This window comes from Chiloscyllium plagiosum, unplaced genomic scaffold (genome assembly GCF_037043375.1).
Source record: "Chiloscyllium plagiosum isolate Xiang-an unplaced genomic scaffold, Cpla_swu_hap1 HiC_scaffold_39, whole genome shotgun sequence".
NCBI classification, from domain to species: domain Eukaryota; kingdom Metazoa; phylum Chordata; class Chondrichthyes; order Orectolobiformes; family Hemiscylliidae; genus Chiloscyllium; species Chiloscyllium plagiosum.
Window position 1 is genome coordinate 16622379 of NW_028270177.1, and position 57126 is coordinate 16679504.

At 39.5% G+C, this 57126-nt stretch overlaps 2 protein-coding genes across 4 annotated transcripts in view; both read right to left on the reverse strand.

Moving 5' to 3' along the window:
• The window catches only part of pdcd7 (programmed cell death 7), a 10212-nt gene extending 8879 nt beyond the window's left edge, over positions 1-1333 (reverse strand). For both annotated transcript variants that reach the window (XM_043677330.2, XM_087981460.1), the window contains exon 1: positions 1-1333. This exon is cut by the window's left edge and continues 539 nt beyond it. In XM_043677330.2, coding sequence (XP_043533265.2) covers positions 1-1318 — 1318 coding nt within the window. In that variant the 5' untranslated portion in view covers positions 1319-1333.
• A 10656-nt stretch (positions 1334-11989) lies between these two features.
• Positions 11990-56697, reverse strand: clpxa (caseinolytic mitochondrial matrix peptidase chaperone subunit Xa). Of its 2 annotated transcripts, XM_043677344.2 has the most exons (14): positions 56308-56693; positions 53200-53354; positions 52842-52962; positions 49321-49475; positions 45008-45167; positions 36980-37021; positions 27037-27213; positions 26372-26536; positions 24158-24246; positions 17467-17631; positions 16699-16998; positions 15711-15803; positions 14644-14750; positions 11990-12944 (listed from the first exon to the last, which is right to left on the reverse strand). In XM_043677344.2, the coding sequence occupies exons 1-14, from the start codon at positions 56384-56386 to the stop codon at positions 12854-12856; spliced, it is 1899 nt and encodes a 632-aa protein (XP_043533279.1). In that variant the 5' UTR covers positions 56387-56693; the 3' UTR covers positions 11990-12853. The 2 variants fall into 2 exon arrangements, with proteins under 2 accessions (XP_043533279.1, XP_043533280.1); XM_043677345.2 differs by lacking the exon at positions 36980-37021 and having other exon boundaries at positions 56308-56697.
• Positions 56698-57126: the final 429 nt, after the last annotated feature.

The following is a 57126-nucleotide window of genomic DNA, read 5'->3' on the forward strand; positions in this document are numbered from 1 at the left end:
CGTCTTTAAGGTTTTGAGAGAAGTTAGCAACACTGGGCCATGGTGTTGCCATGTTTTCATTGTTATACAGGGTGTCACGTTCCTTTTTCCAAGATGGTATGTCTCCTGATGAATTTGGGAAGTTCTGCTGATTAGGCATGCTGTGGCTAGGATTTATTAACTGAGAGTTCTGAGGTCCATATCCCACTGGTGAATTAAGGCCTCCACCACAAAGCAAGGATTCGTCCTGGCAGGAAATATTCTCAGACTGGGAAGACATGCTGTGCATTTGAGGTGGCACGTTTTTGGCAACTCCAGTTCTCTCTGAGAAGGGTGGATGTTGCTCTGGATGTAAATGCTCCCAGAATGGATACTGTTGCTGAGAATCCATTTGTTCAGGTTGAAATGGAAGCTGGGGACGATGTGACAATCCCTGTTGAATTTCGTGGTACTGATTAGCTGAGCGGCCCTGTTGTGAAAACCCCTGTGGGAGACTAACTTGATCTCTGCATTCATACCCCCGCTGGTGGGGCAGATGTTCCTTCTGTTCCTGATGCTGGGGAACAGAAGGGCAGCCCTGTAGGTGGGGAGGTTCACCTTGAGGGAGATGATTCCATGAGTGGGTAAGATGTTCATGCGTTTGTGAGTGAGATATGTAGTCTGGGTGCTGACAACTGTTTGGGTGAGGAGGGTGAATTGGGTGTTGTTGACCTTGTGGGTGGGGAGGGTGGTCTCGATATTGCTGACCCTGGTGGTGAGGGGGCTCATTTGTGTATGGCTGACCCTGGGGATGACCTCGGTGTTGCTGACCCTGGGGGTGGTCTCGGTGTTGCTGACCCTGGGGGTGAGGGGGGTGGTCTCGGTGTTGCTGACCCTGGGGGTGGTCTCGGTGTTGCTGACCCTGGGGGTGAGGGGTGGGGTCATGACCCCACGGATGGGGTGGGTAGTTCCTCGGGCGCTCCCGGTTCTCCTGAGCCTGAGGGCGGTCTCGATGGTCCCACTGTGGCCGCTGGCCGTACTCCTGGTGCGGCTCCACCCTGCTCAGATCCGGAGCAGGCCCTCCCAGGCCGCCGTGATGGAAGCTGTCCGCGGGGGGAGCGGGTAGCCGCCAGTCTCCCCCAGCCGCAGCCCGGCCCTGAGCCAGGCCTCCCTCCGGTCCCGCCAAACCAGGTTGGCGGGAGAAAGAAAGTCCGGTACCGGACCTCTCCTCATTCCTAATCCCGGGGTTATAAAAGGAATCCCGGCCTCGGTTGTGAAGCGTGAAAGCCGGAGGAAGCGGCCCTGGCCCCTCATGGCACCGCTCGGGTAAACCGGGATAAAATGGCGGCGGCCGCTCCATCGCCGCCCGCTCCCGCCGGCGGTCGCCGTCTTCTGATTAGTCAAGGTCTCTGTCAATCAACGCCTGACGCAGGCAGAGCTACAAAGGAGTGTCCATTCCACATCAAGCGGAGGAGGGCCTATCAGGAATCAAAACGTAGCCTTGAGCGCCATCCAGAGTCGGGCGGACCAAGGCCTCAGTCAGGAGAGGGCAAGATACCAGTGCATTGGAAACAAGGCAATTAATTAAAAAATGATATGGGTGAAAAACTAGGTTGATTTTGTGACATCTAATGATTTGCACTGATGACTGTGGCCGTAATTTCATTGAATACTTCAGCTTGTACATCTTATGGTCTTATATGTCATAAGTTGCTAACACAAGAACAAAGATCCACAACCAGAACTAGAGGGCATAGATTTAGGGTGAGAGGGGAAAGATATAAAAGGCCTAAGGGGCAACCTTTTCACACAGAGGGTGGTACGTGTATGGAATGAGCTGCCAGAGGAAGTGGTGGAAGCTAGTATAATTGCAACATTTAAAAGGCATTTGGATGGGTATATGAATAGGAAGGGTTTGGAGGGATATGGGCCGGGTGCTGGCAGGTAGGACTGGATTGGGTTGGGATATCTGGTCGGCTTGGACAGGTTGGACCGAAGGGTCTGTTTTTGTGCTGTACATCTCTATGACTCTATAACTGAAGTGCTATGTCTTCTCCAATATTTTGTGCTGTGTATTACTCTCTAATATTCTCTCCTGGTTCCAACATCTCTCCAGAGCTAGTTTAAAACCTCTGCACCAGAACTAGCAAAAATGACCCATAAGGAACCCAGCCCCAAACTCTGTTCAAGTACAACCTGTTTAGCTAGTACAGGTACTATTTCCACCAAAGCCGATCCCAGCATATGGCAAATGTGATGTCCTCTCTCCTGCACCATCCTTCCAGCATTCATCTATCTTATCCAGCTGGTGACACTTCATCTAGGTCATGTGAAGTGTCCGCATTTCTCTGCATGCCACATACTGGTATGTTGCAAGTTTGGGCCGTTGTGACATAGTCAAAAGGTGTAGCGTTGGAAAAGTATGGCCGGTCAGGCAGCATCCAAGGAGCAGAAGAGTTGACGTTTCGAGCTTAATCTCTTCATCAAGAATGCTCCCTGTTATGACATTGATTTATCATTGTTATACCACTAATATTTAACTTTCCAATTACGGTTAATGAATTGCTTCTCTTTTGTTCCCATCTGGATGATCAGTTATTATTGAAAATTAATAGTTTCAACATTGAGGGTTGGTAACAAGCTGAAATAAAGGGTCTGCACTCACTGTCATGGGCCAAAGAAAGCAATCCTGAACACTACTTTTTTGAGATCATACTTGCTTAATCTTCTATATTTTTCCATAAACTTTGAGCACAGGGTCAATCTTGAAGCTTTTTAACCAGTGCTATGATATTTGATCACTCTCCTTGAGAAGAATGTCATGTAGAAAATCTGCGACATCACTGACCTGGCACCAGGGAGGCCACACACTATCCTGGATTTATGTCAATGGTTGCAGAAACACCTGTTAGTTCTCCTAATTAATGAATTGCCTGATACTATTGCTGTTCCACTCTTCCTCCTGTACAGGTGACAAACTGGTCTACCACAGGCCTGATGTTTGCTGCATTCCTTTGAGGATCCATCACCCTCACCAACATCCATAATGGAAAGCAGATTCTTGTGTGGGAATCCTGCAATATCTAACTGGTTATCTGGGACTGAATAGTGGTCACCTATTTCCTAAATGCCCAAACTATAGTATGGCCCTTTCTCCAAATATGTCATCCACTTAACCTAAGGCCTCATGGCTGGATGACAATGGCTCCAGCCACAACTGAAATTTGAAATTTGGAACTAGAGGCTCTACAGCTGGTGACACTTCCTGTCCTTCATCTAGGTCATGTGAAGTGTCCGCAATTCTCTACATGCCACGTACTGATATGTTGCAAGTTTGAGCTGTTGTGACATAGCTTTATCATAGTTGTACTACTAATATTTAATTTTCCATTTGTGGTTAATGAACTTGCTTCTCTTTTGTTCCCATCTAGTCAATCAGTTACATTAAAAATTGAGGGTTGGTAAAAATCAGAAAAAAAGGTCTCCTTGAACCTTGTCCAGGATATTTCTCTCCACATGAACATATATGGTTTGTTATAGTTCACAGCTTTTATTTACCTTTCCCTATGTATAATTGATCCATATTTTCCCATAAGTCTCGATGACTTGTGCTTAAGCTCTGATCATATTTCCTTAACATAGAGGGCATGAAAACTCAATATTACAATTTGGGTTTTCGTTAAAGCAATTTTACAATCACTCCCATTAACTGAGTTTGGATCAATTTTCTGACTTTATTTTCAATAAACTACTCTTAGAAGTGGGTAGTTACCATGAATGATTAAAAGATAGATTTAACAACTTCTGCATACTATCTACTTTACTTTAGATAGGCAGATGATAAGCACAGATTAGATTCATTAAACTGTGAAACAATTGATATTTACTAACCATCAAACAGAAATGGGGTATAGAATTTCTAATATAATCTGTACAATATATGGGATTGAAAAGTAACAGACTAACAAGTTTTATTTGAATGATTTTAATATTAACGTACTTGTTGTACCATGCATTTTCATCCCACTTAATGTTTGACCATATGTAGGAAATCAGAACAATCAGTGAATAGGAAGCTCTCTGAACTGTTTATAATCTTTCAAAACAAGAATTTTCAAAGAAATATAAATTTCAAAATCTTATACGCAAAAGTCCAGTTGCATCATGCAAGTGTTTCACTTGACAATTCATATAAACCTGAATATAGCAGTTCACAAGCTTGTCTGTGGAAACACAAATCCCATTTAATAAGCCATTAAGCACTGAACTAAGTCACTTCAACTTTTAATTAAACACGAAGCACTGCTGGTGTTTCCTGCTTTCTATTTATATGTTTGAGTTTCCTTGGGTTGATGATGTAATTTCCTGCAGTGACATAATTTCCAGTTCTTTTTCTCAGTGGGTGGTAAATGGGATCCAAGTCAATGTGTTTGTTGATAGAGTTCCAGTTGGAATACCCAATGAACACAGTCTGCCGATTTCTCAGTAACAAACCCAAACAAGCAGACAAAACACGTCCAGAAACCCTAGCCACTCTTCCCTATATCAAAGATATCTCAGAAATGACTGCCAGACTACTCCGACCCCTTGGTATCATGGTAGTCCACAAACCCACCAACACACTAAAACAGCAGCTAATGAACTTGAAAGACCCTATACAGACAAGCAAAACTAATGTCATTTACAGTATACCGTGCAAGAACTATAATAAACACTACATTGGACAAACAGGCACCACCAGGAAAACTAACCACAAGGATACATGAACATCAACTAGCCACAAAACGACATGACCCTCTCTCACGAGTATCCTTACATACAGATAAGGAAGGATACCACTTCGACTGGGGAGGACAACACATCCATCCTAGGACAAGCCAGAGACGCATACAAGAATTCCTAGAAGCATGGCATTCCAACCGGAACTCTACCAACAAACACATTGACTTGGATCACATTTATCACCCCTGAGAAAAAGAACCAGAAATGATGTCGCCACAGGAAATGACATCACCAACCCAAGGAAACCCAACATATAAATAGAAAGCAGGAAACACCAACAGTGCTTCATCCGGAAGCTCACTGAAAATGTTATTTAGTATGGTGACGAAACATCTGAAAATCAACCTTCCAGCTCAGCGAGCAAACCTACATCCAGAACCTTAACCTGAGTTACAAATCTTCTCAAAACTCACTACCATCTTTTCAATTGAAATTAGGCAATTTATGAATCCACAATGACATATTAGCATTAAAAGACTTTACAACATTTGGTCAAAAACTGATTCTCCTCAGTATGAGGTCCTGGAGGCTCTCCCATTTAAATTAATATAAAAACATCATTGCAAGGAAATTATAGGAGGTTCACAAGAGGATATTGTGGTACAGTGGTAGTGACCCTACCTTTTGTAACAGAAGGCCCAGATTAAAGCCCCACCTACCACATGGGTATGCAACATCACCTCTAAATATCAGGTTTAAGAAATTGAATGTCAAAATAAATCTCAAACTTTTGCTGGTGCTCAGTCTTTAATTGGCATTTTTGAAACCTCAAGTTTCAAGGGGATGAGAGGTGTTTAGGGATTTGAAGCTTCCATTAGATCAGCCATGATCTGACTGAATGGCAGGTCAAGTTCAAGAGGCTGAATGACCTGCTCTTGTTCCTTGATTGCATGTAATATAATCAGAGAAAATAAACCAATTGGGGACACACCCAGCATTTGGTTTTTAACCTTCCAGCTTATTTTCAAACAACAATTTAAAGACTCCAAACACTCAATATTGGATCATTCAGTGTGAGGCAAGTTATAAACCTAGTCACTGAAGTGTAGTCTATACTCAGTTAACTAGGGTCACAGCTAATCTGAAATAGCTGGATTCCACAATGACCAGAACATCTCTGCAACTGGATCATTATGAATATTGTCCAAGTTGATGGATTAATAGACTATAGCACACATATCAGGCTGCAACCTGTGCTGAAACGTTCTAGGACTCTCAATGATGTAGCCAACACCACTAACCTCTTGCAAAGGCCTCAGAGGCTCTCCATTTTCAGAGAGGAAACAGAATTCCATCTGTAATTGTGTTGTATCGTTTAGTCATCCATTTACAAGAGCAAGAATCAATCTATGCTTCACAACTATTTATTTGCTTCTGATAGTTCAATACAAACCCCAGTTTGCTCTCTGCAGTCCTGATCGACTTGTCTTTGGCAGGAGGGGGTTGAGAGATAAATAGGAGGCTGGATACATAGCAGAGTCCATTCCCTCAGTGACTCCCTCGTTAGGTCCATGCCCCACACCAACCCACCATCAAAACACTCCCTTGTGCCACGAGAGGTGTAGAACCTGTGCCCACACCTCCGTCCAAGGCCCCAAAGGATCCTCCACATCTGGCAGAGATTTTCCTGCACATTCAAACACCTCTCTGTTACTCTCGATGTGATCTCATCTACATTGGGGAGACAGGACACCAACTCACAGAATGTTTCAGGGAACATCTCTGGGACACATGCACCAAACAACCCCACTGCCCTGTGGCCGACCACTTCAATTCCCCCTCCCACTCTGCCAAAGACATGCAAGTCCTGGGCCTCCTCCACTGCCAAATCCAAGCCACCTGACAACTGGAGGAAGAACGCCTCATCTTCGGCATTGGGACCCCCTCAACCACACGGCATGTCCATCGACTGCACCAGTTTCCTTACCTCCCCTTCCCCCAACCTCATCCCAGATCCAACCCTCCAACTCAGTACTGTTCTCTTGAACTGTCCTACCTGTCCATCTTCCTTCCCATCTATCTGCTCCACCCTCCCCTCTGACCTATCACTATCACCCCCCCACACAGATCTACCTATCAAATTCCCTGTTACCTCCCCCCATACCCACCTATTTCTCTCTCAGCCCCATTTTCCCACATTCCTGATGAAGGACCTGAAACGTTGACTCTCCTACTCCTCAGATGCTGCCTGACCGGCTGTACTTCACCAGCACCACACTTTTCGACTCTGACTTTCCAGCATTTGCAGTCTTCACCTTTTCCCTTTGGATATATGCTCCAATGAGCATCAGTCTCTTGAGCATGTCCTAGTTCACTCTTGAAGGGACCATTGTTTTCATGGAGAAAGTGAGGTCTGCATTCCTGAAGAAGGGCCTGTGCCCGAAACGTCGAATCTCCTGTTCCCTGGATGCTGCCTGACCTGCTGTGCTGTTCCAGCAATAAAGTTTCACCATTGTTTTCATGTTCATTTTGCAGCAGATTAAAATGTCATGATATTGCTTTTAAGAGCTGAGTATGGTATTGAATCAAGAATCAGGATGACAGCAGCAAACGTGGACTTGAAAACCACAGGAGGAAGCATCAGACAAGATCTGAAGCATTGCAGAATTTACACTTACACTGGGACCTCAAGAAAGCAAATATCATAAAGACTGCATTGGCTAAACAGTGAGTACTTGATTGTACACAGCACACAAAATTTGCTTGGACCATTATGACAATAGCTAACAATAGACATGTAAGTCAAAATAATGAATTGTAAAGTCTAGATCTCCAGATCCAGAAGGATTATTCAGCCTCCAATACATTATACAGATTATTATGGAATTATTGTTCTTATTTCTGTGTAAATAGCTTTGCATACTACCTAATGTATGTTTACTGTGATGAAGGCTCATAACATTATTTTGGAAACTTATGTTCTGAACAGGAATAAAAATGAATTTTAGTTTTCACTTCTGTGAACATCTTACTTGGTTTCTTGTACATTGTTCAAAATGATTTTCTGACCTTTTAAAAACAATCTCCAAGAAATCTTAATTTAGCTAAATGAAGAGCAATCCACAGGGAGATGATTGCACAATGGTTGAGGGAAGAGGTGGGGGTACTCAGTCATTGCAAGAGTTGTAACCTTTCACAGTAGAGGTATTTTTTTGTAATAATGCTTCTTACAAAAATGGAGGAGAATCACGTGTTGCTTTGAAGACTACTGATTGGAGCCCTTCATCAGGAAAGCTCTGGCCCGAAACGTTGATTTTTCCTGCTCCTTGAATGCTGTCTGACCTGCTGTGCTTTTCTAGCAATACACAATCAACTCTGATCTCCACCATCTGCAGACCTCACCGTCTCTCTGTTGCGCTGCAATCCAGGATGGAACAGTTCATACCATTTGTTAAGGTATTCTTGGAACTCAGGTACCTCTGGACATGGTATCCAATTAAGACAGTATGTGATGGATGGCAGTGAAAGAAAGGGGGGAAAGTCTCAGATACAGTCACATAGATGGGTTAACGCCAGGAAGGGTAAGAGGGGTTGGCACCTAAGGCATCTAGGAATCTTTAGTGGATATACCCATTTCAAACAGGTATGCTGTTTTGGAAAATGTAGGGAGTGATGGATTCTCAGAGGAACGTAGCATGAACAGCCAAGTTTCTGGTATGGAGACTGGCTGTAATGCAACGAGGTGTACGTCGGCTTCAAAGAGATCAATTGCGTTAGGGGATTCTGTAGTCAGAGGTACAGACAGACGTTTCTGTGGCCAGCAGAGAAAAGCAGAATGGTGTGTTGTTTCCCTGGTGCCAGGATCAAGGATGTCTGAGAGGGTGCAGAATGTTCTCACGGGGGAGAGGGGCCAGCAAGAGGTCATTGTCCACATTGGAACCAGCAATATAGGAAGGGAAAAGGTTGAGATTCTGAAGGGAGATTACAGAGAGTTAGGCAGGAATTTAAAAAGGAGGTCCTCAAGGGTAGTAATATCTGGATTACTGCCAGTGCTTTGAGCTAGTGAGGGCAGGAACAGGAGGTTAGAGCAGATGAATGTATGGCTGAGGAGCTGGTGTATGGGAGAAGGATTCACTTTTTGGATCATTGGAATCTCTTTTGGGGTAGAAGTGACCTGTACAAGAAGGACGGATTGTACCTAAATTGGAAGGGGACTAATATACTGGCAGGGAAAGTTGCTAGAACTGCTTGGGAGGATTTAACCTAGTAAGGTGGTGGGGAGGGGGACCCAGGGAGATAGTGAGTAAAGAGATCAATCTGAGACTGGTACAGTTGAGAACAGAAGTGAGTCAAACAGTCAGGGCAAGCAGGGACAAGGTAGGACTAATAAATTAAACTGCATTTATTTCAATGCAAGGGGCCTAACAGGGAAGGCAGATGAACTCAGGGCGTGGTTAGGAACAGGGGACTGGGATATCATAGGGATGGGCAGGACTGGCAGCTTAATGTTCCAGGATACAAATGCTACAGGAAGGATAGAAAGGGAGGCAAGAGAGGAGGGGGACTGCCATTTTTGATAAGGGATAGCATTACAGCTGTACTGAGGGAGGATATTCCTGGAAATACATCCAGGGAAGTGATTTGGGTGGAACTGAGAAATAAGAAAGGGATGATCACCTTATTGGGATTGTATTATAGACCCCCCCTGATAGTCAGAGGGAAATTGAGAAACAAACTTGGAAGGAGATCTCAGCTATCTGTAAGAATAATAGGGTAGTTATGGTAGGGGATTTTAACTTTCCAAACATTGACTGGGACTACCGTAGTGTTAAAGGTTTAGATGGAGAGGAATTTCTTAAGTGCGTACAAGACAATTTTCTGATTCAGTATGTGGATGTACCTACTACAGAAGGTGCAAAACTTGACCTACTCTTGGGAAATAAGGCAGGACAGGTGACTGAGCTGTTAGTGGGGCTAGCACTTTGGGGCCAGCGACCATAATTCTATTCGTTTTAAAATAGTGATGGAAAAAGATAGACCAGATCTAAAAGTTGAAGTTCTAAATTGGAGAAAGGCCAATTTTGATGGTATTAGGCAAGAACTTTCGAAAACTGATTGGAGGCAGACGTTCGCAGGTAAAGGGACGGCTGGAAAATGGGAAGCCTTCAGAAATGAGATAACAAGAATTCAGAGAAAGTATATTCCTGTCAGGATGAAAGGGAAGGCTGGTAGTGAGAGGGAATGCTGGATGACTAAAGAGGAGCTTATGCCCGAAACATCGATTCTCCTGCTCCTCGGATGCTGCCTGGCCTGCTGTGTTTTTCCAACACGACATTTTTCAACTCTGGTACTCCAGCATCTGCAGTCCTCACTTTCTCCTAAAGTAATTGAGGGTTTGGTTAAGAAAAAGGAAGCAAGCATATGTCAGGTATAGACAGAATAGATTGAGTGAATCCTTAGAAGAGTATAAAGAAAATAGGAATATACTTACGAGGGAAATCAGGAGGGCAAAAAGGGGACATGTGATAGTGTTGGCAAATAGAATTAAGGAGAATCCAAAGAGTTTTACAAATATATTAAGGACAAAAGGGTAACAAAGGAGAGAATAGGGCCCCTCAAAGATCAGCAAGGCAGCCTTTGTGTGGAGCCACAGAAAATGGGGGAGATACTAAATGAATATTTTGCATCAGTATTTACTGTGGAAAAGGATATGGAAGATATACACTGTAAGGAAATAGATGGTGACATCTTGCAAAATGTCCAGATTACAGAGGAGGAAGTGCTGAATGTCTTGAAATGGGTAAAGGTGGATAAATCCCCAGGACCTGATCAGGTGTACCCGAGAACTCTCTGGGAAGCTAGAGAAGTGATTGCTGGGCCTCTTGCTGAGATATTTGTATCATCGATAGTCACAGGTGAGGTGCCAGAAGACTGGAGGTTGGCAAACGTGGTGCCACTGTTTAAGAATGGCGGTAAAGACAGGCCAGGGAACTATAGACCGGTGAGCCTGACCTCAGTGGTGGGCAAGTTGTTGGAGGGAATCCTGAGGGACAGGATTTACATGTATTTGGAAAGGCAAGGACTGATTAGGGATAGGCAACATGGCTTTGTGCGTGGGAAATCATGTCTCTCAAACTTGATTGAGTTTTTTGAAGAAGTAACAAAGAAGATTGATGAGGGCAGAGCAGTAGATGTGATCTATATGGACTTCAGTAAGGCGTTCGACAAGATTCCCCATGGGAGACTGATTAGCAAGGTTAGATCTCATGGAATAAAGGGGAAACTGGCCATTTGGATACAGAACTGGCTGAAAGTTGAAGAGAGTGTGTTGGTGAAGGGTTATTTTTCAGACTGGAGGACTGTGACCAGTGGAGTGCCACAAGGATCGGTGCTGGATCCTCTACTTTGTCATTTACATAAATGATTTGGATGTGAGCATAAGAGGAACAGTTAGTAAGTTTGCAGATGACACCAAAATTGGAGGTATAGTGGACAGTGAAGAGGGTTATCTCAGATTGCAACAGGATCTGGACCGGATGGGCCAATGGGCTGAGAAGTGGCAGATGGAATTTAATTCAGAGAAATGTGAGGTGCTGCAATTTGGGAAAGCAAAAAGGGCGGCACGGTGGCACAGTGGTTATCACTGCTGCCTCACAGCGCCAGAGCCCTGGGTTCAATTCCTGCCTCAAGCGACTGACTGCGGAGTTTGCACATTCTCCCAGTGTCTGTGTGGGTTTCCTCCGGGTACTCCGGTTTCCTCCCACAGTCCAAAAATGTGCAGGTTAGGTGAACTGGCCATGCTAAATTGTCCGTAGTGTTAGGTGACGGAGTAAATGTAGGGGAATGGGTCTGGGTGGGTTGCGCTTCGGCGGGTCGGTGTGGACTTGTTGGGCTAAAGGGCCTGTTTCCACACTAAGTAATCTAATCTAATCTTAGCAGGACTTATACACTTAATGGTCTGTTTCCATGCTGTACGTCTCTATGACTCTAAATGAAGAAAAGTAAATATTCCTCTGACACTGTTCCTCCCCTAAAATTTGGACCTCTAAACCCTCCTGCTCAAATTATGATAATTGTGGTACAGACTTCATGTATTATTCACTACTTCTACCCCAAATTTAAGACAAACGCCATCTGGCATTTTCCCTGCTGCAGATACTGTATATAGTATCCACTCTAGTTTACACATACTGCTCCAAACGTGTTCCAGTTTTTGATTTTTTTTATTCTCCCTCCCAAGTTCCCATTAATTGTTTAAACTGTTCCATGTGTACCTGGTCACTATCTATTTCAACAGTCAAAAATATCACAGTTTGTAAAGTGCTTACTGTACACTTTATTTGTATAACCAGAGATTTACAATAATTCATTTTTAAATCCTTTAGTGTTCCAAGAGGCCAACTTCTAAAGGTCAAAAATCCATCCTGTTTCTGGTCAACAACAGCATAAAAGGAAGTACAGAAAAAATATGGTAAGGGTTTGTTTCTTGTGCAGCTTATTAAATGCATCTAAAACAATGTTACATATACTTTAGCACAAGCAACATGAAACCAAAATCATTTCCAAACTATTGTAATGAAAAATTGAAGCTGAAATCCCTGCAATACCTGTGTTAGTAAAACTATTTATTATTTAGTTCCATCAACACTTCTTATGACCCCTTTTTGCCTCAATTTGATTCCTAAATCCTAAATGCAAACAGGGATTCTAAATTTAAAAAAACTTTGTAATTTGACCACAGCACATCTAGCTCAAAGTAACACTGAAATATCTAGATGCACGGGAGAAAATTAAAGGGATATTCAGTAATATCTTTTCCCTTTTATGGGGTGCAGGGATGCATATTTTGTTCCTAAACAGTTACTGTAGGGAAGCAGCTGCTAAAAATTGCAACATAAACACATCCATAAATGTGTTTACAGTAAAATTCACAGAGCATAATGGCCACTGTACAAAATTTTGCTATTATACAAATACATAATGAGTTTCACTGGTCTGCTGAGATCATGTCAAGGGGAGACTTTCAGCCCTTTTCAAAAAGCTGTTCTCTTTAAAGGATAACTCTCTGGTGAGCGTAAAGGGTTAATAACACATTTAAAATTAAATAAAATAAAATACTTTCAGTATTGTATGAGACTCATTTTTTGCACAAATTGTTCCAAATTATAGCTGTTTAATTATTAGCTGCATCTGCTTGTCGATGCCATCGATCATCTTCCACACCAGAATCATATTCTTCTTCAACAGGTTCCTTAGACGGGGCTCTAAACACAATAAAGTATTTATTCAGGTGAAAACTAATTACTGGAGGAATGCACATATTTAAAAAAACATTTCAAACTGTTTGTTCCAGTAGCAAACCTGCCAGCAAAACTGATTTTTTAGAAAATTCTTTCATCTATCACTTTGCTAAAAATGAAATATTTAGGGGTTGTAACAAAATTCATTTCTCAACTCCACTGCGGTACTGCTAAGCTGGTACTGACTGTGGTTAAATTCAGGTAACACTTGATAAAAAGTTGTGCTGATTATGTCATGATGTCCTTTGGGCAAGCAGACTAAATTGAATCAACAGTAAAAAGTAACAATCCAGACTAAGCAATATATGTAAAGCTTGTGAGATTGGTGGGGGGAAATGGGGACAAGCCAGTCAGTACTGATGAATTCTCTCAGGATACAAAATATTTCACATGCTGCAAAAGCACATGAAAAATGACACTAAAACACAGTTTCATAGCAACCAATTTCCATGAAGAGCCAAGTTACTATGTTTTATTGTCGATGGAATTTCATTGATTTATGTGACAATCCACCCTAGATAACAAATGAAGTCTGAAAGAATTGGTACAGTTACAATTGAACTCAGCCAGGTTTAGAAACCAAGCTTCCCTTGGCTTTTCTGTCATTACCAATCTTTCAGCTTGGTTCTTCTGAAAATCACAGAACTTTTCATAACATGACTCATCCAGAAAGATTTGGTCCCAAGTCCCACAGAATAATTTATCCAAACCTCTGCTCTAATTAGTCCCCATCAGTTCTGATTAATTATATATTCCCAACATGAATTTGATCTGATGTTGGAGAGAAAATGTAGTGCTACATTTCCTCATACACTGTACTCCATCTACAAAATCAATAAAGGTAAAAATTGCATCATGGCAGAACTATTTGCTGCCAGAAAGGACTTAACAGCTTACCCTATACGCTTCAGGGAGGATGGAAGAAAATAAAGCAGAATCATATATTTTGAATCAGATTTGAGTTAATTGAAAAAAAATTAATTAAAACAAAGAGAGGCCACATGAAAGTTTCTAGTGAGACCACTGTGCTTGCTGATAGTTACTAGAAATGTCTTAAACATTGTTTCAGGAATCTCAAATGGATTTGACTTATTTCCAGACTGTGATCTATTGAACACAGCATTGTGCAAGGGTTACAAATAGCTTATTCCAGTTAGTCAGGACTGACAGGCAAGTATACAAAGAACTTCACAGTCCAAGATACTGCAAGACCAATGTACTTCAGAGAGTTCTCTGGGAAAATCTGCATTTCCAGAACTTTAACTGTGATGCTGCTAATAATAATCTAAGTTAAAAATCACACAACACCAGGTTATAGTCCAACAGGTTTAATTGGAAGCACACTAGCTTTCGGAGCGACGCTCCTTCATCAGGTGCTTCCAATTAACCTCTTGGACTATAACCTGGTGTTGTGTGATTTTTAACTTTGTACACCCCAGTCCAACACCGGCATCTCCGAATCAATAATAATCTAGTTCTGTGGATAACTAAAATTGGCTAACAGTATTAAACAGGAGCGTTTATCCATCTGGTAAGTAGTGTAGCCCAGACTCAATTATACAAATACACAGAACAGATGTGAATCATGCGTAAATTTTGGGCATGAGGCAGATTCAGTGAAATCTTCACGTTATCCAAAGCTACATAACCATTGAAAATTTACCGTATATATGCTGGTGGTTTCTTTCCATCCACAATATCTTTGTCCACTTCTACTGCTACAATGTCTGAATTTGGCACTTCAAACATTGGCTCCAACAGTAACTTCTCCTGAAAATACATTTTGCTTTTACAAGTTATAGTTCCACTTAATCACACTCCTCACCCACACCACCAAACACGACCCCCTGCCTCAATTTACTAACCACAGAAGCTTCCAAGTAAGTCTTGGTTGTCTTTAAGACTTCTGAAAATTTCACTTAATTCTACCTTGAAATGGCTACACCAGTTTGAAGGCGCTGCTTTCTGATTAGATGAGATTACTTAGTGTGGAAACAGGCCCTTCGGCCCAACAAGTCCACACTGACCCGCCGAAGCGCAACCCATCCAGACCCATTCCCCTACATTTACCCCTGCACCTAACACTACGGGCAATTTAGCATGGCCAATTCACCTAACCTGCACATTTTTGGACTGTGGGAGGAAACCGGAGCACCTGGAGGAAACCCACGCAGACATGGGGAGAATGTGCAAATTCCCCACACAGTCAGTCACCCTGAGGTGGGAATTGAACCTAGGTCTCTGGCGCTGTGAGGCAACAGTGCTAACCACTGTGCCACCGTGCCGCCCACTAACTGCCAAGCATCCAGTAGTCCCCAGCAACTCCATGGGTGGCTCTGTGAAAATATGTTTGATTACCCTTTTGTGAAGCACATTGGATCATTATCGTAAAAGGGGTGATATAAATGCAATTGTTGCTTTGCAATCCTTAGTTTTAGAAAGACTATAGGAAATATATCTTAAGATTTCACAAAACTGCAGGAATACTACAGAAAGCAACCCTGTCTCAAAAACATACTGCACATCCCACCATAATAACCAGCTAATTATAAAATTCAAGTTTAGGTTTAAAATATATGTTACTAGTTGGTGGTTTGTTTACATTTGATATTGAATAGACACTCCAGCCTGCACAGTCAAAAGCCCCAATCTCTTACTCTTCACAAACTAATTAAAGAACAACAGTAATAGTCATAACTAGACTTTTTAAGAATCTTTGTAGTATCTTACCATGATCGATCTAAGGCCCCGGGCACCAGTTTTCCTTTCCAGAGCCAGTCGAGCTATAGCTCTCAAGGCATCCTCAGATACATTAAGATCACACTAAACAAAATATTAAAAATTAAAGTCAGCAACGCATTCACTAAAAAAAAAATCACTTCACAAATTACTGTCTCCAGAGACAACTGTTAAGTCAAATGGTTAAATCTAAATTATATATTCTCTAAAAAGACTCAGTGGAAATTATTTTATGACACGTTCACACTTAGCTCAAGTTTTTCAATTTTTACATATCATTCACTACACACCAAAGAGTATTTGCAGGGCATATTTTAAATAATAAATCTTCTACTGATTCAGTTATTATATTTTTACATTTAAAACATGACAGAGAAGCTTTTAAAATGCTAACTCTGTACCAACTGGTAACAGAAATGCATAGACAATCAGCAGCTGTCATTCTCAGCCAAAGCTGTCACAAAGCTGTCACATGCTGCAATGCCAAAAAAAGGTCAAGCAGAAGCTAAAATCCAAATACCACTTTTGCGCAACTGGTTTGAGAAGGTATATAGCTGGTTCCCAGTGGAGGATGATCTATTCCCCAAAGAAAATTTTGAAGAGGTATTTCACATTAAAACAAACACAAAAATCAGGCATAATTAAGGACTAGCACAGACATTAAATTTTTTTAAATCACCTTCATTTCCAGCAAAGTAATTTTCAGATGGTTTAATCACATCATGAGCAATGTAAATAGCAAAGAAACCAATGAAAATCTGCATTCCAATGAGGCTTGCAAAACTGATTTACAAGAGGTTATATAAATGGACCCTAAGCCGGAAAGCAGGGTCTTTCCATTTCTTTCCTCCCATGTTCCACATCGAAAACAAATGATCAAAATAAAATGTAAGCTTTGCCATTTACTATGCAGAGGAAAAAAAAGGCAAAAGAAATTCCATCTTTGTTAACTAAGAGAAGAAAGAGAAGTGACTCACACCTTATCCATACTAAACAAAGCCTGGTACTGTGGGACGACAGCATTTCGAGGTTCTGTTAGAATTCGCACCAATGTATCTTCATTTAAACTATGTAGGGGAACTATCACAGGCAAGCGGCCTACAAATTCTGGAATCATTCCAAATTCTATCAGGTCCCGAGCCTCAACATGGCGAAGTAATCTGTCCTTTTCTTCTAATTCCTGCACAGTATTATTATCACCACTTGTATTTGCTAAATCAGCAGCGGCAGCTGCCCTTCTCCCTTTGCCGAGGTTGGAGGGAGTGCCAAATCCAAGATACTGTAGAAACAGAGGCAGAAACTATAATTACTATGCCAACGCATGCAAATTATTTACATTGCCAAAAAGAGAAACATCTATAATTGCAAGAATTTTGTTCAGAATAGCTAAATTTCAATTATGATAGAGTTGATCAGTATGGAAATTATTTAACTTCCTTTTGCCAATGTATTTCCACCCTCTATAAAGGGTTGTATGCTTCAACGTGTTTAACAGTGTCCAATGCATCACCATCATCTTTTTCACAAAATAAATCAGTATTTAATATATATCATGTGCAGAAATTATTCAAGGATAATTATCAAGTTTGGCTCCAAAGAAATCACAACCAATAATCTGCAGGCATTGACTGCCTGAAAGATGACTATTTGAATAAGGTTACACAGGGGAACACAATACTGATTGCAAAAACATGTGGCTGATTTCTCATAACTAACAAAGAGAGAGAACAAGTCAGAGAAGCCATACCTTTTCATTCTTTCTCCTGCTGATAATCCTATCTAGACCATTGAAAGCACCAGATGCCACAAATAAAATATTAGTTGTATCCACCTGGACAGTCTCTCCTCGTAATTTCCTAGAATTTTTTTCTGGAACATTTACAATTGTCCCCTCAAGCAGCTTCAATAACCCCTGTGTGAAAGAAAATTAAATCTTTACAAACATATACATATCATGTCGACTAACTCAACCAGAATTATTCATACTTCAGCTGTGCACCACTGTTACCTTCTTACAGCAGTTTAAATAGAAAATAATTCACTAACAGCTAGCAATCGTAAAACAGTATGCAGAGGCGGCCATTTGACAGTGAATCGCCAATAGCCTGTAAAGAGGAATCCAGACAATCCCATTCTCGACTCACATCTGTGCAATTTCTTCCTTATAAAAAAAATTATCAAATTCCCTTTTGAAATCTATTGAATCTCTATCCACTACATTTCAAATAGTACAATCTAAATCCTAACTACTTAAGAAATGCTTTCTCATGTTGCCACTGGTTCTCCAGCAAAATCATCTTAAGTATGTGGCTCTGGTTATCAAACATTCAAGCCACTGGAAATAGAGAAATTATCTAAACTTTTAATGACTCTATCCTCAATGCCTTTGCCATATGTTCTCTTAGCCTTCTCCACACTCCGGCGGAAGAGCAAAAATTCTTCAGTCTGTCCTCATTCCTGGAATCATTTCAGTGAATCTCTACTATGGCAATTTGAAAGTTTTTATATCCTTCCCAAGTATGGTACCTGGAGGTAGACCATATTCTAGCTGGGGCTGAACTAATGTTTTAATTAAGCTTGGAACACTGTCCTGCCCTTTGCACTCTATGGCTGTTTGTACAATGTCCAGAATTCCATATATTTTGTTAACTGGTTTGTTAACAAGTCTTGGTGCCAAAGATTAACATAGGAGGTATAGTCAATAAGTTTGCAAATGACACCAAAATTGGTGTAGTGGACAGCAAAGAAGATTACCTCAGAGTCCAATGGGATCTTGGTCAGATGGGCCAATGGGCTGAGGAGGGGCAGATGGAGTTTAATTTAGATAAATATGAGGTGTTGCATTTTGGATAGGCAAATCAGGGCAGGACTTATACATTTAATGGTAGAGTGCTGGGGAATGCTGCTGAACGAAAAGAGATTTTGGAGTGTAGGTTCATAGTTCCTTCAAAGTGGAATCTCAGGTAGATAGAATAGTGGAGAAGACATTTAGTATACATTCATTTATTGGTCAGAGCATTCAGAATAGGGGTTGGAAAGTCACATTGTGGCTGTACAGGACATTGGTTAGGCCACTTTTGGAATATTGTGTACAATTCTGGTCTCCCTCCTCTTGGAAAGATGTTGTGAAACCTGAAAGGGTTTAGAAAAGAAGTTGAATAGGTTAGGGCTGTTTTCCTTGAGAGGAGGCCAAGGGGTGACCTTATAGAGGTTTATAAAATCATGAGGAGAGTATGGATGGGATAAATAGACAAGGTCTTTTCCCTATGTTGGGGGAGTCCAGAACTAGAATGCATATGTTTAGGGTGAGGGGGGGTGGTGGGGAAAGAATTAAAAAGGGACCTAAAGGGCAATTTTTTAAAGCAAAGGGTGGTTTGTGTATGGAATGAAGTGGCGGAGGCTGGTACAATTACAACATTTAAAAGGCATCTGGATGAATACATGAATTGGAAGGATTTAGAGGGATATTGACCAAGTGTTGGCAAACGGAACTAGATTCATTTGGGATATCTGGTCAGCACGGATGAGTTGGAGTGAGAGGGTTTGTTTCTGTAGCTATTTGTGTACATCTCTATGGCTATTTGTGCACAAAAAAAAAGACTTCTTTCTTACACACTCTCCTTAAAATTACAGTTCAGCATGTATTAGCTCTCCTCTCCTCTTTACTCTGAATAAAATATCACTAAACATTTGTGCCGAGTTTCCTTTGCCATATTGTTTGCCTATTCCAGCAGTCCACACGCTCCTGAAATGTATCGAGTATCCTTGATTAGTGGTTACATTCTTGAAAATTACAACTTTAAGTATGGATTCCCATAGGGATCAATGTTGAAGCCAGAGTCAGGTTTTGAAGGATAACGTCTATCAGAAAAAAAGACTTTGCAACACTTGAAATACCATACCATATGTGTGCTGCACTGTGCATTCCTAGCTGGAATCATTTGCAAACCAAAGCAAGGAAAGCTTCAGCGAAGTAAATAGGCTTCTTTATTGTAGGGAAGGATTTAAAGAAATTTACAGCACAAGTCCCTCAACTACAGGTACAAACATCAGAGAAATGTAAGAAATAAATATTTAAAACAAAGTTACTTCAGAACCTATAACAGCTGTTTACAAGATGATTTTTGACTACAGTGCGCAGACATAACAACACAAACTCCAGCAACTCAATCAATGGTCCTTGTGATGATCCGAGAGATATAATGACAATACACAATCAGGAAGTAAAGGATGTTAAAACAGGTAATGTCACATCAAATGAGAACAAAAAAAAATTAAAAACGGAAAAGCTTTAAGAGAACAGATATAAAACTCCACATACTACCTCAGTGTTTTACTAGTCTTCTATTATCTCAGTTGCACATTTTGGCATCGAGTTCAAACTGCATAACAAATACAGCAGTGGCAATCCCATGACTTTCCCCAAGAAAACTGCTTCCAATATTTCTAAGTTAGGCTTGAAGAAGAACTTGAAGATGGTAGTATTGCCATGTATCTGTTTGCTTGTCCTTTTAGATGGTCATGGCCGCTGGTTTGGAAAGTGCTGTCGACAGACTTTTGATGATTTTCTGGGGTGTATTGTGTCGATGGATACACATTCATGCTACTGAAGTGAAGCATACCTAAACAATCAGGCAGGCTGCTTTTCCCAGATGGCATCAAGTTTGTGTTGTTGAAGTTGCACCATCCAGGTATTTGGGGAGCATTCCCTCACACTCCTGACTCTTGCCTTGTAGATGGTGGACATCCTTTGAGGAGTCAGCTGGTGTATTACTCACTGCAGGCTCTGACCTGCTGTTGTAATCTGTGAATTCGTGTGGCTTGTCCAGTTCTTTTCTGATCAATAGCAACCGAGGGGAAATACTGGGGGATTTTACAATGACGTCATTGAACACCAAGGGGCGATGTTTGGATTCGCTCTTATTGGAAATGGTCCTTGATCATTGTGTAATGCAAAAGTTACTTGCCACATGTTTGCCAATGCTTGTATATTGCCCAAGTCTTGCTGCACTTGGACATAATTGCTGCATGACCTGAAGAGTCATGAAGAGGAATAAAAGAATGACTAGGGTAGGAATAGGTCCAGTCAAGGATAGTAGTGGGAAGTTGTGTGTGGAGGCTGAAGAGATTGGGGAGACACTAAATGAATACTTTTCGTCAGTATTCACTCAGGAACAGGACATTGTTGCCGATGTGAATACTGAGTCACAATTAAGTAGAATGAATGGCTTCGAGGTATGTAGGGAAGAGGTGTTGGAAATTCTGGAAAGGGTGAAAATAGATAAGTCCCCTGGGCCTGATGGCATTTATCCTAGGATTCTCTGGGAAGCAAGGGTGGAGATTGCAGAGCCATTGGCCTTGATTTTTATGTCCGCGTTATCTACAGGAGTAGTGCCAGAAGACTGGAGGCTAGCAAGTGTGGTTCCCTTGTTCAAGAAGGGGAGTAGGGATAACCCTAGTAACTATAGGCTGGTGAGTTTCACTTCTGTTGTGGGCAAAGTCTTAAGAGAGAATTGTAAGGGATAGGATTTATGAACATCTGGATAGGTATAATGTGATCAAGGATAGTCAGCATGGTTTTGTGAAGGGCAGGTTGTGCCTCACAAACCTTACTGAATTCTTTGAGAAGGTGACTAAGGAGGTGGACGAGGGGAAAGCGGTAGATGTGGTGTATATGGGTTTTAGTAAGGCATTTGATAAGGTTCCCCATGGTAGACTACTGCAAAAAATACAGAGGTATGGCATTGATGGTGAGTTGGAGGTTTGGATTAGGAATTGGCTGGCTGGAAGACGACAGAGGGTAGTAGTTGATGGTAAAGGTTCATCTTGGACTGCCGTTACTAGCGGTGTTCCGCAAGGATCTGTTTTGGGACCATTGCTGTTTGTCATTTTTATAAATGACCTGGAGGAGGGGCTAGAAGGTTGGGTGAGCTGTTTGCGGATGATACGAAAGTCGGAGGAGTTGTTGACAGTGAGGAAGGATGTGGCAGGTTACAGCGGGATATAGATAAGCTGCAGAACTGGGCAGAAAGGTGGCAAGTGGAGTTCAATGTAGCTAAGTGTGAGGTGATTCACTTTGGTAAGAGTAACAAAAAGATGGGGTACTGGGCTAATGGTCGGATACTTGGTAGTGTGGATGAGCAGAGGGATCTTGGTGTCCATGTACATAGATCTTTGAAAGTTGCCACCCAGGTAAATAGTGCGGTGAAGAAGGGATATGGCGTACTGGCTTTTATTGGTAGAGGAATTGAGTTCCGGAGTCCTGAGATCATGTTGCAGTTGTATAAGACTCTGGTGCGGCCACATCTGGAGTATTGTGTGCAGTTTTGGTCGCCGTACTATAGGAAGGATGTGGAGGCACTGGAACGGGTGCAGAGGAGGTTTACCAGGATGTTGCCTGGTATGGTAGGAAGATCGTATGAGGAAAGGCTGAGGCACTTGGGGTTGTTTTTATTGGAGAAAAGAAGGTTTAGGGGTGACTTGATAGAGGTGTACAAGATGATTAGGGGTTTAGATAGGGTTGACCGTGAGAACCTTTTTCCACGTATGGAGTCAGCTATTACAAGGGAGCATAGCTTTAAATTAAGGGGTGGTAGGTATAGGACAAATGTTAGGGGTAAGTTCTTTACTCAGCAAGTCGTGAGTTCATGGAATGCCCTGCCAGTAGCAGTGGTGGACTCTCCCTCTTTATGGGCATTTAAGCGGGCATTGGATAGGCATATGGAGGATAGTGGGCTAGTGTAGGTTAGGTGGGCTTGGATCGGCGCAACATCAAGGGCCAAAGGGCCTGTACTGCGCTGTATTCTTCTATGTTCTATGAATGATGCTCAACTTTTCACAATTATTTGTATGCACCCCATTTCTGATATCACGGTAAAAGCTCATTGAAGTAGTAGCTGAAAGTGATTGGGCCAAGGACACCACCTGGAGGAACTCCTGCTTGATGTCTCTTGCTGCAAGGACTGGCCTCAACCAGGGGATGTTAATGGAGGAGTCGGGGATATGCCATGTTAAGAGGCTTCAAATTCTTAGAAAATCCATCCCAGTTACCAAAGTAGCAGTGCCACACAACACGATGGAGGCCTTTCTTAATGTGAAGACAGGACTTTGTCTTAACAAGTGCTGAGAGGTGGTCATTCCAACTGCGACTGTCATGGATAGATGCATTTGTGGCAGGCAGATTGCTGAGGATGAGATTAAATATTTTTCCCTCTTATTGATTTGTTCATCATCTACCACAGACTTGTTATTTAGAGTTCGTTAACAATGAGCAGTGGTGATACTGAATTATCTTGGTGATGGAACTTTGAAGATTCCAGCTTTGGAGTATATTTTCTGCCTGTGGTACTCTCCATGCTTCCTCCAAATGGCATTCAATGTGAAGGAGTACTGATTTAATAGCTGGGTGTGGTTGTGACCATGTTATCATAATCAGCAGATAGCTTCCTTGCCCCTATTTGGCAAGGTGCCAGGAGACTTCAGGAGTCTGGAGACAACTTTGAGGACTTCCAGGGGAATTCACTCAACTGCACAACACTGTGCTACAATCTCTATTGTCTGTCCCACTAGTGCGATAAGACTTACCCGGGATTGTCTGGGTCACTATCTACAAGGTACAATTCTCTAATGATCATATCAGATAGTTATCCTAAATTTTGCACTAGTTGCCAGATGTTAGTATGGCCTTTGCAGAGTTAACAGGGCTTAGTATGCCATTGTTGTTTCTGCTGCTTGGGTTGATGCAAAGGTTTCCACCTCGTTTCATTCTTTTGAGGTGTTTTAGTGATTTGATACAATAGAAAGACTTACTAGGCCATTTCAGATGGCAATTAAGCAACAACCACATTTCTGTGGGTCTGGAGTGAAACATATGCTAGAGCAGACAGGGAAAGCAGATTTTCGTTCCTAAGGGACTTTAATGAAACAGATGCGTTTTTTGACCATCGGCAATGGTTTCATGGTCACCATTAGACTTTTAATTTCAGATTTCCTTTTGAATTTATATTCCACCATCAGCCACAATAAAATCTGAACCCAGACTTCCAGAGTCTCTGGATTACTAGTTCATGTTAATATAATTATTCCGCTGCCTCCCTGATTGCTTGTCCAAATGGGTGGTAACTTCTTTTTGGATCAAGGTTTCCAAAATCTTCTCCATAAATGATGTTGAATTGACTGCACTTAATGGCCACTTTTAACTTCTCAGTTTTTTATGAAAACATTATAGCACAGAAACTTTAGTCCTGAGACTCTGTTCGGGTCATAATATCACCTGCCAACTGTAATATCAACCTCTTGCCTACTTCTTTGTCCTCCAAAGCCAAAAATGAAAAAAACAATAAACAATAAATAATCAGTAATTTATTTTGTCACAAGAATGTTGAAAAATGCTTATCTAAAAATATTTTCCCATTTGATTGAAATTCCTCGTCACTTACCTGCTGAACACCTTCACCACCCACATCACGTAGTTGATGAATCCCTGGCACACTGCCAATCTTATCTACTTCATCCAAGAAAACTATTCCTGGAAAACAATAAAACAGCAAAATGCACACAAAATCCCACAAACAGCAATTAGCTAAATGACCAATATATCTATCTGCTGATCGCTGTGCTGTAAATGTCAGTCATTACACAAAGAATGGAAAAAACTGCTTCAGATTGTTTTTTAAAATTTGGCAGAAAATACTGCTGCTTGATGTCTCATTTCAAACAACACCACCAGCAATATTACAGGACCACTCAGTATTGCTATCAGGAAGTGTCAAGATCATTTGCTCAAGGTTGCAGTGGGAATTAAGCCCATAAACATCTGCTTTCAAGTTTAATTATGAAGAAGGTTGCATAATTTATCTCCAACTCCCTAAAGATACATAAAATTAAGTACTTGTTAATTTATTATTGTAATGTAGGAAATGTGGGAATCAATGACTTAGTGTGAATTAATGTCTGACAGCAGATAGTAGATCACTGACGGAGAAGATAATATCAAAGATTCCAACTTTTGAATTAGTTAACAGCACCCAGAAACCACAAGTCATGATGTTGCGCAATGGCAGTAAGATAACCTTTAGGCCAGGAGGCCTAGGTTCAAGTCCCACCTGTGTAATGACAGGCTAATTACAGCTACACTACTGAGGAGGTTTGGTCAGTAGTGGTGCTACTAGCTACTGGTTTTGCAGTGATAGAGTGATGACAAAAGTACCAGCGAAACAGAAGATCACTTTAAAATCCTCATGTCAAGCTGCATGGACTAGTCTGTGGCTTTAGTGAGGATTGCACCATCTACCCTTGACAGCTCTTGGTGCTTTTGCAGTGGTTTTTCTTAATCAAGAGTAAAAGAGTAGAGCCATACATAGTTAAAGCATAAATGTCCAGAATGAACTGTAATAAAGAAATGGGGTGATCATATTACTGTTTCCAGTACATGAGTACAGAGTGATACATCCTGTACGTATACTGGTGCAGAGGGAGTTTGAGGTATTGACTAGAACTAATTAAATTTTGGTGTGGTAGGTGGAATATAAATTATATTTCTAATTTTTTGCATTTAAAATCTTGTGAAAGCCTTTTCTTTCAGGTGTATGCCTTTGAATAATAATGTGCTCTGGGACTTTAAAAGGATCAGTATTAATTTTGCAGAAGATGGCATCTCATTTTGGGTTAGTCAACAGCACCCAGAAACCGCAAGTCATGATGTTGCGCAGTGGTAGTAAAATAACCTTTCAGCCAATGTCATCTTAATCAAGAAGAGCATTACATGTGGGACTCTTTCACTTGGTGAAACACCCTGGTCACCATGATTCATACATGTATTGAAAGTATTCTTTTAAAAAAGTATTAGTCTTTGAATTCAGAGTTGTGATTTACTGATCTAAAGACCTTAATTCAAACCTCAGCATGACTGAGGTCCTTAGACAGCACCTTTCAAACCCACAGCTACCACAGTCTAAAAGAACAAGGGCAACAGATGCATTGTAACACCATCACCTGCAAGTTCCTTTTATGTCGCCGAATAAATTCTTTGGAAGTATTTTATTTCAAGATGGCAGCTCATCACCGCAGTTTCAAGTGCAACTAGGGCTAAGTAATACGTGCTGGGTCAGTGAGCAAAACTCACATCCCAAGGATGAATAAAGAGTGATACTTTTGATTGATAAATTAAACAAAGGAAAACCTGATGGAGCATTGCCCGTATTCTTTAAAATTCTTTAAATCTCCCAGTAATTTGTGCTTTATTTCTTTTTTTGAATTTCAGTTCATGAATAAGCTTAAAATATCAACACATTCTTCATTGAAAAATTGCCAACATAAAAGGTAAAAGCTTCATCCACAGAATACTGTACCAGCAAATGCTTCAAGTTTACCAGGTGTGTGAAATAATGAGACAATCAATCAATGCCCTTTTATCACCTCTGGAGGATCACTTGAATATCACTTAAAATATTGAATTTTAATTGTTACCAAAGTAATTAATAAAATATCTGAAAAAAACAGTATATACAGTGAAATGCTGTGAGGCTATTACTTTTATTTAATTTGACTGGGCAATATGAAGATTTGAATATAAAATTAAACTTGGAGTGCATGCTTAAATTTAGACTGTTCAAACCTTAAAATGGATAAAATTAATTTTCCACAAATCCTACCTTGCTGAGCTTTATCAACGTTGTAATTGGCATCTTGCAAGAGCTTTGCAACAACTGATTCGATATCTTCACCGACATATCCAGCTTGGGTCAGAGTAGTACAATCACAAATGGCAAAGGGAACCTCGAGGCATCGGGCGAGGGTCTGTGCTAGTAAGGTCTTGCCTAACAGAAAGAAAATCTTTTATTTTACATGTTTACCATCTTTACAGCTAAACATTTCCATTCAAAGGACAGAGTTGGTATGGTAATATAGTCACGTTCACAGAACTAATGTGTGTGCTGCATCAGAAAATAATAGCGTGCGTACACAAAAGAAAATACTACATAAAAGTCTAAGAACATTCAAATGATTGACAGAGAACATTAATTATTTCAAAAAAGTGTGGTTGGATTCATCATGGGATGCAAATGCAATACATGGTGTCTAAAAGGGAGCATACCAAAATGATCTAAAACCTGCAGCCATCCATTTGCAAGAACTATTAACACTGCACTGATCTTACACAGAACAAATTCTCTTATTCTGGGTACTTGCTTGGATTTAAACTCAAATGACGTATAATTATGACAACACTTGTTAAGCTCAAATAACTGCATTGCACTGTGATCACTGTAAAGCCTATTGCAGCACTGTAAATACTTGTTCCCCATTTCAAGCTGACCTGATCCTGTGGGACCAAGCAACAGAATGTTGCTTTTCTCCAACTTAATGTCATCGTGAGTTGAGTCAAGAATCTCTCCTCCTCGCTTCTCTTGAGGAATTGATTGGCTTGCTTGCTGCTGCATAGAAGCTCCAAGTGCATTACTGTGTGGACTGATGCCTGCAATCTGCAGCAACTCTATAGGGAGCAAAAAGTAAAACAAAAGAATCTCAGTGTTTTACACTTATTTCCACAGATTCTGCAGACATTAGGATTGTGGTAATGTAGTTATGAAACGTGCATTGCAATGGTAACCATGATGGTTTTTCTAACATGTTTGTAGAATCACATTAAGTAATTTAAATAATTCATTACACCTTAAATATTTAGCAGGTTATTTGTGCCAGCATGTGCCTAATGAAATAGACAGATTAAAATGATACCAGTGATTCAGAGATGTTTTAAAATTATCACTCAAAAGGATTTACAAACTTCAATCACACATGTTGATTAAACAGAACATATTTTTCAAAATTTTGTACTTGGATTAAATATGTAAAGAAAAAGTTTTTGTAATGATTTTTGCCAAAGCAGGACTGAGTAATAAAATGCTTACATATTCCATGGTTGTAAGGTGTGTGGGGATCAACACAAAATGTCAGTGATGCAGAACAAAAAATTGTCCAATTATACACAAAGTTTCTGTATCAAGTACACCAGGAATAACACAGGGACAGTAAAGCCTAGTCTGAATAAAGTACATGCACTGAAGAAAAATAAATGCTAGTCAGTTGCTGTGAAACTTATTCCATTTACAGTAAGTAATCTCCAGCTCATGAGATTGAGAAAAAAATAAAAAATGTTCCAATTCTGAAATAAAAATATGAGACTGCTGCAACTATGGTTAAAAAGAATTGCAAACAATGTAAATCCTGACTACTGCCAGCATTTCTAGGTTAGCATTGAACAAAGATTTTTTCTTTCCCCAAACTTGGGAATCTCTTTTTCAAATATCAGTTCCTCATTCTAGGAGCTTGTGACCCACAACCATTTAGGAACAACTCCAAGGTTTCTGACACTGATTAACTTAACACACTGGTATAGTAGCTGAACCATACAGAGCAGGAGGGCAACAGGTTTCTTCACTTTATGTATAAAGTTCACTAATGCCAGATGTAATAATAATAATCAGGGACACAACTAGCCTCAGTAGCCCTGAGTTTTGAAAGTCAGTCAGGTTCTGTTTACATAAATGCTGTTTGAGTAAACATAGATACAATTGTGGATACTGAGAATCAAAAGAATTAGAGCTTCAAATTAATTTGCAGGACTAATTAGACGATAGTGAGTTTTGAGAAGATTTGAAGCTCAAGTTGAGGTTTTGGATGTAGGGTTGCTCGCTGAGCTGAAAGGTTCATTTCCAGACATTTCGTTACCTTAGTAGGTAACATCTTCAGTGGACCTTATGTGAAGCAATGCTGAAAATTCCTGCTTTCTATTTATATGTTTGGGTTTCTTTGGGTTGGTGATGTCATTTTCTGTTGTGATATTATTTCCTGTGGTGAAGTCACTTCCTTTTCTCAGGGGGTGGTAGATGGAGTCCAACTCGATGTGTTTGTTGGTAAAGTTCCGGTTGGAATGCCATACTTCTAGGAATTCTCGTGCGTATCTTTGTTTGGCTGGTCCTAGGTTGGATGTATTGTCCTAATCAAAGTGGTGTTCTCCCTCATCCATATGCGAGGATACGAGTGAGAGAGGAACTCTATCAACAAACACATCGAGTTAGACCCCATCTACTACCCCCTGAGAAAAGGAACAGGGAGTGACTTCACCACAGGAAATGACATCACAAACCCAAATAAACTCAAAAATATAAATAGAAAACAGGAATTTTCAGCATTGCTTCACATGAGGTCCACTGAAGATGTTACCTAGTAAGGTAACGAAACATCTGAAAATGAACCTTTCAGCTCAGCGAGCAACCCTACATCCAAAACTAATTAAGTGAAAGTGAGGACAGCAGATGCTGGAGATTAGAGTCAAGATTAGAGTAGTGCTGGAAAAGCACAGCAGGTCAGGCAGCATCTGAGAAGCAGGCCTCCTGCTCTAACGTTGATTTTCCTGCTCCTCGTGTGGCCTCGCACGCAGCGCGCTGGTGCCTAGTCTCCCGAGTAGGTCGGACTTAGCAAGTGCTCGCTGTGTTAATCCCATCGAACTGATTGGGGGGTGCAAGAGGCTTCAGCAATGCTGCAGGTCCCTTACACACAAATGCTTAGAAACAAGCCCTGAGACAGAGAGAGGAAACAAGGCAGGCAGAGCGAGGAAAAAGGAAACTTCAGAAAACTCCGAGAGGCATTGAATCAGTTAATCAAATAATCAATGATCCAAACCACCTCATTTGGACAATCGAGCTTCCTCTGTACTCTATTTTCATTTCATATTCGTTCACACCCACATAAACCTTCCATATTCTCAGTTATTTACCCAATTTTACTCCTCCCTTAGGTCCCGCGGTTGAAGATCAGATTGAAACTCATGCTGTTGCACATTTGAACTTCTTACAGAAAAAAAACAATTTAGACACGTTAATGATACATCTCCATGGAAGGAGACGATTTGAACCAGGGCCTTCTAGCTCAGACATAGAGACACTACCACAGCACCACACAACCCCTTGACTTTTGCTGTTGTCCCTACATCCAAGCACCTTTAATAGGTGGTCACTTGTCATTCTCTAATTAATTGTTTGACCAAACAATTCAGGCCACGGCATTTGAACTCAACCCAGGTACAAGTCTGCAATAGTGACTTAATAAAACGACATTCAAACCACACTGTGGTCTCAGATTATGTTTCATATGATTTTACACCATTAATTAAACAAAGTAGGCATTAAAATTTCAAAATGTGGCAGTGGTGCTATTTTTCTCTATGATTGCTACCAGGATGTATTTGCAAGGTATACGGTGTTTAGCCAAACTCTATGGATATACAAGAAACGAGCCCCATATCCCAGCTATCTCTCACAAAATTTATGCATGAGATCTGAAACTCTCCAGCTTAGGCTCCTCTGCCATTTCACTGCTGTTTGACACAGGTTATCATGATGTGCTGCAGATCCTGTTCATCCACAATAGAGCAAATGGAACAACTTTCACAAATTACCTCACACAGTATCAACACAGGCTGGTAATTCACAACAAAGGCCCCAGCAAAATTTCCAATTATAGAAGAGAAACAAAACTCAAGCCCCAATGCTGAGAGAGATGGATGACCTTTGTAATTCTAACTAACCTTCTAATTTTCTGCCACAGATGCTAGTTGAGGCCAAAACCAGAATATTTCAAGACGGAGGTAGATGTAGTTCCTGCGTCTAAAAGGATCAAAGGGTATGGGGCAAAAGCAGGAACAGGTTACCAAGTTGGATGATCAGCCATGATCATATTGAATAGTGCAGCAGGCTTGAATGGCTCACTCCCTATATATATTTTCTATGGTTACATCCATTTCTAACTTTGAATGACTAAATGTTATACAGCCATTCAGTAATTCCCACACACCAGGTATTGATCTTACTAAATACAATGCTTCATTGTTAACTATACACATTAACATCATTTTGCTAATCACAAAAAAAAACTTGTATTTATAAAGTCTCTGAGAAAATAGCCAAAGGTGGAGCAGAAAGATAATAACAAATTTCTGGAAGATAACCAAAAGCATGGTTTTAAATATCAGTGTTTTGAGGCTATTCAAAGGGCAGGGAAGTTAGCTTTTTAGGTTAGTTCATTGTCTTATCTATGCAAACAGCACATGGACTAAAGATGTTAAGCTCAATAACTGCATTCATAACAGTGATTTGATTGAAAGGTGCACATTAGAAGACATCTTTGTACACAATGAGTTGTCATTCCCATCAGCAAATGAATTCGCAACTTATTCAACCAAGTGGTATGTCAATGTGGAGTCAAAGAGATGTACAGCAAGGAAACAGACCCTTCGGTCCAACTTACCCATGCTAACCAGATATCCTAAATTAATTGAGCCCCATTTACTAGCACTTGGCCTGTGTTCCTCTAAACCCAACCTATTCATATACCCATCCAGGTGCTTTTTAAGTGTTATAATTGTATCAGCCTCCACCACATCCCCTAGCAGTTCATTCCATATACAGATCACCTGCTGTTTGAAAATATTGCCCTTTGTGTCACTTTTAAGTCTTTCCCCTTTCACCTTAAACCTATGTCCTCTAGTTTTGGAATCCCCTACCCTGGGGAAAAGATCATGGTCCTCATGATTTTGTAAACCTCTATAAGGTCACCCCTCAGCCTCTGACATTCCATAGAAAAAAAACCCATCCAATTCTCCCTATAGGTCAAACTGCCAAACCCTAGCAACATCCTTGTGGATCCTTTTTAAATCCTCTCACATTTAACAACATCCTTTCTTCAGCAGAGAGACCAGTATCGAATGCAGTATTCCAAAAGTGGCCTAATGAATGCCTGCATTGACCAATAAAGGCAAATGTAGTCAATATCTCTTCAAAGAGACATTTCAAGTGCACACAGAGACCAAACATAGATTTAAACTTGGGTTGATTAATAAACTATTAAAACTTAACAGTACAAAAAGAAAACAGCAATTGGAACAAGATAGTTGGTACAAGAAAAATAAAAGTTGTTTCAGAATGTGGAAATTATACTCATTCTGAGGAATAGCCTCGGGTTTCAACCTGTCACTATAAGACAACCTATACACAGGTGTCGTCACTGCTTTCAAAATATGTGCAACATATATGCCAGAGTTCTAAATTTTTTTTAAATAAATGCCAATATGCTTGAACTAAAATAGTAAGTACAAATGTAAATAATGAAATGGAAAAAAACAAATTTTGAATGAGTTAATATGTGAAGTGATAAAAACATTGTTTAAAGCAAAATAGATGATTAGTATATTTTACTTGCAACATAAATATACAATTAATAAAATAAATTACATAAGGCTAGTGAAAGTCACAGTTTTCAAATAAACAAACTGACTAATTTGATCCTCGCAGCAACTGAGACTAAATAACTTGCAGAAGTTATGTATGGCAGGTCAGATTTCCCAGAGACTGCATGCACTAGAATTCCTGATTCAGCAAATTAATGGAAAGCTTTATAACAGCAGAGCTGAGGGTGACAATTCTGCTGGGAGAAAGTTTGAGCAAATTGGGCTGGTAGCATTAAACTTAATGATTAGGTTTAAGTGCCAGCTACAGTGTGGCCTATTGTATTCATGGTTTTGTAAGGGACAATGCAGTTGCTACTTCACTTCAAAATGGAATACATTTGGTCAATGCTAGATCAAATGAGGCATTGCCTCTAGCTGAACTATTAGTTGGACAGTTACACAGATTTCAGAACTCATTTCACGTTTTAAATAATAAACTAAACCTTTGATGTAAACCCTGAAACAGCTTCAACTGAGACTGATTTCATTTTCATTGGAAGCAGGACAACTTTACCAAAGTAAGCTTTGCACGGTCAGGGAGGAGAGATCATATCAAGTGAGTATATAGTTCAAGGAATAGGGAGGCAACGTGGTAATAGAACTGGTAAATCTTTCTTAAAAGTTTATAATTCGGTAGTCTGGTGAAAAGCTTAATAAGTAGCTGACTCAACTGATAGAGATAGTTATTAATCACTGAAGCTTGAATATAGCCTTAATAGGTGTTATTTACTATTGAACGTAACTAGTGCAAGTCATCTCTAGCTCACCTAGCTCAAGTTAAGAAATGGTCTGTTAAAAGCACATGATCAGGAAGTACAGGTCACATCCAGAGAGGGGAACACAGCAAGTGAATATATAATTTGGTGAATTTGGAGACAACTTGGGAAGTCGGTGCTGAAGGAAAGAGATGCTTTTTGTGGCTCGTACTTTAAGGTTTTTTTTAAAGAAACAGAATAAATCGAGACCCAGAATCAGGTGCCCAGCACAAATAAGCAACATCACAGATAAACCACAAGTTCATTGGCTGGTGGTTGCAACTACTTATTTATTCTATTTATAGGTTACTTTCAGATTGAAGGTAAATAGGGGAAATACGTGCAGGCTACAAACTAAAAGACCAGTAGGATCTTTTTTAAAAAATCAAATTAGGAACTAAATAATTAAACCAGAGATGCAGGGTCAGGTGATGTATTATAACTGCATGATGTGGGAGCTAGTGGACCCTACTGTGGTTTGTAGTAACTACATCTGAAACAAATGTTGGTTCCTTGAGGAACTGTGGCTCAGAGTTGATGAACTGGAGTCTGAGCTTCGACCACTGTGACACATTGGGAAGGGGGAAGGGTTACCTGGAATCTTTAGACTAACTACATGGAATGTGGTCAGCTGTCAGGGACAGGAGGTTGTGACTATGAACAAGGCAGGTAATTCTTTGAGGAAGTAACAAGCAAGTTAGGCAAGAGAGAATCAGTGGACATTATCTATTTGGATTTCCAGAAGCTCTTTGACAAGGTGCTGCACAGGAGGCTGCTAAATAAGACAAGAGCCCATGGTATTCGGGGGAAGATATTGACATGGATCGAGGACTGGCTGACTGGCAGAAGGCAGCGAGTAGTGATAAAGGGGTCTTTTTAAGACGACAGCCAGTGACAAGTCAAGTTCTGCAGGGATCACATTGAGACCATAACTATTCACGTTAAACATTAATGATGTGGATGAAGGAACTGAGGGCATTTTTGCTAGGTTTTCAGATGACACAAGGATAGTTGGAGAGCAGGTAGTCTTGAGGAAGCAGAGAGATTGCAATAGGAATTGAACAGGCCCAGAGTCCGTAAAGAAGTGTTAGATGGAATACAATGTGGGAAAGTGTGAAGTTGTGCACTTTGATAGGAAAGGGAGAATCATAGACTATTTTCTAAATGAGGAAATTCTTGAGAAATCTGAAGCACAAAGAGACTTGGTCATCCTTGTTCAGAATTCTCCTAAGGTTAACATACAGATTCAGTGGGCAGTTAGGAAGGCAAACGCAATGTTCAAGAGGGCTAGAATACAAGAACAGGACTACAGTGCTGAGGAAGTGTAAGGGTCTATCCACACCACATCTAGAATATTATGGGCAGTTTTGTTCCCTGTATCTAAAGGAGGATGTGGAGGGGTCTGGAGGTGGTTTACAAGAATGAGTCCCAGGATGAAGGGCTTGTCATAAGAGAAGCGGTTGAGGACTGTATTCGATGGAGTTAAAAGAAAGAGGGGGGGGGGGGATTGCACTGAAACTCATAGATAGGCCTGGATCGAGTAGATATGGCAAAGATGTTTCCACTAGTAGGAAAGATTACAGCCTCAGAGTAAAGGCACGACACTTTCAAATGGAGATGAGGAGGAATTTCTTCTGCCAGAGAATGGTTAATCTGTGGAATCTATCCCTGCAGAGAGCTTTGGAGGCCAAGTCAGTGTATGTATTTAAGACAAAGTAGGTAGGGAATCAAAGGGAGAAGATGGGAATATGGGTTGAGAAACAGGTCAGCCATGATTGAATAGCTTGACCAGAAGAAATGAGCCAAATTGTCTAATTCTGCTCCTTTATCTTATGGCCTTATGGTCTAAAGTCCAGTTCAAATCTACGTCAGAACGCACATCATAAAAAGGAATTTTTCCTCTCTACCAGCTAGATTATAAAATGTACCTCTTAAGGCCCTTCACAACTACAAGGGAGAATTATTAATGTTCTTTCTTGTTCCTTGTTGCTCACCATAATTGAAGCTGGTAATTAGGAAAATAACATACCTTAATTTGAATGACAGAATTCTGACAATATAGTAGACAGCCAAGTAAAAACTGTCTCTAAGCAATTATACATCTATAGAAAATATAGAATGTCAAGTGCTGAAGTAATGTGAAATGTTAAGTAGTAAAATACAGAGGGTCTTACCAACCCACAAAGAAATAGCAGCCAATAGATTCTGAATAAAAAGCAGAAAGATAATTGCATAAACAAAAGGGCTCATTATTAATGAAATTCAGTCACAAAAAATTTAGATACAATAATCTGCCAAGGAAAGAAAGAATATGATGGCATTTAGAAAGCAATCTATGTTCAGATACATTAATAGATTCAGAGAATATGATTTGTCAGAAAATTTAAAGTCTAAGGAACATTTTTTCCGGCGTACAGTCAAATTGTGTATTGCAACAAGTTCACCAATTTATGATAGGTTCACAATTCTTTTTCACTTTTATAAGATATTCAATCTCACTGCCAGCATTAACTTCTGAGTCAAGGTTCCCTTCCTGTTTGGCTCACAGCACTAAGAAGCCATCCTCAACTGTCTCTAATGCAAACAGCAATAGGATGGAGTAAGTGCTGCAGAGACCAATGAAACAATATTCTATGTAGGCTGACAGCACAGATGCCTCAGGCTCCAGCAGCACCTACAGATTAGGCTGTAAATCTGATTAAAGGTGTACAGTTGGTGTTTACAATCCACCCACCATGGACATTTCTGGAATTGTTATCAGTAGATTGAAGAATTCAGAATGAAGTATCAATTCGAGTCAGCAAAACAGAGAATGACAAAGGCAGGAAGATGAAAGAGAGACAGAACCCAATCAGAACCTGAAGGAAAACTTGGAATGTCTAAATAATCTTTTCTCATTTCAACTTCTTAAAATCAGTCAATTTTCAAAAGATATTGTTCTTATTTTACAAAGGGTCAAATGACTCCTTAGATAACAATACAACACTGGCCTTCACATCATGCAGGTACACACAAACAGGCAAAACGCAGGACAGCCATACATGAGCATAACAGGTATAGTTAGTAAGTTTGCAGATGACACCAAAATTGGTGCTGCAGTGGACAGCGAAGAAGGTTACCTCAGATTACAATGGGGTCTTGCTCAGATGGGCCAATGGGCTGAGAGTGGTAGGTACAGTTTAATTTAACTAAAGGCGAGATGTTGCATTTGGGAAAGCAAATCTTCGCAGGAGCTATACACTTAATGGTAAGGTCCTAGGGAGTGTTGCTGAACAAAGAGATCTTGGAGTGCAGGTTCATAGCTCCTTGAAAGTAGAGTTGCAGGTAGATAGGATGATGAAGGCAGCGTTTGGTATGCTTTCTTTTATTGGTCAGCGTATTGAGTACAGGAGTTGGGAGGTCATGTTGCGACTGATCTGTGGACTTAGACATCTTTCAATCTTGCATTTATGGCTCAATGACTTAACATACAAATGAAGAAATAAAATACTAATATTACTTTAAATAGGCCAATTGACAAAGATGAAATGAGCTAATTTTCCATCTTTTCAAAAGGTTTTGTAAAGGTTAGTATACAGATTGTAAACTACAGATATATTGCTTTAATGCAGTGAATTGATTATGAACTTTTATTGGCTAACATAAAGACCACGGTTGGAGTTTAGCACATGGAAAAAACTGAGAAAACTACTAATGCTCAGAATATGCCTCAGATACAGGGAAACAAACAAGGAAAAGCTTTTCTCAAATCAAACTTGCAATGAGTGCCAACTTTTTTTGAAGAAAAAAAGCAGTAAATCATAAATTGAAACTTTTTTTTGAAGTAGAGGATGGTAAAAATACAGGTCAGACCACATTAGAGTCTTGAAGCAAGTTATAAACGTTTGGAAATCAACGAAGAATTACATCAAGAATTTTCAATAAAAGTATGAGCGGCTTTCAGTCTGTGCTTCATTTTGTATAATCTTCTATTTAATGAACACAGATATTTTCAAATGCTGCACACGATATCTATGTCCTTCCGAAAGGGTTTCAGAAGAAACTTCAATTAGAAATAAATTATAAATTTGTAAGATCACCTGTGTCCATTTTTAGACCACCAAGGATTATCCATGTGGTAGGATACACAATTCAGTGACGATTGAACTGTTTTCAGTTTCAAACAAAAAAAAACCCAAAAAAAAAAAGTCACAGGTGAGAAGATGGAGTCAACTTACTTGTAAATCTGTACTCATCCTCTCGTCTTCGGATTTCTAACTCTACAGAGAAAGGTTAGAAGTATTAAATAACAAACTAACAAAGCGGCAACAGGCATAGGTGAACTTTCAATGTGCACATTAAATACATATATCTGTGTGTTTACTTCATCCCACGGGTCTACAAATCTTTAATACAAAAAACAGATCCGTACTGAAGGAGCATAACTGGATAGTGATTGCTCATGTGATGTCAGTCTCATTTAGCCACATCCCACCTTACAAAAGAATGTTATAACAACCCATTTGTCAAAATATATGTAAAAGAGAGATTTTTAGGGTGGTGTGGGTAGGACAATTCTAACTACACTTTCTACTGCAATAGAGTACAGATAGAAAACAAAAAATATACATTCTATTTAGCTACTGCAGCCTGGTTCGAGGTAGTGTCTCAAATCAGAATGGACTTTGCAACATACCAATTTTTGTTTCAGATTAAGGGTCGCATGGAACACATGGAGAAAACAAGGAAAAGACGAACATGTAAAACTAGCCCACATGCATCATTACATCAGTGTAGTACCGAGGTGAATAAGCCAATTATCTTATTCATTCAAGATAAAAGGTCATGCTTGGCAGTTTATAAAATTCCTGGATTTTGGACATCTCCCATTTTCGGAAAGACTTTTTAGATGTATATACTTTCATAATAAAAAGTCTTCAAACGACTTGAACAAAATGTTTGTTTCTTTTATCATTATAGAAGTTATAACAAATTATGCCATTGTTCAGGCAGTTATGCACAACCAAATTATTTAAAAATGTTAAAGATCCACTTTAGTAGTATGTGTCAAGTTCATTTTAATTAATTTTTCTGTTTACATCTGAAGGTTAGATCACAGAAATTACAACTAGGGTAGCTGTTTGGCCTCTCAAGCCTGTTTTGCCATTCAACAGGATTGTGACTGATCAGACATTCTTCACATTCACCTCCTGCCAATTTCCCATAAATCTTGATTTCCCAATGAATCAAGAATTTCTCAGCACTAGGTATACAGAAGGACTTTACCCCCCACAGTTCTCTGTGGCAAGAAGTTCCAAAGATACTCAACCCTCACAAGAAATTCCTCCTAATCTCAGTTTAAAATTGGCGTTCCTTTATTCTGCGACCATGTCCGCTGGCCCTCCCAAAAGGGAAACATCCTCTAGTGTTTACTTTGTCAAGCCCCTTCAGAATCCTACATGTTTTGAGATTACCTTTCATTCTTCTGAACTCCAAAGAGTAGAATCTCAAACTTGTTTGGCCTTGCCTCTTAAGACAATCTCTCCATACCAGTGATAGTTCTAATGAACTGACTCCAATGAACTAATCTTTCCTCAGGTAAGAACCAAAATCACTCAGTACTCCACATGTGGCCTCACCAGCACTTCTACAGTGGCAGTAATTATATATAACTGCTCTTATATTACAACTCCTTTGAAATAAGGACCAACATTCTTTCAGCTTTCCTGATTACCTGCTGCACCTATATGCTAGCTTTTTGTGTTTCGTGCCCTCAATCCCTTGTGTTCCAACAAATTGCAGTTTTTCTCTATTTAATTAATATTCTGTTCTTTTGTTCTCTTCCCAAATGAACTTCACATTTTCCCAAAAAACACCATTTTGCCAACATTTTGTCCACTGAATTAACCTCAACCTTAACACCCCTCTCGCAACTGCCTTTCCTCTTATTTTTGTACTGTTTGCAAAGTTGGCTACAGTATATTTGCTTCCTTCTTCCAAGTCATAACATATATTGTAAACAGTTGCGGTCCCAGCACTGATGCCTGGGGAGCCCACTGGCCACAGGTCATCAACATGAAAAACAATTCCTTCTTCCCCAGGTTTTCCTGCCCATAAGCCAATTCTTTCCTCATACCAATATACAACTTCCAACACTATGGGCTCTTACCTTACGACTTAATCTTCTGTGAGGTAGCTTGTTCAATGCCTTCAGGAAGTCCAAATACTATACATTTACTTGTTCCCCTCTATCTACTCTGATTGAGACTTTCTTTAAAAATTCTAATAAATTAGTCAGACACAATTTCTCTTTTATGAAGCCATGTTGATGCTGCTTGATTAGATGACAAGGACAAATGGAAGCTGCTGATTGGGTGAGAACAAACACTGACTATCTATACCACTATTATCACTTATATTTTGTAGTCTTTATTTTGTGGATTAGAGTTTGTAATGTTTCAATGAGTTAAAGGGAAGAAAGGTCCAAAAAGTAATTGAAAGTTCAGCAGTTTCTATTCCAACTATTAAATTCCTACAAAATGGAATTTAAGTACTCTTTGGTTCAAAAAACGAAAAGAAACTGGTGTTACTTTTAGTGTAGAATGTGCATTTTATTTCTATGCTTAATCACAAGTTTCCAAATGATACTAAACTGGTGGAACAGACTTACAAATCCACACTTGGACAAATCTAGTAGATGAAATACAACATGGACAAATCAAGCAAAGGCATACTGGACAGCAAAATAGACTTTACAAGTAATGCATAGCATCTAAAACTGGGGCAAAGTTAACATGCCAAAACACAACGTAGCAACAGACAAAGCAAATTGAACATTAACTTATACTGACAATTTACTTGATTACAAGCCAGAAATGATACCATAAAGCTAGGCCTGTAAGAACTGTGGACAGTGAAGATGCCCAAATGACAGGCAGAAATGGGCAAAGGTACATTGAAGGCAAAAATAAATAAGTGGCATATTTTAGTCAGAGATAAAGCAGGCGATAAGCCAACAGTCCATACATCCTGGACTCTCAAACCTTCCAAGAGTGATTGCCATCACAGGTGATACAAGAATATAATCATAAAGTCGTAAGTAACCTCCTATCATTTGGAACTTTGCTCCTCCCAACCCACATTCAACCCAAATTGCAGCTCTTTATTTCCCCTCCACATATTCATCACATCTTTCAATTAAAGAACAGCATCTGAAAAACTTTATGGTTAATTTTTACCATATTATTTGGAATAACATACTGCAGTGAGGGCAACTGCTCACCTTATATTTTTCAAAATAAACATTAGCTATTGCTTGGAGCACAAACTACAAAGAGATCCGAAATAGAAGACCAATGGACATTCTTCAACGCAATGCCTATTTCATGAACCTTGATTCAGTAAAGGATAGTTTGCAACATTTAAATCTTCTGCATACAAGGAAGAGTTAATAATTTCACAGACAGAAAAAAAGTTTACTACTAACAATCCATGCAGACATCTTGACTTAAAAGTAAAATTAAGTGATAAGTTTTATTTCTTTCGGATTACATGGAATATGGGTGTCCTTGGCAGGATCAAGATTTGTTCCCAATCCATAAATTCTCTTGAACAGAACAGCTTGCTTGGGCCATTTCACATGGCAATTAGGAGTCAATCACATTGCTGTGGGTCTGGAGAAACATGTAGGCCACACCATGCAAGAACTGCAGTTTTATTTTCATGAAAGGACATGAGCTAACCAGATAAGTTGTTACAACAATTATTACAGGTAGAAGCAGGATTTTTACAATACATAGCAACTGATATTCCACTGATAAAGTAGTTAGTCTTAAACTCAAAAAACCCCCAGCAATTCTACTTCAATTATAATTTTGTCTCAATGTCTCTACCAAACAGCAAGTATAATGGCAACTATTCATAGCAAACACTACAGGGGTTTAGCATTCACTGCTTAAATCTCCAAACATATTCCCAGGTTATGCTATTATAAACAGGATTTTTATTGTCCACAATTTACAGCACAGTCCATTTATAAATACCACAAATGCACTTCACTCCTAAAAAAGGTTGACAGAATTCTCCGAATACTCTGTTGTAAGCATGGTAAAATGCATTATGTAATAAATTTGATGGAAATAAGTTGGCAACAGAAGCTGCTATTAGAAGCTCTGACGTATAATTGATAACCAAAAGAACACAACAAATACTGTACCACAGAATGCTTTACCAGTCTTAAAGGGTAATCTGATTAGGTGGCTAATAAAATCCTCAGCATAAATAGATCGGTTAGCATTGAATGTACCCATCAGAAATATCACATAACAGATTTTTACCATGCTTACAACACAGTAACCAAGCTTATTTGACTTTTTTTTTAGCTGAGAGTTTGTATTCAAGCCAATTTACTGCAGCTGACTTTAACAATCTTACTCAATAGCACAATATCTTGGCACAGGAATTGATGCTTAAATTATAAAAATCTCTACTACAAACATGAGTTCATAAATTCAATAACAAAGGCAATTCTGCCTTGAGAAATATTATTCAAAGGGCAGTGAGCTTAAAAACTGGGACTTAGCTCTTGTGGAAAACAGCACACTGACAACAGATTATATTCTATACTTGTGTTACTTCGACAGAAACATCAACATAATGATATATTACAAACAACGTTGAGGAAGCATTATGAAACAAAGTATGATACTGAGCTATATGAGGAGACATTAATTCATATGAAGAGAGAGCTAGATTTTAAAAAGAGTCTTAAAAGTAGAAATTGAAGTAGACACAGAGAGCAGTACGGAGGATATTCCCAAGTTTGGGCACCGGCAACTGAAGTAACTGCCACCACTAGTGGTGAGATTAAAATGGGGGGGCAGGGTTGCAGATATCTCAAAGGATCATAGCACCGGAGATAAGAGATCGGGAGGAGTGACGCCATGGAACGACGTGAAAACAGATGAGAAATTTAAAATCAACTTGTAATTTTACCAGCAGCTTATGTAGTTCAGGCACAAGGGATTATAGTTGAACCAGACGAACTGCAAGTCCAGGCATTACCAGAATTCTGGATGCCCTCAAGTTTGCAGAGACTCAACAAGACAGACTAGCTTGAAGTGCACTGGAATTACTGAATCCAGAGGTAACAAAAGCAGGAATAAATGTTTCAATAGTAAATGAAGTGCGACAGGGCACAGTCACATCATGCTACAAAAGATGAAGAAAGACAACTTCAGCAATGGCATGATCATGAGCTCATCAAGATGAATTGTCACAACAAGGTTGCAAAACGATTAACTTAATCTCTACTAGGGTCTGTAGCTGGGGTATGGAGTTAGGGATAAGAGGAGAAGTCAGTTCAGTCTGCAATTCCAATATTTAATTGGAGGAACTTTCTACTCCTGCAGTACTACAGTCAGATAAGCAGTGTGATAATTTTGGAACAGTTAAGGAATTGCATGGTGACGTAGTGGTTGTCAAAAGCTAATGCTGTATCTTCAAATGATGTTAGGACTACAGGTGCAATAATTGAACCAAATTATTATTTTTAAGAATTTGTTCTCACTGCAACCTTAGCATACCACAAATTATCCATAAACTACATTGCAACAAAGAATTGAGAGCTCTGCTCAATGTGTACTTCTTTTTAATGGACCCAGTCATGACTATGTAGCAAAATATACCTGGTTTTTCCAGGCTGCTAGCCCAAACACACCAAAATCACATGCAAAGGTCAAATCTAACAGTGCTCCATGTACACCTTCAACTTTTCTTCAATCATACAGATGGGATTCTGAATCAAATCTTCTTTTAATGGCCTGTACTGGCTTTCAGAGGATTGCATTTCTGATTCCTTGAATCTCATTGGTTCAAATCACAAAAGAACAATTTAAAATTCTGTTGGCCTACTTTCAACAGCTGATAAAGAAACATAAAACTTAAAACATTTGAGATTTTGTCAGATGTCAAAACTGACTGTTTTTGACAATAATATGCGTTAACCTTATTCATTACAATGTTCCAGCATGCTCTGAACAAGTAATAATTGTAACAAAAATATCCAAGCCTTCTTTAACACTTCTCCTACAACATTTGAATCAACCATTTTTGACAATTTTTACTCTGTTCACCAAACAAGTCAAGCTTTGATTTTGCTGCACCCATGCCCTACTCACTTTTGCATGACACAAATATTTTGTTGTGCGATGCATACAAATAAAGATTCTTTTAGGCTTATACATCTGCATAACTTAGACAACCCAAAGAAACTTAACCGCTGGTTTTAACCTTGATAGTTCATTGACTTTTTTTTTAGGGAAGACTACAAACATACATTCTTGCTCAAGAGAAATAATAACATACATGGAATACAAACAGAAAATTGGAAGCTCCATTTGAGAGCCTTTGAAATCTGGTTTATTCAATGTTAGTTTAATTATAAATGGTATTGTTCTTTGAACCCGAACATGCATCGTTGGATAAATCAATTACTCAATTAAAATAAAACCACAAGAAGTTTTTCTGCCAGAATTTTGCTCTCTGTAGTTGTGCCAGACCTGGATACATTGTTTTATACGGTTTACAACAAAATCCAGGCCTACAAGAATCCTAAAAACAGGAGGGAGACACACTTTGGAATAGGCCAAATATTTCTAACATGAAACAATTTTCCAAACATAACAGAACTTTCCATTCTATACGTGTTTATTCTGTGAATGTGAAAATTACCAAGGAAAGAATATCTTTTTCTTGTTCATACTTCAGAAAATGTCAAGCAAAGAGCTTGATAGTGGTAACAGATGCAATGTCATGGCCTATTTAACAATTTGATAATTTTAAGATTCATTCTAGGAATTGAAGTTGAAAGTAGACAGCATTTGGTAGGGCATGCCAACGGTGATAACTGGCCATGTTATTGAGAGATATTTGACGTTTGACCATGAATCAGTCAAGCTCACGTTGATAAGATTTTTTTTATATTCATTGTAAATTGCTGACATGGTCCATGCTTCATAAATTATGTAGCAAAGCTACAAACAAACATTTACAATAGATTGCATTAACAAATTTAAGCAGGGATTGTCAAGAATGACAATCATTTACAATTGGATATTGCCGTCAAATACGCAAGTTAAAGAATTATCAATTGGCCGACAGCTGTTGTGCTTCTATAATGTACCAAAGAAAGATGATGTGGATGAGAATTAAACCCAAATCATTCAGAATCCCTATTTCTGACCTAGATCGGGTACAAATTGCCCACTTACTTTTACCGCACTTTTTCTCGTGAATTTCAAGGCTTGGAGTCTTCCCATCCGAAGCACCCCTGGGGTGGCATGGTGGCTCAGTGGCTAGCACTGAAGCCTCACAATGCCAGGGACCCAGGTTCGATTCCTGTCTCAGGCGACTGCCTGTGTGGAGTTTGCACATTCTCCCGGTGTCTGCGTGGGTTTCCTCCGGGTGCTCCAGTTTCCTCCCACAAGCAGTTAGGAGAAAGGAGGCTTCGAGTTGTAAATAGTTGTTGTTTAATGTTCACTTTTAGAGTTAATGAATAAATTGATTTTTTTTCTTTAAATAGTGGAAGTTGGGAGTTCTCTGTCACTCATACTTTAACAGAACACGAGGCAAGGTGAGCTTTTATGGGTGTTTGCTTTAATTAGCAGAGGGGTTCACCATTGTGTTCTTGGGAGGGGGCGCGACAAAATTAGCTAGCTAGTGGTACCCAATTGAAGAAGGTTCAGAATTGGTTAGCCAGACTTTACAGCTTGCTTTCTAAATTCCTCCAACTTTTCCTGTCTACTGTGCAGATTAGTAAATTGGAACCCTGCAAAGAGCCTTCCACTCCAAATCAGACTTGGACACTTTCTCTAATACATTTTTGCTGGGTAATTGCCAATTGGAAGTTTCAACTTCCCAGGCAATTACTGCAGTCAGTCGCAAGACGTCTTCTGCGTGCACCCATGCATAACTCCAGACTACACTGCTATACACAGTTCCCAAGTTGCTGTTTATTTGGTCTACCTAATATATTTGGAACATATGTTTTTGAAATGCAAGAACATGTGTTTAATTACACCAGATGTTTAGTTCAGTATTATTATATCAGTCATATTTTATTCCATTTATTATCTGCCAAAATTTCTAAAATGATGTCAAGACTTGCAAAACTTATACTCGGGGCCATTGCGCAATTCCAACTCAAAACTCTGAACTCTTAAGTTTGCAAATGAACAAAAGGGTCAGAAAGATAAGAAAATACTAACCTCGAGGTGTTAGGGAGGCCTGTTTTTCCACTTCTGTTTGCTGCCTCAGACTAGTTGGAATATTGTTATAGATGCGCTTGTAGTGGTTGTACACAGCAACTGAAAGCACCTTCTTGGCATAGGACTGACCAACCACATATTTGTCCAGATAACTGTAAATCTAAAATAAAATTAAAATCAGACTATGTCAAGAATAGTTAATCCAAAGAGACCTTTAGTATATACTGAGATGCAAATTTACAAGTAGGTAAAAATTATACACAAGATAAAAAGAGTCACATCAGAAAGGAATTATTTGGTTCAAGGATAAGAGAATAAATGATTGATAAGAATACATAGCGAGCGAACACACACACACACACACGTGTTGAATATCACATTACAAAGAGAGCACAATATATTGGTACAAATGTACCAGAAGGATGACATATAATCCAGTTAGTTTTCTAATGCATCATTTCAAATTACATAACTAGTATCATCTTTTTCAGTTGTAATCATTAACTACAAAGCTTTATTTCGAGACTTAACCCAAATGGCGAAAGATTAGCAGAATCAGAGAACTGTTCTTGGTTATGTTCTTTCCCTCAAGAGGGAAAAATGATAGTGGTTATGTCCAAGAGTCAAAATGTTGTGATCAGTCTTGTTGAGACTGCAATAAAAGGGCCGTATGGCCACACAAACTATTATTAATGGAATCAACACCTCTTACAGACAAATGATAGCCAGTTTGGACGGACCATACATGTCAATTCATCTTTGTCACTGACATGACACATCTCCATGACGTTGTCTTTCCTTTTGTTTTATTTAAGTTGTCAAACAAGAAGCAGACCATATTAATTATATACTGTTACAAATGTTCATAATTTTTCTGCTCTTTACCTGAATATATTTTGTTAACGAATGTTTCAATGGAAATCCCTGCTCTCTAGTACCTTTCCGAAGAGGCCATTTTGATTTCAAGGTTTATAACATATTATCCTTTAGGAATTTGATTTTAAAGTAGAGATAAAATCAATATGTGGTTTCAGCTCAGTCAAGTTACCATTTCTTTTTAAAAATAGATAGGAAACTCATTTGGTGAACTAAATAAATCATTTTCAAGAAAGCATGCAACATAGAGGCCTTGCAAGATATCGGTTGTGCTAGCTGGCTAAATATTTACCATGCTGGCTTTGTGGCATACAGAAAAAATAATGATTAGAACCAGTAGTAGTTTGAGTTCAATTCAGAAGAATCAGATTTCAGTTCAGAAGAACAGTTTCCTCCTTGGAGAAGGGAGGCTTGTTATTTTGAAGAATCTCCAGGTTTGAGGGTTTATATACCTCTCCTGGATATCAGACGGAAAATCAGCTCAGGCTTTTAGGATTTGGAAAGAATTCTCTCTGACATTAAAACTGGAAATACTCCATTAATGAAAAAATGAAAGTGTTAAGATTAAGGGAATTAAGGGCTACGGGGAGAATGCGGGTAAGTGGAGTTGAAATGCTCAGCAGCCACGATTGAATGGCGGAGTGGACTCGATGGGCCGAATGGCCTTACTTCCGCTCCTATGTCTTATGGTCTTAAGATAGGAGTGGTACTTGTCTGGAATTGAGTTTCTGCAAATGATATTGCCAAGAAAAGAACTGAATCTTTGTCTTTGCTATTTATTTTAAGATCTTTCCAAATTGCCTTTTAGATGATGTTTTTGGTTGAATAAACTTTGGTTCTTGTGTTAAGAGAACATTGACAACCTCACGTGAATCCCTGTCACCTCATTGTGACAAACCACCACAGTAACCAAAGTGCGACAAAAAAAAGTATGACCTATCAAGTCACGTGTCCAGTTTACCATCAGCTGGGATCATAACACCAATATAATACAAATGAATTCACGTACTGCTGCCCTTGGCGTTTCTTAGACATCTGGACTACTGTTGCAATGCTTTGTTGCTAATTTATTCTTTTGCCTTCAAGACAGGTTAGTTCACCTTTGAAATACTGCAACCAATTCTGGTCTCCTTCCTATAGGAATTATGTTGTGAAACTTGAAGGGATTTAGTAAAGATTTACAAGGGTGTTATCAGGATTGGAGAGTTTGAATGATAGGGAGTGGTTGAACAGGCTATTTTCCCTGGAGTGGAGGCTGAAGGGTGTTCTTGCATGGTCATAAGGTGCACGGAAAGGGTGAATTGTCAAGGTCTTTTTCCGAGGGTAGGGAAGTCCAAAACTAGAGGGCACAGGTTTAAGGTGAGAGGGGAGAGATTTAAAAGAGACCTAAGTGATAACTATTTTGTGCAGTGGTGCGTGAATTGAACGAGCTGCCAGAAGAACTTGTGGAGGCTGGTACAATAACAACATTGAAAATGTGTCTGAATCAATATACGAATAGGAAGCTTTTACAGGGATAAGGGCCAAATGCTAGCACAGGGGACTACATTAACTTTGGATATCTGGTCGAATGAATGAGTTGGACTGAAGCATCTGTTTCCATACTGTACATTTCTATGTCTCTATGACCAAATGTGAATAGGCAAATCCAGCTAAGTATAAAATATTGAAATCAGAGAACCGGTGCAACTGTATTCTCTGACTTGAAGATAAAATTGCTTGCCATCTGTAAAAACAAGATAGATTTGGTCAGTGGCAGGTGTGAGATATAAGACAGTTGGATAAATGCACAAACATATACTATGGTAAGAGGAAGTCAAGAGGTCAGCTATTTTAAACATTAATGAATTGCCATATGTTGTGTAATCAATGTGAATGAATGGGTAAAGGAACAACATATACTACAACAATTACATTCCATATTTATCCACATGAAATGATGTGCCCACAATCTCATGCCCTAATAAATGGACTGAAAGGGAATTGAAGGAAAACATCTCCTTGGAGCCTGTATTTGGACTTGTGCTAGAACTGTGCTTCACTGACTTCTTTTTATTTTACTTTCCACACCTGTAACATTCATGTCTAGTTACTGTACTTTTGTTTGTATTTGTATTTTTTTTCTAAAAAGGGACAGTGCTTGAGTACAGAGTTATAGTTTTTTTTACTATGTTTAAAAACATGTCTGTGATAAGTAGCTACTTCTTGCTAAGTACAGAAACCCGATGGACGTTTTCTTTTAACCTGGGTTTGTCAGTCAGGTAAATTGGGGACTTGGATACTTTGATTAAATCTTTTCATATTTGTGACGACGCCCCCGAATAGTTTGGCTGGACTTCCAGTGCATGTATCATGACATTTCTGAAAAGTATGATGGGAGCACTGCTGGAAGGAGATGCCAAAGTCTCTTCAATTTAAATGAAAATTGTTGTGATCCCAGCTACCGCCAGTAATGGAGAAATCATATCCCAGAATGAAACCTGTCTGATAGATCAGTTTTTGATTTGTTTAGTTAATTAACTTGGTGGTTAGTTAGCAAAATATCTTCAGAGGAGGCTGCAGATATTCTTTAACAACAAACATTGGGTATTTGTTTTCTTTTTGCATAATAAAGCAACCTCCATAAACAAGTTAAAAAGATCTTAACACGTTCATCAGAACAAAATTTCAACCTGTTTCCTAACAGCACCTATAAGTGACCCAACTCACAAGAAATTACACTCCTATCTTAACTCTATAGGTTTCTATTTAACTGACTGCATTCAAGCTCTTTTCTATGGACTGTATCGACTGTGAATTCATTCTGATACTACTATCACAAACTTTTCACAAATTCAAAGGCCTAATTTTTTCAACTCAAAAACTCTCAGATTTCTAGCTAAACTCTTGACCGAGAAACTTCACAAACTAAACACTTCTGTTGGGATGACTGGTTTCCCAAGAACTGAAAAATTCATACGGGGAGAAATTTAAACTTGTTTTTGAACTCAAATTTCGTATTGTCTAAACTGAACATCATTCCTCTGATCTCTGGTGTTATCTGAATTGAACTGAACATCTTGCTTCAACTCTGGTGTTTTCTGAACTGAAAAAATAATTAATGACCTTAAATGGGTTTATACTTCCTGTCAAACATATTTCCATTGACATCACAAAGGTCTGCAAACAGATTTTCTGAGCAAAACTAGATTTAAATCAATGTTTCAGAATGACTTTGACCTTTTAAAATCTCTCAACACTCTCACACCCTCAATCTACCTCTTTTTTTAAAAAGCAATCCAAATTAAAAATAATAACATCATAAGTAACATTGATGTTCAGACGTAACTTGAGTGACAGTACAACTTCAGTTTGGGGAAAAAGATTAGTACAGATTAGTTTGCAAAAATTGTAGAAATATGTACACTTATATACTAAAGCACATGGATAAACTTTACTTTTTTTGGAGGTGGCGGCGGTTTCTGTTGGAAAGCTAATTTCACAGCTTCAGCTGCTGATTCTGGCTCTTTGTTTAAACTCTTCTTGGAGTCTGCTTCAGATAGTACCACAAAAAAATGGTGGCATTTTTCACATTTCACAAAGCGAGTGGAAGCTGTAGATAAGATGAGATGACTCTTAAAACATATTTCTATAACAAAGTGGTAAATCAGCTTCAATTTATTTGCATTGAAAATAAGTGGAATATTCCCACATAAAAGTACATCAACTATTATTCCCAACCAGATTTTTAGCAAGCTTCCATATTTTAGTTTCTGTTTCACCAAGATGTTACTAAAACTAGGGTTCCCACATGAAATAAATGTGTGTCTGCCTAAATTAAGTTAAGAAGAGAAACTAGAAGCTAAATTAGAGCAGGACTCTCAGAATAAAAATGGGTTCACAGCAGCATTTTCAGAAAAAAATTACTGCTCATGCACATCATTAACTATGCAAAACAGAGGAAGGCACCTCTGAACAATGGTTAGTTAGCTCAATTGACTGAATAGGTGCTTTGTAGTGATGATTTGGAGATGCTGATGTTGGACTGGGGTGTACAAAGTTAAAAATCACACAACACCAGGTTATAGTCCAACAGGTTTAATTGGAAGCACACTAGCTTTCGGAGCGACGCTCCTTCATCAGGTGATTGTGGAGGGCTCAATCGTAACACAGAATTTATAGCAAAAATTTGCAGTGTGATGTAACTGAAATTATACATTGAAAAATTAATTGTCTGTTAAGCCTTTCAGCTGTTAGAATACAGTGATAGTTTCACTTCTTTCGTTTCACTTCTTTCATGTGTAAATCACAAAATCTTTTTTTTAAAAAGTTGCATTCTCGGGTTAGCTGTTAACAATGGTGATAGCTAGACAATATGTTGAAGGTGTTAGCCTCCTGTCTATGACCTGATGTTTAGATTGATTCAAATCTAAAAAGTGAGAAGACAGAGTTCTACATGAATGTATGCAGTTTTTGAGCAAAGTGCAATGTAACTCTACAAGTACAAATTCACCCCACAAAATATATGTGTGCATGTGTGTGTCTGTCTGTCTGGGGTGAGGGTTGTGAGTGTGAGAAAGTGTGTGTGCGTGTGTGTGTATAGTGAGTGCAGAGTGTCTTACGTCTGTGAGGGGGTGCATGTGTCCACCATCACCTGATGAAGGAGCGTCGCTCCGAAAGCTAATGTGCTTCCAATTAAACCTGTTGGACTATAACCTGGTGTTATGCGATTTTTGCTTTGTAGTGCAGTGTGATTCCAACAGCTTGGGGTCAATTCTCGCCTTGACTGAGGTTACCATGAAAGACTCCTTCTCAACTTTTCTCTTTGCCTGAGGCATGACGACCTTCAAGTTAAACCACCACCAGTTATCTCTCTCTCTAATAAAAACAGTCACACACTGTCTGGCAAGATAATGGTGACTTTACTTTTACCTCTAAACATCAAACAAACTGCTTGCTGGCTGACTGGCTAAGCTCTACAGTTAACATCTCCACTATTTCAATAACTGATGTTCAACAAAAACAGATTTTCCCTGTACAAGCATATTTCAGCTTTACATAGACCTAGACAATTCAACAGGTTTTTTTAAAAATCCTATCCCAACACTATGTCTTAATGTCTCTGATTAAAAAAAAGTATTACAGATGTTGGAAGTCTGAAGTAAAAATAGAAAGTACTGGAAAAGCTCAACAGATATGGCACCATCTGTGGAGAAAGAAACAGATTTAATATTTCAAGTCTTGTACAACTCTTCAGAAACAAGAATTCATACTAGATTTATTGTCAACATCATTTTCACCTAGTGAAAGGCATATCCTTTTGGCCAAAGGGAAGGAAAGCACTGCCAGACATCTGCCAATAAAGCTCTAGTCTGACAACTCTCTGTTGGAGTCGATAACACATTCCTGGATAACATAATCTGGTGGAAATAAGAGATCCACCGAGCAACTCCAATATCAATGTCAATAATGGGAAACTTAGCCATGAGGTTGGGAAAAAAAACAAAAATAGAATCAGTGGTCTTAAGTCTTCAACAAGCTAAAGTCTTCAACAGGCAAAGACTTGGTTATATCAAAAATTTCATATACAACCTTTGGTCACTATGGTATGTTTACAAAACAGTGAATCAAGAAACACAAACAACCATAAGAAAACAGACTATTAAATAGCACTGACTCATACTTTTACCAGGAAGACCAGGAACAGAAATTATACTGCCAATCTTGCCGTCACGACATGCAACAAAATTTTAGTGTGACTGTTACTTCATATAGAACCTAGATACTGATCTGCAAATTTGCCCCATTATTGCAAATTTATGCAGTCATCAACTAAATACTAGAGCCTCTTGAATGGACAATGCTGTGACCAGACCAATTATTTAAAAATCATACATTTAGCATTGTTAACATCACTTTTATTAAAAACAATGACAGAGTTGCCTCTATCCACTAGCAATCAAATACAAATTAATTTGTATCAAATGGCTTTCAAATGCTTCCATATTGACAACATTTTCAATGTTTAGCTCTAACTTAATGTGAATTCAGTAAATAGATATTCTAAATTAATTAAAGAGCAGCTAAATCGCAAAACATGCGATGTGTCTGATTTTACCATTACGGGGATCTGATCTTATGTTAAATAATCATACCTAATGGTTGGTATGGTTCATACATCATGCCCATTTTCACAATGCCAAAAAGTGTTGCGAAGTCCAAACATTTCACAACTTATCGTTAGCATGTGGATGGACAAGAGGAGAGCACACATTAAAAACTTTGAGACTCCAAAGGCAACTATGTGGAAAGTGAAGTCATTGCGACAGATACCGTGCCTATGCTTAATTAAAGTGAAACAAAACAAAGCAATACTACTAACTGAGCTGGACAGACGATGTACTGAAAGATGCTGGCAAGGTTCAATGTGTCAAATGTTACAGAGAAATTGAAGAGAGAGATAATCCAACAGTTACAAAAACAGTGCATGCTTTTCATGACTCAGTTGGAATTGTTTCCATGCTGAGACAGGGACAAAGATCTGATTAGATAAAAATTCAAACCAAGAATATGGGAGAGATCAACTACAACGACGGATGTTAGACATTGTAGATTTGAGAGCACAAGTGGAAAATGCAGATAAGTTATACAATGAAATTACAAAAAGGCCATTGGTGGTGGTAGTGTTGGGGAAGAAGGCAGGGAAAGAAGAGGCAACACATCACTTGAAAGGGAAGAAAAGTATGTTGGACAGCGAATAGTTTTGTTGAAACTGGATTTGGGAGTAATACATGAGCATTGGGGAGAAATGAAGAAAGAGAGCTGTCTTAATGACGTTATGATAAAGGCACAATAAACACAAAAGGGAAAGAAGAATTTCCATTTAAAATGAAAATTAATTTCCATGATGAAATTTAACATATCCTATATTTGTGCTGACTCGCGACCAAAGACAAAGTTACATTTATATATTACTTACTGACAAAGGTCTCTACATGTGTGCATGGGTCACCACATTTAGGACACCGTAATTGGCTTCCACCCTTCCCTGAACCACCTGATCCAGATGATCGTTTGCTACCCCCTTCGCTGACAGACTTCTGCAAACATTTAATAAGTGAGAAATTATAAGTTCTATGTTAAATGTGGATCATTAACTGGAGGATTCAGGCCAAGTTCACAATAGTGCACAAGTTTCATAAATTCAGATTTCATTATAAAAAGTGAACTTACAATGGAAACTAAACAATCCATAATCAAATTCTGTTTTATTAACAGTTTAGTTATAAAACCACAGGAAAATGAATTTCAGAACTATCAATAACATGGAAGCATACCTTGTTGCTATCTCCTGACATATCCTTAGTGCCACCATCTTTTGACGCAAGTAGAGTAACAGCTTCACCAAATGCTCTGCAAGGAACTTTTGTTCCTCTTTGTGTTTCAAAACAAGCAAAGTGTCCCAAAAATGGGAAGGGGAATCGTGTAAAACCTGAAAACGAAATGTAAACTCACTGTCAAAATGCTGCCATAAAATATTCCAGAGATGTAAACTCTGTTTCTTACATCTATTTTTTGATATTAGATCATTAGGTATTGATTTTTTAAAATGGTTAAGTTTTACAGTCCCTCCTCAACTTACGTAGTAATTACTGCATATGTAGTAATTGCTTCATAAATTATATTGGATGTTGGTTGTGAAGTTTGATCTTCTACATCTCATTGTTATCAAAATATCAGCCTCATGATTTTGAGAGTTTGATAGTAACTTTATCCTGAAAAGATACAGCATGGTGGCTCAGTGGTTAGCACTACTGTCTCACAGTACCAGGGACTCAAGTTCAATGCCAGGCTCGGGCGACTGTCAGTGTGGAATTTGCACATTCTCCCAGTATCTGCGTGGGTTTCTTCTGGGTGCTCCGGTTTCCTCCCACAGCCCAAAAATGTGTAGGTCAGATGAATTGGCCATGCTAAATTGCCCATAATGTTAGGTGCATTAGTCAGAGAGAAATGGGTCTGGGTGGGTTATTCTTCGGAGGGTCAGTGTGGATTGGTTGGGCCGAAGGGCCTGTTTCCACACTGTAGGGAATCTAATCTAATCTAGATTACTTTATACTGAGTTTTATGCAGTAGATATAGTTAATTTACATTTAATATCAAGACAACATGAGGTTTCGAGAACTATTAGAAAAGGAAACAAATTATTCCAAGATAACTGCACATGAATAAATCTGTTTTCCATAACGTGCCACTGTGCAGTATTAGTCATTACAAAGCAAAGGATTCTTGTCAGCAGCACAACAATGATATCAAATTTACTGGGAATAGCATTAGAAATCAGTTCATACTTAAATATAAACCAACCAGTTCAAAGCTACAATCTAATTTTCAACCAGTTTGACAGCTAGACAGGTTGCTAGAATGGGTGGATAAGTGGCAGGTAAAGTTTAAAAGAAGCATGAAGTGATTCATTTTGGTAGGAGAACAAGGACAGGCAAAATGAAGTAACATGTTCAGGTTTAAAGAGGTTGGAGAAACAGACCTGGATATACAGTTTATGTGCTAAATCACTGATAGAAGCAGGACAGGTTGAGATAGTCGTTAATAAATCAAATGACATTGTGGTCTTTGTAAATAGGAAGAGCAAAACTGTAAGGGAGTTAGTAAAACCACAGTAAAATTATTTGTTTGGCCTCAGTTGGAGTATTGAGTAGAGTTCTGGTCATCACACTTTAGGAATGACGTAAAGGCAGTAGAACTGGTGCAGAAAAAAATCATGAGAATGATGCCACAGCTGAGAAAATTCAGTTCCTTACATAGATTGGAGAGCTAGAACTGTTCATCTTGAGAAGACAGCATTGAGACAATGCAGTCATGATTGGTCTGGACAAAACAGAGAAATTGTTTTACAGGAGACAAAGATTGAAGGTAATTGGTAAAAGCAGCAATAGTGACATAAGAAAAACTTTGATGCAGTGAGCACTTAGAATACATCGCCTGAATGTACAATAGTGGCATGTTCATTCAAGGAGGAATTGGACATCCGATAGTAAGAATGTCAGGGTCTGAACAGAAGACAGTAACTAACTTGATGAATTGCTCCTTTAAAGAACCAGCACAGGTAGGCAAAATGGTGGTCTTCTGTGCCACATTCTGATTATAAAGAATATCACAAAGAGGAGGCTGATTTAATTGGTATCTGTTCTAGACTTCCATTGGAAATGGGTATCTGACATATCTAACCAACTCAGGGGCTAAATTGGGGGGGGAAGAAACGTTGCTGTTCCTACTCCAGGGGTGAGTGAGAGGGATGGGTGTGCAAGAGAGGGGGAGAAGTGTATTGGCAAACCTGGAGGTTTATGAGAGCAACAGAGAAGGCTGACAGGAGGATGTGGGTCGTATATAAACATACAGATCACAGATGCTGTTAATGGGACAAACATATGCAGACAACCTAGGACCAGCAGTTCCAATGTAGGACAGTCCAGAGAAAGTTGGGGACAGTTGATCACTGTAATTCCAGAGGTTTTGTTGATAAGATGCCATGGGTACAAATGTTCACTTTAATGCAAGACACTGTGCAGGGAGTGAGGTGGACTTAGTCTGTGGCTAGATATAAAGACAATGGCCAATGTCTAACACAAGGAAATTGTGACTCAAGCAGGACTACATGCCTGTCAAACAGATTGACTGCACAAAAGCAGGAAATGTTAAATGAAACAAAACAAACAAACGAGGAAATTTGGAACAAACACAACCATCATGATAACACATGCCCTATCATCATTGCATCACATACATGACACAATAAAGTGTTATGTAATTGCATTGTTCACCCAAAATGTGTCAAGTTCACCAATACCTTTCCTCCAAAAACTGCAGCCTTCAATAAAACAGTATAAATAAGTCCAAAGCATGAAGACAGATTACTTAAATTGATATGGAATACTTTATAATACTTCAAAACATTTTACAGCCAATGTAAAACCTTACAAAGTGTAATCTCTACTATAACATATGAAATACAACAATCAATTTACATACCCCAAATCGCTCAGACATTAAATAGCCTGATCATCAGTTTTATGAGCTGACTCAGGCTTAAAAACAATCCCAGCCGGGACAAGGTATAACACCTCAGGAGACGCGGCGTGGAACCTTTCCGCACATCGGTCAAAATAGGCAGAACCTGATCCAAAAAGCAGCATCTCTGACAGTGTAACACGGACCTAAAATGCAACTTCAATCTGGGCGTTGAGTCAACAACATCTGGACTCAGAGGCGACGGAATATATTCACTGAACTGAAACTCAAGCGCACATTACGCCGACCATATCCATCGCCATCTCCACCACGCTCCGATTACCAACGGTCTCCTTGTGAAGCGGGTGAATGGATGAGCTTTGGAAAGGGGAGAAATGCTCTAAGACGAGCCCGGTTCTTACCCAGTCCCGAGGAGGTTATGGACGAGCGGAGGAGCCGAGCGGCCGACGAGCAGGTACACATCACCGCGACGCACGACATGTCTGGCCCGGAGTCGGTTAGCCAGCCGGGCGGGCAGCTGAGAGCCGACCCTCGGGTTCGGGTTCGGCCTCGGCCGCTTCCCCCTCTGTCCGTCCGCCCAACTAACCGACAGGGCCTAACCGCCTCCCGTCTAAAAACCTCGAACTCAGCCGGTGAAGCGGGACTGGAGTCAGGGCTGAAAGATCGAGGACGGCCTTTTTCCCCCACACCAGAAGGGAGGAGAAAAAAAGTTAATAAAGTTCCACACGAAAAAAAACACAAATAAATAAACAATTCCGCTCCTCGGCAGCCACCGCCATCCGACCCTGTCCAACGTCACTGACGCACAGTTACGACCCCCGGAAGTGATTCTTTCCAGGGGGTGTCAAACTAGGACTTCCGGTTGGAGCCCGGCGGCCGTTGGGTGCGGTAGTCACGTGGGCACAGGTCGCGCCATGTTGGATAGGCTAGTGACGGTGGAGAGGCACGTTGGAAACCCAGGTGGGTGATATACCGCCGAGCTTCTTCATGGCAGGGAATTAGGTATATTCTCGACTTGCCACCCCACACCGGCAAGAAAAGTATTTTAACAATGCGCTATTTATCATTTTGACGACCACCTGAGAGTACAGTCAAGGGTCTTGGTGATGGGAGAAGTAAACTGCTTCTCGCAAAGAGTAGTTAAGGTGTGGAACGTACTATGTGGAAGTATGGTGGAGGCAAGTTTAATCGAAGCACTCAAGGGCATTGGAAGATATTTT

Bases quoted from the DNA above. Each gene is read 5' to 3' on its own strand.
- clpxa (XM_043677344.2), bottom strand. From the start codon at position 56,386: ATGTCGTGCGTCGCGGTGATGTGTACCTGCTCGTCGGCCGCTCGGCTC. The intron at 53,355-56,307 runs GTAAGAACCGGG...TTTCGTTTTCAG, and splicing joins CATAACCTCCTCGGGACTGG to GTTTTACACGATTCCCCTTC. The intron at 45,168-49,320 runs GTAAAGTTTATC...ATTTTATTTTAG, and splicing joins CGCCGCCACCTCCAAAAAAA to ATTTACAGTTATCTGGACAA.